Source organism: Lactuca serriola, chromosome 8 (assembly GCF_051521515.1).
Source record: "Lactuca serriola cultivar US96UC23 chromosome 8, Lser_US96UC23_V15, whole genome shotgun sequence".
In the NCBI taxonomy this organism is placed as follows: domain Eukaryota; kingdom Viridiplantae; phylum Streptophyta; class Magnoliopsida; order Asterales; family Asteraceae; genus Lactuca; species Lactuca serriola.
This window is the reverse complement of record NC_136415.1, coordinates 193477899-193549987: the sequence shown is the minus strand read 5'-3', so window position 1 is coordinate 193549987 and position 72089 is coordinate 193477899. Positions and strand designations below refer to the sequence as shown.

Sequence of the window (72089 nt, the reverse complement as noted above, 5' to 3'; positions counted from 1 at the left end):
TGAGATTTGGGACTTTTAAGCCATGGTTAGTCACCCATTTGAGTTAGAAGCCGGATCTGGAGTTGCTACTTCAGATCCAAGTGTGTTATGGACTAGAGAAGCACAAAGTATCAGCCCTTGAGTCAATTTTGGGAGCCTTTTGGCCTTAGACCCTAGTTTATGGTGAATTTTGCCTAGATCTCCATCTCTACATGTAAAGTTTGCAACTTTACGTGAGGAATAGGCATGGGAAGGATGGATCTACAGTTTGGGGTCTATGCATGACTCAAAAGTCCTCTGCATGTATCAAGATCTGAATGGACTCGGCGAGTCCTTCGAGTGGACTCGGTGAGTAGCATGAAGATAAGGAGGAACTCGACGACTGGGATGAACAACTCGTCGAGTCGGAAGAAGTTGGGCATGAACTCGGCGAGTTGGATGAAGATTACCTTGTACTCGGCGAGTCTGTTCTTGGACTCGGCGAGTCATGTCGCAAAGCCCCAAACCCTTCGAGTTGAGACTCGAATCAATGAGTCAGGTGGAGACTCAGCGAGTTGGACAGGTCAGGACTCGGAAATCGTTGGACTCGGCGAGTCATGGACTGACTCGGCGAGTCGAGTCGCGAATGGAAGGACCCTGAGCATATGAACTCGGCGAGTCAGTAGGTGGACTCGGCGAGTAGGGTTGACCTGGAAGGTTGACTTTGACCAGGACTTTGACTTAGACCAGAATTGACTTGGTTGACTGTCGGGGGTCAGTTAGACTAAGTGTTGCGTTGATATTGAAGCTCGGGGAGGTAGTTGAGTAGGAGTTCAGAGAGTTGTCGGTCGGCAGCTAGTGGGATCATCAGCAAGTTCAGCCAGTACAGGTGAGTTTCCTTTTTGTATGGATGGGTCTACGGCCACAATGCCGACCCATGTAGTTATGATTAGAAGACTCGGGGGTTAGCCCTAGGCACAGTATGCTAGTATGATATTCCGGACTAGGTCCAGTGATAGCGAGCGGGTGCCCAAGGAATGGTTTATGTGATAGTTTGTACTTGTTGTCTGTGTGATACCTGTATGTGCCTGGTAGGGAGGTGAGTGTGGGCGAGGTCCCGCATCTCACCAATAGCAGAGTGTTGATGGTATTCCACATCTCATTAGCAGCAGATTAAGGGCGAGGCCCAAGTTAGGGAAAGAGTGAGTGTGGGCTGGGCCCGTATCTCACTATCAGTGGGAGCATGGACGGGGTTTCATGACTCATCAATAGAGATCAGTTGTTAGGACCGAAGGGTAGTCAGACACCCCAGATACGTCTGACAGTATGTGATATTATGTTTACATGCTAGCATGACCTGTTATATGAGTTAGAGGCAGTAGGGGGAGATAGTCCCCCAGAATAACGGTCGATAGGGCCGAAGGGGCGGTCATGCCCAGCCATGCTAGATAGATTATGTGATGTATGTGTTATGTGGTAGTAGTAGGGGTGAAGTAGTCCCCAGTATCCGGTCGAGAGGACCGAAGGGGAGGCTAGCTCCTAGATATGCTAGTCAGTATCCGGTCGAGAGGACCGAAGGGGAGGCCAGCTCCCAGACATGCTAGTCAGTATCTGGTCGAGAGGACCGAAGGGGAGACCAGCACCCAGATATGCTAGTCAGTATCCGGTCGAGAGGACCGAAGGGGAGACCAGCACCCAAATATGCTAGTCAGTATCCGATCAAGAGGACCGAAGGGGAGGCCAACTCCCAGATAGACTAGTTTGTATCCGGTCGAAAGGACCGAAGGGGTAGGTCGGGCACCCAGATATGCCTGACCATATATGTATGTTATGTGATTGTATGGTATGCGGTATGATGGGGGAACTCACTAAGCTTCGTGCTTACGGTTTTCAGTTTTGGTTTCAGGTACCTCGTGTTTAATGGAAAGGAGCCGGCTTGATCGCAGCGCATCACACTATGGTTTTCCGCACATGAGATCTTTGGGATTACACTCTGATATTATTTTATGATAACACGTTTGATTATTTCTACTTTGGTTTTGACACGACATGATATTACGGATGTTTTATCACACTGTTGGTTTATAATGACGTACTTAAAAATGATTTTTTTGGCCTGTATTTTTGGGATGTTACATACACGCTCCGTTGATCTATGATAAACATCAAGCTACCCTTTGCCACCTTTTCTAGTCTCAAATTAGTGTGTCGGTTAACCACACATGCTTCACTAACGACTTGGCAGGGTGCAAATTGTAATTTCATGAAATAGCATCATTTTCACATTTTTCCTAAAGTAACTAAGATTGAGAATTTTATAAAAATATTTAGTTACTTTATTAATCATTATACTTTTAATGAGGAATTAGTTGTCATATCCTACCCGCTCGGCTAACGACCCTCCACCAATCAAGGAAGCGATGGGTGAGAGTGGACACCTATTAAACTGCTATTTTATAGACAACAACCTTATACCCCCTTATAGATCGGCTTCGTGAATGAGGCCTAATAACGGTAAGACTAGCTTAATCTTATACATATATATATATATATATATATATATATATATAATTAATCTTATAATATTATAATAGTATAAGAGTGTATTTTAAAATTTTCAAAATACTAGGGTTTTAATTAAAATTGAAAATTTTCAAAAATTAATACATTTTAATTTTAAAATCTTAAATATTAAAACTTTGATTTAATAATTATCAAAAATTAAACAATTAATTTAAATTATTAAATCTTGAAGGATTATCCACTAAATTAAAAAATTAATTTAACCTAATCCCTTTGTCCCCTAAAATTCGAAAATGTGGGATGGGATAATTCAAAGATCTTTAATTATCTATTTAAACAATTAAATGGATAATTACAAAAGATGGCATTATCCTAATCCCTAAAATCTTGGAATCTTATCTTGGGGATAAGGCATTTTCGAAAACCCTAGGGTTAGACAACCCTAATTTCGAAATCTTAATGCCAAAGGAAAGGGTTCAAGAAACCCTAACAAAATTCGAAAACTAGGGTTTTGGAACCCTAATTTCGAAAAATCAATGCCCTAGGGTTTATTATCCATAAACCCTAATTTGTTATGTTCATAATTTTGTATCAAATCCTATTGAAAACAAAACCAAAGGCTCTGATACCACTGTTGGTTTTATACAAACAAGCTTATGTGTGCATGCAACCCTAATTTGGATCTATGTTTTCACTATTAGACATACAACAAATGAACACAAAAGGAAACCCTAGCATGCATCTACTATTTTCGAAATTCACAAACAAAGAATAGAATACATACCTTTTGTTGCTATATAGTAATAACAACTAGTTCCTTGAATTTTCGTAGCTCTTGAGAACAAGTACCATAATTGTAGTACCTCTAATGGCTCACAAACACACTAGGTGAAAGGATGAATATGAGAGAAAGGTGAGAGGGTAACTAGCTCCAAAATTCGGCTCTTATTAGGGTTTCTCCAAGGTTGACGAAATCTAGAGCCTAAGGGGGTCTATTTATACTTGAGGTCAACTAGGGTTTCAAGGTGGAAACCCTAATCCCTTAGCTTAGGGCCTAAGCAAGTCCATGGACCTCCTATCCTTTAGCCTTGGACAAAAACTCCTAGATCCTTCTAGGATTTTCGGCCCTTGCTTAATAAGGTGATCTATTGGCCCAAAGCCTTAACTATCAAATAATTACAAAACAGTCCCTACACTTTTAATCAGTTCCTTTAATCCCAAAATTAATTCCAAATTAATTTCTGATTAAATACTAATTAATAATATGATTCCAAAAGGATCATGCTACAATCGGGTCAAGTACATCCTAATTATAGTTAATCCAAGAAGTGGTCTTGAATCTGTCGAAATTTCTATGTACCCTTCATCTCCAGGAAAAACGAATTTGCAAGAGAATTTGTGGTGTGAAAAATGATTTTTGTAACCCCCTTCAAATGACTGAAAACATGTATTTATAGGTATTCATTATGACAGCTGGAAACTGTTGAAACCGAAAATAACTGTCATAATACATGTCATTCAGTAATTACGAATTTTTAAAAAATAAAAATTAATTTCATAATTAAAATATTTAATTAGGAAGACCCTAAGGCCCATCTTTTGACCATTAAATATTCAACCGAAAATAACTATCATAATACGTGTCATTCATTGGTTACGAATTTTTAAAAAATAAAATTACGTGTCATTCATTAATTACAAATTTTATTTTTTCATTCATTAATTACAAATTTTTAAAAAATAAAAAGATCCTACACCATAAATTAAACCCATTCATCTTGACCCAACGTTTTATCCATACTGGTAAGTTAATGAGGCGGCTTAGACCTATATAAGGAGTAACTTTTCCTTTCTTGTTTCCAATGTGGGACAAGTCCCCCAAAGTATATTAGTAAACAAAGTTCCAACACAAGCTTGTTTAGATTCAACTAGATATACGTTATTTATTAATGGTATTTCTACAGATTTCGAAAGTCTTCATATTTTGCATTGTTTTTTACATGGTTTCAGGGCTACAAATCAATCTACATAAATTAAATATTTATGGTACTGGAGTTCTATTTGTGGAAGTGGAGCAGTTCTCGTTGGTGACCGGATGTAAAGCTGCAAATTTGCCTTTTGTTTATGTGTGTATTCTAGTTGGAGCAGTTATGTCTAGAGTTACATGTTGGATGTCTATCAGTGATAGATTTGTGAAGAAGTTTTCCTATTGGAAAGTCAAGATGATGTCTATTTGTGGTCGTTTCCACTTTTTTGAATTTTGTGTTGGGTTCACTTGGTACTTATTACATGTCTTATTTTCGTATGTATGGCTTTGTGAATAAATTTCTAAAGAATATTAGGGCTTCATTTTTTTTGGGTGGCAATGTTGGTGAGATAAAGATGCATTGGGTTAGGTAGTAGATGGTTCTTGCTAGTAAAGATAAAAAAAGGTGGTATATTGGTGACTTGGTTCTTTAGATGCTTTTAATAAAGCTTTGCTTTTAAAGTGGAAATGGCGTTATCTAAATCATAAGAAAGCTTTATGGGTTAGTTTCATTAAAGCTTTACATGGTGAATAAGTTGGTTTGGGCTGGTATGATAACACGAGTAATCATAGAGGAACGGAGGAAGCTAGGGGGAAACGTTAACACTATTAATCAAATTCATGATAGTGGGTGTATATATACTTCGAAGTTATTTCCTAATAAAGGTGGGTGATGGGAGGTGTATTCGGCCGATTATAGGCTTTAATTGACTTAATAATTTCCTAACCTGAGGGTTGGGGATATGCCACTTATGTTTCGATTTCCTTGGTTGTTTTAGTTTGAGGTAGATATAAACTCTTTGTTAATGCAAGGGTGGTAGAATGGTGGGTGGACTTGGAATTGAAGGCGTGATATTAGAGGAGGTGTCGAACAAGCTCATATGGTAGGAATGGAACTTTTGCTTCATGATTTCTAAATCTTGGATAACTCCGATGTATGGATTTGGGACATGGGTGGAGGTGAAAATGATTTTAGGGGTAATTATAAATCTAGCCAAATTAAGGGGTAATTAGCAATTTTTAGTCAAAAATTAGTAATGGCCAAAAATAGCCCACGAAACCGTAGGTTTCGAGATTCGCCTATTATTTCGACATTTCGTCTACTGTTTCACGTTTTCTATTAAAAAAAAAAATTCATTTTTGCCATACAAAACCGTTGGTATTATAAAACCTACGGTTTCCCAAACCGTAGTCTATGGTTTTTGGGAAAAAGCTACGGTTTTTTATTTTTATTTTTTATTTTTTTTTATTTTTAATTAATCTATTATTTTGAGGGTTTTATCTACTGTTTTGTCCAAAAAACTACGATTTTTTTTAATCTACTATTTTGGGGGTTTTATCTACTGTTTTTTCCAAAAACCTACGGTTTTATATTTTTTTTTCGATTTTTTTCAAAAAAAATTTAACCATATATATAAAACCTACTCCTAATCATAAAGACGGTAAAATTTTGATGAAAAGTAGAAAAACCTAGTTGTGTTTTCGGGTGCTCAATTGAGAGAAAAAAAGTAGCCAAACCAAAGAAAACAATAGGTAAAATAACCAAATCTAAAAAAAATTTCATTATATACTTTGGGCTAATGGACCACGAAAAAGTAAACGGGCCCTTGAAACAGTAGCCCATTTGCACAAAATAGTAGTTTTAGGCCTAAAACAGTAGTCAACAGCGTTTTTGTGGGCTATTTTTGGCTAAGTGGTATTTTTTGGCTATTTTTTGATAGGTAATTAAGAAAAAAAAATGCTAGATTTGTAATTTTCCCATGATTTTATGGCTATCGAGATTAGGTTGATGATTGATAGAATTTGTCACCGGATGGCTCATATCAAAACTAGGTGGAATCATTTCTTGCCAAAGAAAGTGAATATATAAGTATATATTTTTTTCTGGAGATGTCTTAATAAGCTTCCTAACACAGGTGAATATGGTTCATAGATGTTATGACGTTCCTTCTGTTTTGTGTCATATATGCGGCGTTAATGACGAGTGACCCATTGGTATAATTCTATTAAAATGTGGAGTTCTAGGCGTATGGTATTGGAAGTGATTATAATGGCAACATGGTGGTTGATTTGGATGTTTAGAAATGAGTTTTGCTCGGAGAAACAACCTAAAAGAGATGGCTTTAATTGACTTAATTCTTGATTATTTATTTATTTATTTTTTATTGTTGGTTCCTAAATAGAATAGAAAGATAAACATTACATAGGTGGCGTGGCTTCAAAACCAGCTGATGGATATTCCTTTGTAATTATACTATAGATTAATAAAATTATGTGGCGTTAGCTACAGTAAAGTTGATATCTTTTTGACATATTTCGTCCTCCATCTATGTGTGTGCTTACATTTGTTATTAGCTTTTTGCTAACTTGTTTATGTTAATCATAAAAAAATGTTTATAATATAACATAACTAGACGAATTTCCGTGCGTTGCGCAGAAACACCTATATAATTGAAGTATTTACAAATATATGTTTTTTTAAATATAACATTAACGTTGTTATTAAATTTGATATAATAATTTGTATACTAAATTAATATAATATATTAATTATTTTGATTTATATGATAATATATATATATATATATATATATATATATATATATATATATTATAACTTCATAATCTCAATCGTTTGAATGATTTATACCTGCGAGTTACACATGAATAAAATTGAATATAATATATGATTTAATGTTATTTATAGCTGTTATTGTCAATTACTTTTTCAAAAATTATTTGCTTAATGTTTTAATTTTTATCATTATAATTATTTAAAACACCAAACATTGTTTTTTATTTTAAAGCTAACAATATAATCATTTTTATACAATTATTTTTAACTATTGTTATTGTAAGTTATTTTAAGCTACTTATTTGAAAACTTTTAACGATTATAAAAATATATTTAGGAAATATTTTAGTTATATTAAGATTACAATTTAGTTTTTGCATTTATCACTATAGTTTATCACTTTTAACTATTTACAAAATATTCTTTGGTTTTTTAATAGAACATAAATTTATATCTGAGTTGACATTGTAATGCGCAGAAATATCTATATAGTTGAAGTCTTTAAAAATATATTTTTTTTAAATATAACATTAATGTTGTTGTTAAATTTGATATAATTATTTGTATACTAAGTTGATATAATATATTGATTATTTTCAATTATATGATAATATATACATCTATTATAGCGTCATAATCTCAATCGTTTGAATGACTTCTACCCACGAGTTACATATTAATAAAATTAAATATTATATATGATTTAATATTATTTATAGTTGTTATTGTTAACTAATTTTTTAATATTTATTTGCTTAATGTTTTAACTTCTATCATTATAATTATTTAAAACATCAAACATTATTTTTTGATTTTAAAGGTAACAATATAATCATTTATATAAAGTTATTTTTAACTATTGTTATTGTGAGTTACTTTAAGCTACTTATTTGAAAATTTTTAACGATTATAAAACTATTTTTAGGAAATATTTTAGTTAAATTGATATTCCAATTTAGTTTTTGCATTTACCACTAAAATTTCTCACTTTTGACTATTTAACAAAATTCTTTGTTTTTTTTTAGTGGAACTGAAATTTATATTTAAATTGATACTGTAATGTTATATTTAAATTAACAATTTAAGTATTTTATCAAAACTATTCAAAAGTTGTAGCTTTAAACTGATAATGGTTTACATACAACAACATTTTAAATCTAATAAATTAAGTATAATATGTTAAAATTTAAAGACATAACTTTCAAAATAGAAGTAAATATATTATTTTAAAATTGAAATTTAGTCTATTTATGATTACACTTTAGGTTTGATATTTATTTAAGCTTATTATCCAACTTATAATCATTATTAGAAAGACACTACAATTTATCACTTTTAACTATTTATAAAATATTCTTTGAGTTGTTTAAGTTATACTAAAATTTATATTTAAGTTGACCTTGTAACATTATATTTTAATTAATAATTTAAGTATTTTATACAAATTGATCAAAAATTATACCTTTAAAATGATAATGGTTTACATCCAACAATATATTAAAACTAATAAATTAAGTATAATATGTTAAAAGTTAAAAAAACATAATTTTATAAGTAGAAGTAAAGATATTATTTTAATATTAAAATTTAGTTTATATATGGTTACACTTTAGGTTTGATATTTATTTAACCTAATTTACCAAATTATTATTATTGTTATTATTATAAAGAGAAATTGAAAAGTCATGGGAGTTTCAAATGAATGTGGTGAAAAGAAAAAAGAATGAGAGTTTCAAATGAATGTGGTGAAAGGAAAAATGTTTCCTTTATAAGTATATAATGATAAATAAAAATCAATTTTGTCAAATGTAATGGTCTCATTGAATTTAACACATTTCATTTTCTAAGAGTTTTTGAATTATTTTTTTTTTCACTTGTCATTTTCTTATGTCATTTTCTAAGAGTTTTTAAATTATTTTTTTTCCACTTGTCATTTTCTTGCATTTTTTATTTTCCTAAATTTATTTTAATGAGATTTATATATGTAAAGTAGATTATTATTCAATTACTTACTTTAGTTATTATATTCTTTCTATTTATGTGAAATTATTACTTTAAAAATACGTGATGATTATAATTTTATACTAAATTTTTTTTTATAAACCCGTGTAATACACGCATAACACCTAGTTACTAATATAAACCCAGTTTCCTTTTGATTTTCTTGATATCTGGGACAGAACTTCCCAAACGTAAGCTTATTATAATTTCCAACATTACATGTCCTATTTTTGGCCGATTATAGGCGTACAATTTATTTTTTCTTGTTTGGTGGAGCTTTATTAAAAGCAAACATTCCACTAATATCTTTGCCTGGGTTTTGGGACACAACTCCGGAGTAGCAAATTATATTTCGTATGAGTTATTGATGAGTAACTCCACTACATATATATTCCAAAGTCATTTTCAAACACTCATTAACTTATTTATTTAAAGTATACAAAAAGATATAATCACTCCTTACATAATTAGATAACTTTTCAATTATACTGTATTATAGAATAAATACTCTTACTAAAAAAATTAGCTAGTTATGATTGGTAGGAAAGCAATATATAAGCAACAAAAGACACATCTCAATCAAGATAAGGTATGGGCTTCAATCAATTGATTTATATTGTGATTGAGACATTATAAATACATACATGGTGCCAACTCAATTACCCACTATCCCTCAATTATTTGCTTCTTCACCAATGTTAATTATTTTATCCTTATTTATAGAATAAACCAAAACATACTTGGTAAAAAGAAATTATGTATAAAGGATAGACAGTTGTCTATAAATTTTGTAGTTTGCATGATTTTTTTTGTTTTTAAATAGTTTTTTACTAAGATTTGTAAAATGATATACCATCACACTTTGCGTAGTTATTCATTTTTGTTTGGTTTGCTTTAAAATTATCTTCAATTATTGAACTCACGCATAGAATTTTCAATTTATTGCATCATTTCCACTTATTTTATCAAATTTAATGATATTAGGTAATAATTTTTTTTCCGAACATTGGCCAATTAATTGAAAATTTGAAACATTTAATTTAGAGCATTTCCAATAGTTAAAATATAATATGACTTCATATTATTGACACATCATCGTTCCATTACATTTAACTTCTAATTAAATGACATCTCCAATAATTAACATCTTTTAATAATTTTTTCTTTAAATTTAACTAATCTATATACTTATCTATTTAAAATGTTCTATATAATCTCATCTATTTAGTTAGTCATTTTTAAACCCACATTATATTTTAATACAAACTATTTTAATAAAGACTTATCAGTATAAATTTATATTTCATAATTAAAATATTATTAAATATTTGATAGAATTAATTAAATAGTAATAAATAAATAAATTAGAAACTAAAATATACTTAAGTGGTAAAATAACATTATTAGGGGTTGAATAAAAATAAACAAAAAAGCTAATATTTTAATGACAATAAGTGTTCAATATAAATAAGTGAATAATAACAAGCCTTAAAATTAAAAAATATCTAATAATAACATTAAATAAAATAAAAATATTACAATACACAAAACTAAAGATAAATACTAATAAATTTAGAATTTATATTTCGGTTTTTCTCGTTCCACAACGTTGCATATGTAATTATGAAAAGAAACAAACCATTACCAATTTAATATTAATACCGACAATCAAAACAAAAAAATGTTAAAACTTCAATTTATTAGAAAGGTTATAATAAAATATTATTGAAAAAAATCGCTGTGTATAAAACGTGAAACTTAAAAAAGGATTTGAGATTGTTTATTTAAAACTGATTATTAGTTTTTTTGGTGTCAAATCAAAGTAAAAAAACAAATGTTTTTTTTAGTATTTCTACTTATAGATGCAAAATGACCGATAAGGGCTGGATATATATAAACATATAACTATAATAGAGTTAATATGGTAAATTGTTTAAATAAGTTATAAGTTATTTTAAATAAGTAACAACCTACTAACTTATCAAAAACTTCTTATTTTACTCAATAACCACTTTTAATTTTAATACATCCAAATACTAAAAACAACTTATTAGCGGTGTCAAACCGCAATAAGCAAATAAGCATCTAAAAATTTCTTATTATCTGTTTTAAAAATCGTATCGGACCAGTGGTTAAACCGGGACCAGTCATGTTACCGTCTTTTTATATATTAAAAAAATGGTTACATATAACCACTATACTACTCCTAATTAAGCTCCAGTTTTTTAAATGCCAAAAACCGCCTGTATACAAACTAGTGAAATCAATCGTACAAAAAGCTAGTTTGTCCATTACAACTGAACTATCTAAATATCATTTGAGTTCTATGGAAAATAAATAATTAGGGTAACATATGTTGGAACAAATAATCAAATGATACGTGTCTATTTTTTTATTCACAAGTAATGTATTGTGGAAGTTATTTATGTAGGTAGTTACTCTAAAGTGAAAGTGATGTGTTGTCATGTTTTCATTGATTCAAATATATGTTGTTTTAATCATTTATTTTCCATATAACCCTTATATATATATATATATATATATATATATATATATATATATATATATATATATATATATATATATATATATATATATATAAAGTTAAGTTTCCTAAAACTGAGCCTAAGATAATTTCTTTGGAATTTTGTATATAAAATAGAACGTTTTTTTCTTGCATCTTGCTCTTTTAAAACATAAGTCTAGAGGAGTTTTTGTATTTATTTAAATCTTATAGTATTAAAAATAATTATGATGTAATAATTATCTCATCTAGGTTTTTCCGGATCAGTGAAAACTAACTGAACCATAATTATCTCATCTAGGTTTTTCCGGATCAGTGAAAATTAACTGAACCATCAAAACCAGAAGACTGGTCGACCGAACGTTGATCTATTAACTTCAAAAGCAATTAATTCTAATGGCAAAGAAATAGTAAAAAAAGAAAACTTCTCGAGATATTCTAAGAACCAAAAAGAAACGATGCTTGAGAGCTAACCTCTTGTCCTCTTGCTTATAATTTATTTATCCATTTCTTTTTGGCATTTTTCAGAAATTTTCAACCTTTAGAAATTACAACACTTACCTAACATCATTATGAAAGTTTTTTAGTGTCGAATTACTTTAACGAAATCATAATGGTTGATGCCACACATTGGTTACATCATATAGTACTGTTAATCGTCTATACTAGTGAAATGTGAAAATGACATTTTGGAACATATTTATGTTCGTAGTTTATATAACTTATAAACAACTAAATAAGTAGGCTTTTTGTTAGGTCCTACATTGGCAAGGAATAAATTTTATTTACTCTTAAGAGCCTCAAAGTTGATGAGAGGGAAAGTTTGCCCAATCAAAGCCCAAAACTCGAAGCCAACTGGTCCAGACATACGTCATTACTTTGGGGTCCTTGGAACAGAAATTAAATTCTAAATAATAATCATATAAACTAGAGAAGGTTCTCTGGATTTGAAGCCTTTTGTTTTTATGGGTTTTTGTTATTTTTATTCATTATAAACGTTTTCATAAAATTGTACACATGTAACGTCATAAAAACTTGGAACAAATAAAAACATAAGCAATGGGCTAAAATGGCATTGGATCTACTTTAGTCGACATAAAACAAAGTGAAACTTTCCGGTCAAATAGTAAAACTGCCGGTGAAATATCCGGAGAAACAAAATGATTAACCCACAAAAAATTTCAATCTTGTATATGGAATGATTTATTAGTAATGTCTGATTGGTTGTTCAATTTCAACATTTAAAGCAGAACCCATATCATACAAATAAGCACTCAACAACATACCCATAAAACAAATTAACCAACTACAAAAGTGAAAATAAGATACCCACAAGTAAATTTCGGAGCAAACGGATACGTAAGATTTCAAACAGGAAGAACACCAATAATTACAAATAAGGCTGAAAAGGCTAATTAACATGAGACCTCAAACAGAGAAATTACCGAAGGTTACAATAAGTATTAACGAACATTGATTTTCGTCAATAACTTTAAAAGCTTTTGTATAAAGGAGGCATAACTACCCTGCATTTTAGTTTCCAAATCAGTAAAAAATAATCATTGATAATTAAGGGCGTATATGATTATAAAACTTCAACTATAGAAGACATAATTACCTTGAAGGATAGTAAGAGGCAAACGGATCATGAACTGAATTTTTATCATTGTTATCAATGCTTATATATAACTATAAAGGAAAAGAAAGGTTACTTCATGTAGAAAAAAACTAATTAGTTGGGGTAGAATAATAGTTATGTTTTAAATATCATGAATAAGTAGCCAAAACTACATCATTTCATAAGTAAAGTTTCAGTTACTTCTTTTATGTAATTTTTTGTTGTATATGCAATTGATTAGATGCCCTTTTAGATGTTTGAAGCATAACATTTGGATATGGCCTAATGGATTATAGAATCCGGAAATGGCTAATAAAGTTTGGCATGCTACAAATTAATAAAATGCCACATATTTGAAAGGGGCCGATAGTATAAGTTCTTCCTTTCTGAATTAGATAGATTTATATCTGGATCTCCCCCCTCAAAATCGGACGTGAAAGTTTCCTTTCATTTTTATGTAGGATTTGATCCTCGATTTAATGTTCTCGCCTAATTTTGATCGCAATAGAATGAAATCATAAAACTAAAATTCAACATAAACATCACATGGTATATTTAAGTATATTAGTGTTGGAACTTGCCCATGTTATCTAATCATTTCAAATAAAATGACTATAATGTCCTTTATTTTACATTACCCTTCATTTAATTTTCTTAAGTAGAATGACTATACCACCTTTATCTATATTATAACATGTAATTATAAAAAATATAGAAAGATAATTTTGGCATTTTATTTGGAACATGACAAAAAAAAAGTTTAAAAAAACTAAAATGAGGACCAAATTGCTCTAACATTGACTATCATAAGGTCGATCCATATTTTCTTTCTGCAATTATTGTTAACTTTCCATCAAGGAGACATAACTGCAATTATTGTTAACCTTCCATCGAGGAGACCAAATTGCTCTAACATTGACTATTGTGTGCATGTATGATTGATTCTAAACTAATATTTTAGTTATTTTAAGAAAATAATTAAGGCATATTCAATACTAAAGATTTATTTAATACTCATTATATCTTCAATATGTAATATGCATTAATTATTTTTTTAAAATAACTAAAATGATTGGTCTAGAATCAATCATGCATGCACACAATAGATAGTTGTAACACAATAACTTATCCCTATAATATATATATATATATATATATATATATATATATATATATATATATATATATGTACACATTTACGGTTTGGATCTCCTAACAACCCTGAATAATGTAATGACATATTAAATGACAGGAAAAGACACAATCTTGAGTTTTTTTGCTTCATAGTATAATTGTAATACGTGAAACAGCATCTCTTTGAAGCATTATGTTGAACAACTGGCTTGCTTTGTCGGTGTTTCCATTTTTTTAGTACATTTCAGTCAAAGCATTGCATACACTTATCTTCTCCAAGAAATCATTTTTCTCTGCATAGAAATGGATCCATTTTCCGAAGGTTTTTTTTTTTTTTTGACAAAACGAATCCCAAATCACAACCTATAATAGTGAAGAAAAGGTGGTGACAAAAAATTATTGAATTTCCTTATAAATCAATATCACAGATCAAGTAAACTTGTAATCTAGATGGAGAGAAAATGTTTCAAATTACATAATCTCCTTAACGCAGGTGGAATGCTTCATAAAATATAGTTTGCTTCAAAGTCCCTGAATAAGAAATTGAACTACATTAGTATTTAAATCCAAAAAACAAAAGTTAAAGGGTAAAAGAGGAATCTCATATACAACCTTGTGACCGGAGATATAGTTTCCAAGAATCAAGCTGCAAAATGAAAGGATAGACAAAGATTGTTCATATTCTATTTTTGATAAACAAAAGATTATATATGAAAGTAAAGGATAAATAGCCAATAATTTCTCTGTAAGTCAAATACCATATTGTTTATACTAACGCAAACAACACTCACCCCAAAACTTTACCTACAAATTCAACCACTCACCCCAAAACTTCACCTGCAAATTCAACCCAATACACATATCATATAGAATAAAGAAGAATATATTAATAAACATAAATCGAGAGAAAAAAAAATATTTACCTGACAACCAAAGTTGAAAAGTGGACGATGTAGACTTAGAGACGGTGTTGAATTTAAGTTAGCCTTTAATGTTGGTGTTGGCGGTCACTTTAACCTAAAAAAGAGGTGACACTGACGATTCTCAAAGAAAGTGGTTACGATCCATGGACCGATCGGAGAATATCTCGCTAGAAGATCGCTGCCTGTGTCCACAACAACAACGGATTTGTTGTTGTCTCTCTCTTCTTTATGCGATTGATTCAATCGACCTGTCCCTCTTCCAATTGTTCACAAAGAGGGTTGAAGAAGGATCGAGACGAAGGTGTTGGATTTATGGTACAACGGAATATACTGGATGAGAGAGGCAGTGGGAAGGTGATGGAGGAAGGACCCAAAGCTTGGAGAAGATGGAGATAAACCCGAAGGTAGAATTGGAAATGCAGTGGTTTTAGGACCTGCTTATAGGAAAAGAGGAAAAGGTTGGAATATGGGGATAAAGAAGAAGCAAGAAGTATCTGAGGCAGTGGATCGATGGAGGGATTAACCCTAAAGAATCACGTGAAGAAGAATAACACTGATCAGAATCCGATTGGGTCAAAAAGCGGTGAAGCAAAGTAGAAACAACACGTGTCCACAAACAATATAGATGATGACATAAAATGACCCATTGCAAAGATCAGACACAAAAGAGATGGATTTGAATAGACATATATAAACAAAGGACAATTTATGCCAAAATCTTAGGAACTTTACAGTTCCAAAGGATTGTCCTTCTTTAATATATATATATATATATATATATATATATATATATATATATATATATCTTAATAAGTTTAACTTAATTTGGAATTATAACATATTAAAATATCAAAAGAAACAACAAAATATGAAATGTGTATATGGTTTATCAAAGTGAAATTCGTTGATTATTTGTGTTTTGTAATTTGCATAAATATTATAAAAAGAGTATTATAGTTATTGTTGGTTAATCAACTATTTATTTTGATCCTATCAGGAAATAGTTTTTTTGGTACAAAAAATCTTAAACTTTAAGTGTGTCAAAAGTCATTATTAAAGGGAGAAAATGTAGTCTTTTTACAAAGGCATGTTACTATAAAGTACTAGAATTAAATCATAAAGGCATACTTAATTAAAGATTATTGCTTATGTTCTAAACATTGTACCAACTAAAAAGGTTTTAAAGACACCCTATGAAATGTAGAGTGGGATTCGTCCCTCACTAGCACGTACAAAAGTTTGGGGTTGTGAGACTTTCGTCCGCTGCTAAGCACTTGACAAGTTAGAACCCAAATCAGAAAAAGTGTTACTTTATTAGGTATCCGAATAAGTCCTTTGAATATTCCTTTTGCAAACCCTATGAGAACAAAGTGGTTGTTTCTTAAAGAGAAGTATCTCGAGAGAGGGAGCTGATATCTAAAGGAACTAGTCGGAGCCATATTGATCTTGATGAGATTCAAAAGTAAACTAATAAAGAACCTAAATTTGGCACTAACACTCAACTAGAAGTTGAAATACATGTAGAATAATTTAACTTACCTCTACATCCTCCTCGTAGATCTGATAGAGAGTATCGTGCTCCTGAGTTTTATGGTTTCTATATTACTGAAGACTATGACACACTATTTGTCGAAGACAAGCCAAACAGTTATCAGGAAGCCATGGCATGCCCTAGAGACTGCTAAATGAAAAGAAGCGATGGAGAGTGAGATTCAGTCCATGTATGATAACCAAGTTTTGAAATTTTTTGATCCTACATGTGTCATTAAAATCGTTGGGTGTGAAAAGCTCTTTAAGAAGAAGACCTTTATGGATGGGAATATACACACATTCAAAGATCGACTGGTTGCAAAGGGTTATACCCAGACTCATAAAATTGACTATAAGGAAACCTTCTCACCAGTGGAGATGATTAAGTCTATTAAGATATTGCTTTCATAGCAACATTTCATGATTATGAAATATGGAAAATGAATGTAAAACCGCTTTCCATAACGTAAAACTCTCAATAGATGTGTATATGGCACAAACAGAAAAGGATTATATAGTCTAAATATCATAATGGAGTATGTGAGTTTAAGAGTTCCATTTATGGACTTAAACAAATATCTTACAACTTAAATCTTTGTTTTAATGAGAAATTCAAAGAGTTTGGATGTTCGAGAAGATAATGAGTCATGCTTAATATGTTAGAGATAGTAGGATCATTTCTTATCTACCATGTATTATATGTGAATGACATACTACTCATAGAAAATAATGTCCTAACATTGCAAGCTATAAAAGCTTGGCTTGGTAAATGTTTCTCTATGAAGGAATTGGGAGACAAAACATATGTACTTGGTATAAAGATATATAGATATAGATTTAAAAAATTAATTGGGTTAAGCCAAAGTACATACTTAGATAAGATCTTGGAGAAATTCAAGATGCAAGAATCTAAGAATGGTATGGTGCCTATGTAACAAGACATGAAATTGAGTAAGATTCAGTGCCAAATTTTATAAAAGCACTTTTGGTTATAAAAATAAAACTTGTCAAAACCTGTAAGAATTCACCAATTTTATGTTGACGTATTTTAAAATGAATGTATTCTTAGGATCATAATCAACTGGAAGAACAAACATACTGGAGATTTATTTTTCGTAAATAGTCTTGTATCGTAATTCGATAATGCATTAGTAGACATCATCAATGCAAACTCTATTTCGATAATAATAGAACTTTATATTTTGTATTGTTCAATGTATTTTCAATAATTGTGATCCATAACAACGTCACACAACCCGACGTTTCTGCCATCGTCCGGAGGTGTGACACTATCCATTACAAGGTTATTGATCACATGATCTAAGGATCAATAGGTAAGTGTTCTATCCTTCTTTAGTTTGATGTTAAAGTATGTTGCTAAAACTAGTAAAGCCTAGATACTAGGATGCATGTGCACTAAGGTAAATCCTTTGATTATCCTAGTACCTTTAGATAGTATACATGATGCAATAAATCCATAATAGTTTATTTGGTCCTTTTTCTGTAACAACGTAAATTTTCAAAACAAATTTTCATTTGTTTAAAATTTAAAACATAATTTCTTTCAAGACAAACCATAAAATCCAATGTAACATGGTCATAATACAAAACATATCAAATCCCAAGATCAAACATATCCAAATCCGCCTGTGTGTGTGTACGAGTCATGCCGGCGCCTTCCCACGGTCCTCACTAGTACCTGAAACACATTACACATAAACACTGTAAGCAAGAAGCTTAATGAGTTCCCCAATATACCACTTACACACACACACACGCCTTTCCAGGCCATACTCCATACGACCTTCCGGTCCATGTGTCTCAGGGGACTCCCGTCCCAACCCGGTAAACCTTCCGGTCCTACCCGTGTCGACCTTCCGGTCCATAACTCCCTGACCTTCTGGTCCACATCATAATGCCTTCCGGCCCATGTCAAGCATACCATACATATCACATACATAACGCATACAAAACAGGCAACTCATAGCATACAATGCATATATCTCATAGCATACCAAACCTTCCGGTCACACATAGGTACACTTCCAGGTACAGTATACTGAGAAGACTCACCTCGTATGATGTCTAGTAACTCACGTGCTCGATATCTCTGAATCTCGAAACAACGACCTAGCCTCACCTAATCACAACAAGTAATCATTCCAAATCATTAACGACTCTCAAGGCTATACTACACCCCTTTCTACAATCCCATAGAAGGGTAAAAGACCATTTTACCCCTCCCTGACTGAAAAGTCCACATGTTGACCAAAACCCTAAAAGTCAACAGTAAGCAGTACGCGGGGCGTACCCTTGCACTCTAGAATCGAGGAACGCGACCCCCTACGCGGCGCGTACTGGGATTACGCCCAACATAAATCCCAGTTTCTTACTTTCTTCATTTTAGGTCTTAAACAGTTAAGACATAATCTCACATTCCATATCTGTCCATTCTAATACCTCTTAATCCATAAAGTCGAAACCTTTAAGCCTTTGCATGGCTATAAAGGTTCCCACACCCTCTAACACCTTTCCTTTCTCCTCCAAAAGTCTAGATCTCATGCATGGCTCAACATTTACGTCCAAGATTGCATTTTTATGAACATACAACTCATATAGTCCTGAAATATGATAGATCTAGGCCAATGGAGACTATTTGCTCATAAAGTCTCCATCTTGGGACCAAAACCCTAGAATCTGGTCCAAGAAGCACACAACACAAGTAACAAGGCAAGTTTTGAACTTTATACCTCAGGAAGAAGCTCCAACCTCTATAGACCTCAGATCTAATCTTGTCCACCAACTACTAGCTCCTACAATGGCCTCATCTTCTCTTTCACCACCTTGAAATGGCACTTTGAAGCTTTGAACACTCACACACAAGCTAAGGACAAAGGGAATACTCTCTTAGGGTTTCTTTTTGTGAGATGGTGGCTGAGAGACAAGGCCATCTCATTCCTTTTGTAGCCCTTAAGTCATATTAGGGTTTTGCATCTGGGCCGGTTATGCCCGACGTAACCTTAGGGACGCCCAGCGTACCCGGATGAATCCGCGTACAAAATAAGTGCGCGAGTACGCACAGCGTACTCCTTAGTACGCCCATCATACACACAAGCCTAGCATTTACATAAAGGGACCTAACATGAAAACTTGGAAAAGAAGAAGGTTTAAATGATTGAACGTGAATTTCGGGATGTTACAATTCTCCCCCACTAGAACTAGACTTCGCCCTCGAAGTCTTATGCCGAAAACAACTCCAGATGCTGCTCCCGCATCTCTGACTCTGTCTTCCACGTCAGCTCGGACCCTTTCCGATGTTGGCACTGAACCTGCACCAACGGTACCTCCTTGTTCCTCAGAACCTTGATCTTCCGATCCCGAATCGCAATCGGTCTCTCAGTATAATTCAGGCCCGCATCCACCTGAATATCCTCCAGCGGCACCACCGCCAGCTCGTCGGCTATACACTTCCTCAACTGAGACACGTGGAAGGGATCATGAATCTGGCTCAACTCCGCAGGTAGCTCCAATTGATATGCTACTCTGCCTACCCTCGCAACCACTCTAAACGGACCAATATACCGGGGCCCCAACTTGCCCCTCTTCCTGAATCGAATCACTCCTTTCCAAGGAGACACCTTTAGGAGTACAAAATCCCCAACCTGAAACTCGAACTCGGATTGTCGCCTATCTGCATAACTTTTCTGGCGACTCTGAGCGGTCAACAACCTCTGTTTGACCTGCTGTATCTGCTCTATCGTCTGAAGCACTATCTCCGTACTACCCATCACACGTTGCCCTACCTTACCCCATCAAATGGGGGTCTGACACCTCCTCCCATACAACAGCTCAAAGGGTGGCATACCAATGCTCGAGTGAGGGCTGTTGTTATAGGAAAACTCAGCCAAGGGAAAATACGTGTCCCAACTCCCTCCGAAGTCCAGTACACATGCCCGAAGCATGTCCTCGAGCGTCTGAATCGTCCGCTCACTCTGTCCGTCCGTGTGTGGGTGGTATGCGGTACTAAAATGCAGCCTCGTACCCAACTCCTCATGAAACTTCTTCCAAAATCTGGAAGTAAAACGCATATCTCGGTCTGAAACAATCGATATCGGAACTCCATGCCACGATACCACCTCCCTCACGTACAACTCTGCTAGCCTCTCAGCAGAAGAGCTCTCACTGATAGCAAGAAAGTGAGCGCTCTTCGTCAACCTGTCCACAATCACCCAAATCGCATCGACACCTCTCTTCATACAGGGCCACCAATATTCCTTTTTCAGGTCCAAAAACATTTTAGTGGCACCGGGATGGATCGAGAACCTCGATCTATGTGCCTCCTCCATCAAGATGGTACGCGTTCCTCCCACAAACGGTACCCAAATCCGACCCTGAAAGGTCATAAGTCCTCGACTATCGGTAACGAACTCCGATACCTGCCCGATCACCCGCTCCCTTTTGCGGTTCTCCGGTCTCATGGCCTCCGCCTGGGCCCCTTGAATGGTGTCCAACACCGAAGACATCACTGTCAATCTCATACAAACGTCTCGTATCGGGGAGCTCTCCGTCCTACGGCTCAAGGCATCGACTATAACAGTAGCCTTGCCCGGGTGGTACAGGATCTCACAATCATAATCCTTTACCACATCCAACCATCTCCTTTGGCGCATATTCAGGTTAGGCTGATCCATCAAGTACTTTAAACTCTTGTGGTCCGTGTATATGGTACACCGAACCCTATGCAGATAGTGACGCCAGATCTTGAGGGCGAACACCACAGCCCCCAGCTCTAGGTCGTGGGTGGGATACCTCGACTCATGAGGCTTCAACTGCCTTGATGCATATGCTACCACATGCCCCATCTGTGTAAGCACTTTTCCCAACCCGGATATCGATGCATCACAGTACACCACAAAATCCTTCATCTCTTCCGCGAGTGCGAGCACCGGGGCTTCGCACAAACTCTGGCGAAGTGTCTCAAATGAGGTATGCTGCTCCGGACCCCAGGAAAAAGCGACACCCTTCCGGGTCAACTTGGTGAGTGGCACGGCGATCTTGGAGAAATCCTTGATAAATCTCCGATAATAGCCGGCCAATCCTAGAAAGCTCCTGATCTCGGTGGGCGATCTCGGCACCTCCCACCTCATGACCGCCTCAATCTTGGCCGGATCGACCAATATCCCATTCTGGTTGACGAGATGTCCCAAGAACTGGACCTCTCGTAACCAGAACTTACACTTGGTGAATTTGGCATAAAGCCTCTCCAATCTCAGAACTCTAAGGATCTCCCTCAAATGCTACTCATGTTGTTCTTTAGATCTCGAATACACCAAAATATCATCAATGAATACGATCACCGACCGACCAGCATCGGTCTGCACACCCTGTTCATGAGATCCATGAACGCTGCTGGTGCATTGGTGAGCCCAAAAGGCATCACCATGAACTCATAATACCCATAACGAGTTCTGAACGCTGTCTTTTGGATATCTTCATCCCGAACCCTCATCTGATGATAACCCGGCCTCAAGTCTATCTTGGAGAACCAAGACGCCCCCCGCAACTGATCGGACAGATCATCAATCATTGGCAACGGATAACGATTCTTGACCGTCAACTTGTTCAACTCCCGGTAATCAATGCACATCCGGTGTGAACCATCCTTTTTCTTGACAAAAAGGATCGGTGCTTGTGACATCCCCAAAATCACGGCCAGAAAAGACCGGTTTTGTTTATGCTTTATAAAAATCAGAGTACTTCTTTTCATAAAAATGTTGCGGAATTTGTTCCTAGAAAAACACGATAAATACGTTATCAAAACATTTTCGAAGAAACGTATTTTATTTATGTTAAAACGTTTGGGATGTCATCGTCAATATAGAAACATAAGCATAAACAAAACTTACATTTATTTACACTAGTGATCTACATCTCTTTAATCTCTCAGTGTAATGTTACTTCATATCAACACCTGTGATGTAAATAAACTGAGTGGGTCAGATTGGGAAACCTGGTGAGTACATAGGGTTTTCAACCCACAATAATATAAATTATTATGTTTAAGTATTTAAGCAATCAACCCAATTACTCATCCCCATTCTCTTCTTTATTCTACCCTAAGAATTCAGCTATTCCTCGTTTATTTATTCCTAAGGGTTATCCTAAGGAATAGGCACGAAATCCATTGTTGCCAAGGTTTACTCAACGGGTACTAAATCCATAGTTCCCAAGGTTTATCTCGTTTATTGACAGTATCGTTTCCGAGACTCCTCTCGCAATACAGGTCAATGGGTTGTATCTCGTTTATCGACGGTATCGTTTCCGAGACTTTACTCGCAATACATGTCAATGGGTTTTTAGAGTACACCTGGTGAATACACAGTTCAAAACACCTACAGGTTGCGAGCCTGCTAGTGTCCACTGGACTGTCTAGAATAGTCCGTGGTTGTCATCCATACTCTGCTGGATGACGGGGCCATCAATTGGGAAAAAGGCTTCTCTCATGGTTCACCTCTCACCCTTACCTCATGGTCTATGCTACCTCTTCCTCATTTTATTTTTGTCACACAGAAACCATTTCATCTACCCATGTTTTATCCCAACATATTTGTAGATATAAAATACGTATACAATTTAAATCATTTAAAACATTTATAAAATCGTTCACCGAGCATAGACAGCAAGTAAACAGACAATATGCACACATAGCACGTAGTAAATACTTCATATCTATGTGTAAGTTGAAGGGGACCATGTACTCACTTGAAAGGTGGTGACTCAGCACTTGGACGGCGCTTCGATACTCTTAAAACGATTTTCCTTCGATAAAACCTAGTACCAATACCACTAGGGTTTAGTCTAACGATAACCACGACAAATTAATTAGTCTGACTATTATTATTATTATATAAGCGTTAATAACACTCAATATAACTCATAATAATAGCCCAAATAATTATTTTAAGGACCTAATAACATTCATATAATTATTTGAAAACTATATTAAAAATTGCGTAAGCGTAGCACACTTACAATGAATTTTATCGAAAACCGGAACTTAATTGGAGCAGCGTTTCGAAACCGAAAGACTCTTTTTCTCGAGACTCCGGGAGCTTCGGGGCTTCCCTCGGGAGCTAAGGGGTATTCCTAGGATTTAGGGGGTTTAGGGTCTTAGAGAGAGAAAGAAACTAGAGAGAGAAAGAGATTTGGTGTGAAAAATGAGTGAGAAGTTCGGACCCTTCGCATGCCTTTTATAGGCGCCTGATCTCGGAATTACGCTGGGCGTACCGAGGGTACGCTGGGCGTACTCCTCGGATAAGACTTCCAGCTGGCTTCGCACGTGGACCGACCTCGGAGTGGATAAGAAGCGAAGGTACGCGGGGCGTACAGACTTCAGACGCTGGGCGTAATGCGAGGCGACATGTCATCATCCGAAGCGAGGACCGTGGGCCGCAAGCGACGGCTGGGATCTTGCCACGTCATCGTTCTAGCATCAGATTTCGCAAATTGCACTATTAACTTCTAAAAATCATAACTTTCACATACGAGCTCCGTTTTCGACGTTCTTTATATCCACGCGAAGGAGGGAACGTACTCTACAACTTTCGTTTAGACTTTGTCGACTAATTTTTGGCTCGATTTTAAATTTTATATTATTAACAGGCCGGGACAGGATTGGTCCGTTAAATCCTCATAACTTCTTCATCTGACGTCCGTTTTCGCCCATCTTTTTCTCGTTACGCTACTTTTAACGAGATCTTTGATTCTCGTTTAGGTCGTGTCGGCTAAAAATCACTCGATATAATATTCGAATTTCGGGCTGTATACTGCTAATTCGAAACTTCGAAAAATCATAACTTCTTCATACGAAGTAAGATTTGGGCGTTCTTTTTATCGATGTTCTTAGTTTAACATATTCTACGACTTTAGTTTAGATCAATAAGGCTAAATCTCGTTCTATCGTAAATTCACTATTTACGCTTCCCGGTATCGTGTCGGTTCCGTCGCGAAACTTCGACGGGTCATAACTTCTTCGTTATAACTCGGATTTCGGCGTTCTTGATATGTACGGAAACCTTGTGACATATTCTACAACTTAGTTAAGATTATTTATTCTAAATAATCCTTTGTCGAAAAGTCGTTTTTGACACTTATTGTCTCTAAATTGACTAGCTCGGATCTACGGGCGTTACAGTGCTCCCCAAGGCGAGCTAATCAGTCGAATAAACCCCTTCCCCAGCAGCTCCTGAAGCTGCGAGGATAACTCCTGCATCTCTGGCAGCGGGAGGCGATAAAGCGCCTTGGCGATAGGTGCTGCTCCCGGAACCAAATCGATACAGAACTCCACTTGCCTCTCGGGAGGCACACCCGACAATTCCTCGGGAAAAACATCCGTGAACTCGCACACTATCGGAACCTCATCAATCGAATCTGGCCTCCCAGCAGCCACTCGCGTGTCCATCACATAAGCTATGAATAATGGTGCCCAGAACCGTATTTTAGACTGACTCTTAACCCTAATTCCAATTTTCCTCTCATTTCCCTCAAAATCTTGATATCCCTCTCATCACGAAGCGAAATCTCATTAGTTGTGACACATTCTTTGATCATAACCCTACTTATTTAGGGCTTGTTGGTGTTCAAGTATGTCCATCTTCAAGGGATCTGCAAAGTGGTTGCTTTATTGCTCTTTAGGTGCAACGAATAATAGAAAGCTCTAAATAATTATTAGGAAAATATTAAATATTGGGTAAATATCCTTATTAAACCTTTTGATCATTCTCCACGTCACCAATGGTAATGCAAAAAGAAAAATTATAAAAATTATATGAAACCTTAGTATATTTTGTTTCTTATAATACCATTTCTCGCCTTTGGATGATTTTGTAGGATCATCGCAAAAAACCAGTTATACTTAGTCTTATCGATGAGGACTAGCATACTACAAATTACTAAACACTAAATTATATTTGTAGTTCGTTAGGAGCTACTATGATGAGAAGTTGTGCTTATCAATATGTATCGAATTCACATTTGCTAGGCGGAAAATGTGTTAGGTGGAAACCACTAATTCTTCTGGGTGTGCATTCAAGAACCCAACAAGGTTCAAACTTGTTAGGTGAAAAAGATTTTGGTTGCAACATTTTAAAGTGGGTACCATTTATTCAAAATCTCAGTATGGTTTGAACCAGGGTTGCATCCATTACAATTGGTGCCACTGTTTGGGTATACTGGATGTCATTACATTAGGATGAGTTGAATACATTCTTAAAAGTCAAACGAATATGTTTAACATTCAAATAATTTTAAGTTTGTTAGGAAACTATATTATTAAAACATTTTTTCCAAAGTGTTTAATGCTTATAAGTTCAAATTACAAACTACAAAGGAAATACAAAGAAATCTGGAAAATAAAATAAGTAAAGAAAAGTTGGTTAGGCTGGTACAACAAACCACAGTAGTTTGAAGTATCGAATTTGGGACAAAATATTCCTATAAAATTCATCAGAAGATGAATATGTTGGATGCTCTCTATTTCATTTTAGTTAGGTTTGTATTTGAATTAGACAAAGTATTAATCTATAGTTTTTGTTTTCAACTTGAAACTGCCAATCTGCCACTACACATGCTCATAATCCCATATTTAAAACACACTGATTTGAAACCTTAAGATCATTTTGGTGGAATCGTAACTGAAATATCAATTTAGTATAATACAAATGGTCAATACAACTACCATACAACCCATGTGAGGCAACCATAGGGTCAGCTTAAGATACTAAACAGCTCCAACAATAGCCCACACTATTAGGAAACACCAACAACAAGCTCTTAAATGGACAACTCGACGAGTGGCTAGCTTGAATAAGGCATCTAAGAATGAAAGGCCCGTTATCACTCGTTATGTATGTGAAACTCTACCCACACCACTCATGATTAAACAACCACACATGTAACCTCGTGTGTGGTACTCACACTTAGAATTTTACCATTCAACTAATGGTTGAACTCAACTAGTTATATGGACCCTTTATGGGTGTGTTTGACAAAACTTGTTAGAAACGGATAATTGGTAGTTGTTCGTTGTTACCTCGTAACCAGAAATTATAACTTTTATTTTATATATATATATATATATATATATATATATATATATATATATATATATATATATATATATATATATATATATATATATATAAGTGTTCGACAAAAGGAACTAGAAGCTTTTGAAATGTGTAAAAGTTACATAAAATAGAAACTCTTTTAAAAAAAAGATAAATATATAAATATATTTTTAGGGTAATCTTTTAAATTTGTTATAATATGTAGGAGTTTTTTTTTTTTTTTTTTTTTTTTTTTTTTTTTTTTTTGTTAAACGCTACTTGAAGTAGTTTTCGATTGCAAACTGATTAATTAAAATAAAAGCTAAAAATTCTTACTGCCAAATAAAAAAGTTTACTTTTTTCGAGTTTTTTCTTAAAAAACTAAAAGTAAAAAATGTTGGAAATAGTGTCAACAATTACAACAGTTGGTAACATTATTATTAATAACAATGTCGTTTGTAGGTTACACACAAAGAAAGTTTAAACAATTATTAACATGAGAGTTTATTAATGATATAGTTTGTTAATTTATTAGTGATTAATAAATTAATAGACATATGTAGAACTAAAAGGGTTTAAAGGTAAATATTGAAAATAAAATCATATATATAATTACTTTACGGCCAAGTAACTATCCATTAAGGATTCGAAACCCTCCTCTATAAAAAAAGGTGCCCAAAATCGGACTTTAGACCGATCTCTTAACCCTGAATTTGGATGTCCTCTCACTTCTCTCAAAAAGGAGATATCCCTCTCGCCGCAATGTGAACTCTCATTGGTTGCGACATGTGCTACGATCAGATTCCTAATTGTTTAGGGTTTATTGGTTGTCAAGTGTGTTAATCTTTAATGGATCTATCAAGTGGTTATTTTGCTGCTATTTGTGTGCGATTATCAAAGAGGAATCCTAATTTGTATTCTAATAATTTGCTTGACTAGCTAGAACAAACAAGACAAAGATTACAATGGTATGTATTCTTTAAACCATTGTGATTGTTTAGTTGCATTAAATTTGGTTGAACTTGGATCCTCTGGATTATTTGTTATTGTTTCCGATATGTCTTTGTGACCTTTTGTATCCCATAATCCAACAAGAAGCTCCCAAAAACATCGTACCGAACACGACCTAAATCGATGTGAAACAACTTTATTCTTTTTTTCAAGTTGCATTTTATTATAATTAAAATATTTAATTTTGAAAATTGATATCTGAATCAATCTAACTCCAACTTGTATATGCAGTATATCATTATGATATTTTTTTTGTCAGGCAACCAACCCCAAAATAAATATTACATACTGGATGATAAATATCCATATTTATTCTAATAGGAAAGATTCTTGTTTTTCCAACATGAAGTTTGTATATTTACCTATAAATAATTATTAATTAGAATTCTAATAGGAAAGATTCTTGTTTTTCCAACATGAAGTTTGTATATTTACCTATAAATAATTATTAATTAGAATATCTTGACATTAATCCTTATCTTTTTTAAACATTTAAATTGTGAACGACTAACAAGATTTTATCAACCATACGTTCACTAAAACAATCGTTTCAAAATAACTATAAATTTTACCCTCATGAAATACGTACGCTAGGGTAAGTATTAGTAAATGGATGAGCACACACTCCACGTTACACATCACTACTCTCTCTCTCTCTCTCTCTCTCTCTCTCTCTCTCTCTCTCTCTCTCTCTCTCTCTCCCTATAAATAATCACATCGACTTCTTCATTTTCTTCGGAGATAGAGAAAGAAACACACAACAACCAAGAGAGATGCACAGATTCGCAACCTCATTGCGGAGGCGAACCTCCGGAAGAGATCAATTCCGGCGATGTTTCTCTCAACTAGCTCAACGGCAATCATCGATTGAAGAATCCGGTGGAGTTCCGATCATACCAGCTTTCGATTACTCTCCTCCGCCGTACACTGGTCCTACCGCCGAGGAGATCCTCCGTAAGCGTAAAGAGTTTCTTAGCCCTGCCATGTTCTGCTTCTACAAGAAACCAGTATGTTATTAAATATAAATTATACCTTATGCATTAATGATCTTATCCACATTTAAATTTCCGATGTTACAAAGTAACTTGCACATCATGAATTATTAGGTTTATAAAACTTATTATAATTTATTGCAATTAAGAACCAAAAAGTAATAGAAGAAAATATCAAATCATTGTATGGGATCGTGGGACTTAAGATGATGACATTTTGGGGTGGGAAAGATGTGGTGAAAAGAAGAGAAAAAGGCTTTAGATTCTATTGAATCTCTTGTTATTGTTATTAAATCACGAATAAATGGAGTTTACATAGTAAGAAAAGGTTTATTATATTTCATTATACGTTTGTTGGTCGAAAGAAAATGTAATAAATCATGAAAATTTTTGTTTGCTATTTAGAAACATAAATAGAAAAATAATTAAAATTATAGAAAAAAGTTTTATATAATTACTGTCATATGTGGGTTAATTAATCAAGAAAGAGTTAATATTACAAAATGACCACCAAATAATATTCAATTGTTTTGTTTTCTGGCCACTCAAAATTTTAATAATAATCGATAAATCAATAAATATACTTTTTATTACTATTACATGAATTTCAACCCGATAAACCGATATTGAATTGTACTTGGCATTTACTTGATATCTAATATGAGACAATTTATTTACTTATGTCTGTTTAACATGATATTCATTATGTGATCCAATATGACATAATTACCTGGTTGGGATCTATTTCATTGATGTAACGAAAAAAACTTGTTTGCCTTCTTGAGTATAATTAAATGATAAGTAACCAAAAGAGTAAATTGATTATTATTAGTTGTTATTCTATAATATTAACTCATTAAAATATATAAATTTAATTGATAATTATTATATTTCATTATATATTGTTGTTTGTAATTAAATTCCTTATTATTTAAAAGACCAATATGTGTGGGTCATATCGCAAGAAAAAATCTAAATAAACTAATGATTTTGGACATGATTCGCAAAATAAAAACGTTTTTTTTTTCTTCCGAAATGTTTTTTTATATATAATTACAAAACTGACATCTTTTTCAAAGTAAAATCATTATCTTGAAAGCTAATTATTTCGAAAATGACGATGTTATTGGAATCGCATTATAAAAGGATTTTTATAGTGACCATCTATAAAACAATTTTGCAAAAAACGAATTTTATTTTGTAAACACTTTAATAAAATAGTTTACAATAATAAAAATTAAAATGAACACCATGAAATTGTTTATAAAACGTCATGAAATGACCTTATTATATATTATGTGACAAACATGATTTAAAAAAAAAAAAAGATATTATCAGTTTCGATTACTTGAGATGACGTTATATATTTGTGGTGAAACAGTTAAACATTGTACATGGGAAAATGCAATATTTATTCGATGAGAATGGGCGAAGATTTCTCGATGGTTTTGGAGGGATTGCTACTGTGAATTGTGGTCACTGTCACCCTGACGTGGTCAAAGCAATCATCAATCAAACCACCACCTTACAACACTCCACCATTCTCTATCTCAACCACTCCATGGCAGATTTCGCCGCTGCTCTCGCCGGAAAAATGCCCGGCGACCTCAAGGTACTCTATAGTCTAGCTACTCTACCTACCTTACTACCACCATCTATAAACCGTTGTTTTATTCAGGTGTGGTACTTAACATGCCTTTTGTCTAGGTTCATTGAACAACCATTGGTTTGTGTTTAGTAAACAAAGGACCCACAAAGTTAACATAATAATCAATACATGTTGTACAAAGTAAGGATTGGATTGTCACATCCCTTATTAACATTATAAAAAGTAAAATTTATATTGTTAAGTAGATAACGTGAAAAGAGAGTGTATTTATGTTTTTTGAACAGAAAAAAAAAGAGAAAAGATTAGAAACGAGTCTCTATTTCATACGGTTCGACATCTTTTAATAGAACAAAAAAAAAAAAAAATTACAATTTTAACTAGGACAAAAATTACAATTTGTCTAGGTTCATTGAACAAGTAATTGGTTTATTTTAATAAACAAAGGAGTCATAAAGTTAATATAATGCATATACAAAGTAAGGATTAGATGCTGATGAATGATGATAAGAAGGGATTTTTAGTTTTGGACGGGATAGAACCGGACATTATTAATGAACATTTTATATTATTACTTTTATGATATAGAATAGTCTTTATGTCTCTTTCACATCGGGTTGAGTCTCATTTTAATACATGTCAATCTACAACTTATTATGCATTAATACAACATAAGGTTTATGTCTAATCCAATGCATAACCAACAACTACAACCAATTATGTACAAACGGGCCTCGATGTTTTCTAACAATTTTATAATAAATATATAACTATCATGCTCATTGTAAAGTCTGTATGCAAAAAACATGAATGTCCTTCTCATCTTCATAATTTAAAATAACTCTGGAAAAATTTTGAAGTCCATTTCACAAAAATTGCAGTTTTTCTCTCATTGACCACTAACATTTTACTATTTTTTTTGTGGTACAAAAATTTTCAATTATGTCACATTCACATCGGTTCTACTTTTAGTATTGGTGTCATATATATCAAACACAATATAATCTTGTCATATACAACAAAAACTTTTTTTTATAACCTTTTAGTGATAAATTTAAACTTTGATGGTGTTACACAGGTGGTGTTTTTTACGAATTCGGGTACAGAGGCTAACGAACTCGCACTGATGATCGCACGATTGTACACCGGTTGCCAAGACATCATATCATTAAGGAACGCGTACCATGGGAACGCAGCCGGTACAATGGGTGCTACAGCTCAATCTAACTGGAAATTTAATGTTGTTCAGGTAAATTTCAATAATTAAAATAAACTAGATTGTTAAATAATATTAAATCAAATATACCAACAAAATAGTTACTCCGTATGATTTACACAAATAATTCAAGTGGTTTTTAGCCACATGTTTGTTTTTTGTAATTCACTATAAAACATGGTTTTTTTTGTCACTTTAAGTGACATTACGTTATAAAACACACTACCTAATTTTGTAGTGTTATTAGAATATGCCAAACGTTACGTTTGCGTGTTTTTTCATAATAGTTATTAGTCATCAGTATCATCGCTCCATAAACGATATCATGACAACGCTACTATGTCGTTTTCGGGTATTCTTTAATTAGGCGACATCTATATTTTGTCCTTATTAAATTATTATAGTTTCTTAGTAATCCTCTACTTAAGCTACTTTATGTGTCATGTGTAGGGCCATCCCCTATTTTTAAATAAAACATTGTAGGATTAAATGTACAGTTTTATTCAATAACGTTTCACAAATAATCTTTTTCCCTTTCACTTAACTAAATAACTTAGTTTAATATAATAATTTTTTTTTTCATTAGAGCGGGGTCCATCACGCAGTAAATCCAGATCCGTATAGAGGACAATTCGGGTCGGATGGAGAAAAGTATGCCAAAGATGTCGACGACTTGATCCAGTATGGAACTTCTGGAAATGTTGCTGGTTTTATTTTTGAAGCAATCCAGGTAAAATATAAAATAAATAAATAGTTAATTTTATTTAACAAAAAATCTAATACATATATAATTTTTTTAATCTTTTGTAGGGTGTTGGAGGAATTGTTGAATTGGCACCAAATTATTTACCTCCGGTTTATAAAACTATTAAGAAAGCAGGTGGACTTATGATCGCGGATGAAGTTCAAGCGGGATTTGCACGCACCGGAACTAACTTTTGGGGATTCCAAAACCAAGGAATTGTGCCCGATATAGTCACAATGGCAAAGGTATATATTATATATACATGATATAACAATGTACTTTTTATTGATTTGTGTTGATTTTCATTACAACATTGTAATTTCAAAAAATCTACCAAATATGAAATAATTTTCACCATTTTATAAGAAAAAAAATTAGTATATAATGCGATGCAGTTGGGTAGAATTTTCAAAATATAATGTCAGAATAAGAAAAAGAACTGAAAGTACAATGTTATCACAGGGTATTGGAAATGGGATTCCGCTTGGTGCGGTGGTGACTACACCAGAAATCGCGAAAGTTTTAACCCGTCGAAGTTATTTCAATACGTTTGGCGGAAACCCAGTTTGTACTGCTGCGGGCCATGCGGTTCTCAAAGTTATTGAGAGAGAAAATCTTCAAGAAAATGCTCATGTCGTTGGATCTTATTTAAAGCAACGTCTCACCTCTCTCAAAGATAAGCACGAAAGTAAGTTATTCGTGCCCATTTTTCCAATTATGTGTTTATAAAAAAATATTTGGGAAAATGGAAGTAAAATTGAGAAAATTGAATGGAAAAATAAGTGAGGGCAAATTTCAAATTTGTGCCTATTTTTCCAATTATGTGCTCATGTGGTTCTTTTTGCATTAAGTAAAAAAGCAAAACTCGTATATAGTTTATCAGACTATGTACGCTACAAATTAAGTCTATTAAGTAAGAAAGAAACAATATCTGACTTGTATATTTTATGATGAATAAAGTTATTGGGGATGTTCGCGGAAGAGGGCTAATACTTGGAGTTGAGTTAGTTACTGATCGCAAACTCAAAACTCCTGCAAAGACCGAAATACTGGAGATAATGGAGACAATGAAAGGTAATTTTCGGACTTTTATCGATATTTTTATTTATTTTCTATTTGTTAGTTATGTAAAAAAAAGGTACACTTGCTTTATATGTGTTTATAGATTTAGGGGTATTGGTTGGAAAAGGTGGATTCTATGGAAATGTTTTCAGAATCACTCCACCGCTATGCTTCACTAAAGAAGATGCAGGTGTGTTTTTGTTTCACTTTTGCTTCTTTTTCATCTCGGATAATTGCTAGAAATAGCATCATATTTTTATTAATTAGTTTATTATAATTTATAGCATCCAAATTTTGTTTTTTTTTTCTATCCGACATTGTATTGTGAAAAATCTATATAATTATAGCAATTTCATCCAAATATAAACCAATTTCAAGGGTAGATTTAAGAAAATTAAATTGAAAGTACGATGCTATAATTGGGTAGAGTTTTGAGAGTACAATGTTGTAAATTTGTAAGTTGTAATGGAAGAAAATGAAAATAGGATGCTATAGTACACAAGTAAATGAAAATATGTTGTTATTTCTTGTATTTAGACTTTTTTTTTCATACAATTAAATTTTCAAAACTTGTGTAGATTTTCTTGTGGATGTGATGGACTACTCGATTTCAAAGCTATGAAGATGGGGCATGCCCAAAAAGCATCTTGTATGTGTGCTATTTATAAAGTAAGACATAATGAATTTATCATATATTTGTTTGATATAAATTATGGGAAAATGTGTGTGATTAAAATGTTGGGCAATATTGATAAAAATTGTAAGGGTCAACAGCTCGTTGACTCTCTTTGTATCTGTTATATATTCACTTTCTAAATAAAAATGTCATTATAATTTATATAATTTTAAAGGCTATTTCCTTTTCCTTTATCGTATTTGACAACATCTCGTTGTTCTTGTTCTGGTCTTACTCCTTGAATAATTATATCGTTGCTAATTAATCAATTAAAACTTTATGTTCTTCTAAAATGTATGCAATCTAAAAAAAGTGAAGCTTATGAATTATGATTGATTTAAAGTTTATTGTGTGTTCCAGTTATTTTATTAAAATGCAATATGGTTAAATGCAACTTATTTATTATAGCATTTTTTTTATTTATAATTATAATAGTATTGTATTTTTGAAAAATATAATCTATTTGATTATTGATAATGTTATTCATATACAGATCAATTGTTATTATTATAATTTGATTGAATTTTCAAGTTATTATATCCTAGTATAAAACTTGATGTATAATTATTACTATTTAGAGTTTTTTAAACACAATGTCTCAATAAAAAATAAATATTATAATAGAAAAAAAATATATAGAATGTGATACTTCACAAATAGATAAAATTATATTGTTATATTCTTGTTGTACTTGTCAACGACTTTTTGATAGATTTTAAAAACTTTTAACTTTTATGTTTAAAGAACTATTTTAATTAAATGAAGAGTTACGGAAGTACAAGCTTAAAATTTTATGTTATAGAAAAAAAAACTTCAAATCCAGAACAACTCATTCAAGTGATTTTTGATAGTTTTTAGTTTTTTGTAGTTTAAATTGTTTTACATTTTTCAACAATTTAAAGTTATTTTTGTCACACAATTTAAAAAAAAAAAGACCACTACTCTATAATGATTCTAGTAGAATCTACTTTTACCAAATACACTCTAAATCCTATTATTAGATAATTACTATAACTTAATATTGATATCCCATACTTTCTATGCCACCAATCTACTATCATATTAAATAAAAATACCCACATCAAAATTATAATAATAAAATGATAATAATAATAATAATGAGAACCATACAACATCGCATCCTGTTTACATTAGAGCATTTGTCATGACATATGTCAACACAAAAATAACTAGAAGTGGGGTGATGTTCATATATTATAGCATGTTAAGAGGTAGAAATAGAAGAAGAAAGAAAGAATTTGATTGGTTGATGAAAGCAAAAGCCAATCACATTTCTCGTTTTTGCTTGTGGTAGTTACATCGAGTTGTGCCTTAACACCCCCTCAACTAGAAAGGGGGATCGTGTTCATCTTGTTATGACCGGGTTATAAGGTGTCACATCAACAATAATATCACTTCTCGTTACCTATACCGTGTGCATCTTGTTATGGCCGGTATTGGCGTCTTCGACCCACAAGTGTCGTGAGAAGACTCACCTTACAGAAAATGCTCTACTGCTAATGCTCTCACTGACAGAGTACCACTGCTACGCATGTAACGCCCTGTTCCGAATCGCTTTCCTAATTTGGGACTGTGGCCTAAAGATAGGTTATCATAAGGCTTAAGGCCTTTGGAAAAGAGAGATCTAGACCCATGTAGGTACGGATAAGGGAATTGAGGTGATCTGAGAGTTTGGGTGGTGCCTTGGAGCCAAAGGGTATATCGGTAAAGTGGCAGTTAGAGCTCTTTATGAATTTTGGATGTTTGTTCGGAAAGTTTTGAGGCGAGGATAAGTTTATTGATTTGTAGAGCTTCTCTTCACCTTTCCGTGGATATAAAGAACGTCAAAAACGAAGTTGAAACGAAGAAGTTATGGTCGTTTGAAGTTGGAGTGGTTCGGGTGAGTGATCGTTGACTTGTTGGCCAAGCTCATTTAAGGCTCATGACGTAAGCATGAAGTGCTCACGACGTGAGAAGCGCCTGATGCTCCAGAACCCTTATTTTTGGGTATTTAAAGGTATGAGATGATTAGGGTTGCTTCTCCTCAGCCTCTTTCACTCTCAAGACCTCTGGAAACCTTAATCTTAGCCCCATTGAAGTCCTTGATCATTCTTGGTGTTTTTCAAGAGTATTTGGGTCCTTTGAAGCCCATTAAGGAGAAGACGATCATTGGTTGTGTATTGGTTAGCTTCTTGGTTTCGTCATCAGCTAGTTGTGAAGCTTTTAGACTTTTGTAAGTCCTTAAGCTCATGCCTTTCCTCTCCTTGCTTACTAGATCTAAGTTTCCATGCATTTTATGGCTTGAAATGTTGGTTAGTATGCATGGAATCCACAAAGTTGGCAACTTTATGGATTATGATGGTATCTTAAGTCCTATAAGTTCTAGATCTGGATTTTGGTCATGGTTTTGGACTCCAAGCTTGAGTTTTGGTCCTTTTCCCCTCATTTTGACCTAAATTGGTGTTTGAGTCATGTATTGGACATACATGACTAAGAAGCTACGATTTTTATGGCCCTTGGGGTCAAGGGAGACCCTCTAGACTGTCCCATGATTAGGAGCTTAATGCTCATTTTTTTTTGTCAGATCTGGTCTCACGACGTGAGGAATAAGACCTCACGACATGAGAGCGTGTTCGAGGAAGCTTCTGGGCAGAAATAATGACCTCACGACGTGAGCATAAGGTGCTTACGATGTGAGCATCTCCCGTGCAAGTTTTGGACTCTTTGATTGTTGGCTAGCTTGGTCTTGGACTTATCCTTTGGTTTGGGCTTATAATAGACTAAGGATTTTAGAGTAATGGACTTCTGGTTGGGCTTGCCTTACTGGGCTTACCCTAATGGGCCTTGGATGGTAAATTGGGCCTTAGTGGTTCCAACGTAGTTAGGCCTTGATTGAGCCTAATGGGCTTGGATCTTTGGGCCATCGGAAAATCATTGGACCAGGAATTATTGGGCTTTAGGGTAAGGCCTATATGGGGTTGGGCCCAATTTTGAAAATTGGGCCATTGATGGGCTTTTATGGACTTTATAGTTTGTGCCTTGTTGGTTTTGAGTTTGGACCTTTGATTGTGATTATTGTTGGGCCAAGGGTGAAACGGTCATTTCACCCCAAGTAAGGACTATGGATTATGGTTTGGAACCAATTGCTAATTGGTTGATATTTTAGCATTGTTAGCTCGGGGAGTTGGCAGGGCTACAACTAGGGATTTCTTGCAGTGAGCTTTAACAATTGAGGTGAGTCTCCTCACTGTTTGCATGGGTCAAAGGCACCAATGTCGGCCCATTTTGTTTATGTATAGTAGGAAGACCTGGGGGTTAGCCCTTGGCACTATTTATGATTGTATGTTTCCGGACTACGGTTCGATGTCGGGTGGTACCTGATGACTATGTGCATGTTTAGTTATACTTGTGGTCTGTGTGATACTTGTATTTTCCTGGATAGGGAAGTGAGTATGGGCGGGGGCCCGTATCTCACGACTAGCGGAGTGTGGACAGGGTTCCATATCTCATCATTAGTAGAGTAGGGGTGGGGCCCATGATATGCGAGGCCTTAGGACTTGAACGTATAGTATTGTGTATGATTCTTTATGTGCTAGCAAGATTATATGATATTGTTTGTATTTGTATAAAGGGTGAGGCTCAGTGACAGGTGGGGCCTGGGAGAAACAAATATGTATACCGAGCGGGGCTCTATGCCAGACGGGGCCTGATGATAGACAGGGCCTGATGTCGGGTGGGGCCCGAGGAAGGTCGGGCGGGGGCCCATGATATGTGATTATGTGTATAGTATGTGGTAGTATGGGGAACTCTCTAAGCTTCGTGCTTACGGTTTTCAGTTTTGGTTTTAGGTACTTCCAGTTGCAAAGAGAAGAGCTCAGGATGACTGCATTGCACACACCATGATGTTTAGCCTGGGATGTTTACTTTGATGTTTTGATTTGCAAACTCTGATAATAATGTTTTGAAATACTTTGATTTGTGTTTTGATGGAATGTTTTGATAACTATGGTTTTATATAATATTTAAAAAAAGAAATTTTTGATCATGAATTTTGGGATGTTACAACTCACCACCTAATCAGTCAAACCAAATAAACCTTGAGCTCTTCCTCCAAAATAGGTGTTTGACCAAAAGTCAACTCAGGCCAAAGGTTAATGGTCAAAGTCAACGGTCAACGTTGACCTTAGTCAACCGCCACGTCGTGGCCACCTATGTCCACGTTGTGGTCCTCCAATAACAGCCAGTCACGATTTTCCCCACCAACACACCGTGGTGACCTAATCCACGTCGTGGGCACTGGGTTTTCAATAACTTAATGGATTAAGTTGTTTTCTTCGATCCCAAAGGCTCCAAATTTCAGATCTGGTTCGAAACAAGGTCTAAAAGGATAAAGTTTCCAAATTTGTAACATCCGGTTTACTAGGTATATTGTCTTAAGTATTTAATTCAAGGATTTTGGAGGGACTCGACGAGTTGGTGCCTCAACTCGTCAACTAGGGTCGCGACTGATGACTAGGATTAATGAATGGACTCGACGAGTCGGCGAGCCAACTCGACGAGTCAACGCCGTGGCCAGAAACCCTAATTTTTGCGGGCCTGAGGCCTATTTAAAGGCACTTAGGGCCTCCTATTGCGGCTACCTTTCAGCAGAGAGAACCCCAATCGAGTTTTGAGTGCTTTGAGCAAGAGAGAGAGCCATCTAAGCTTCTTGGTGGGTGTTTTGCAAGGAATAAGAAGATCCAAGCTAAAGAGGGACCAGAGGAGGTTATAGATCTGCGATTTACAATCAAGGAGCATTAGGGTAGGTATCAACTCGAATTACTTTTTTTTCCCTATTTGAGTAAATCTTCCTCTTAAGGAAGATTAGGGCATATAATACCTCCTCGGTGGGGTTTTGAGTGCATCACACCCCCTTTTCCGAACTTGTGTTTTAGATCTGGACCTTATTAGCTCCAGAGAGTCTGAAAGTGATTAGCCTTGGTGGTGCAACCATGGAACTTTGAAGCTTGGAAGACATTAATGGATATCTATGGTTATTTTACAAAATACACCATGCATGGACGCCAAGTTCGACCTTTACGTAACTTATGGGTGCTGGAAGGCCAAATCTATAAGTTAGAGATCCAGATCTGACCTCAGGAGATCATATGCGAAATGCATTAGAGATAACTTGCCAAGTCCATGAGACGACCCGACGAGTCAGATCGGGTTGCCCTGCGATCCGTGACCCAGTGGTGACCCTTCGAGTTGGGAGGATAACTCAACGAGTCGAGTGAGGCCTTAGGAGGATTCAGAGGATACGCATGGACTCGCCGAGTCATACAAGTGCACTCGACGCGTCTGGTCAAATTGAACTGTTGACTGGTGTTAACTTCAGTTGACCTTAGGATTTGGTTAAACCGATTATGAGAGGCCAGGGAGGGGTAGAATGGTCTTCTACCCGTTTTCTAATAATGACAATGTGAGGAGTATATTGATTAGGAATATTATCCTTGTGATATGCGGAGGCTAGATCGAGGTTATCATGCACAAGAGTTTTTAGACATCCTTCGAGGTGAGTCTTCTCACTATACATTACCTAGTATGGTATCTATGTGTGGACCGGAAGGTCATACGTATTTGCTTGAGATTATGTGTATTGTGATTATGTATGCTATGTGCTATTCTAACCGAACCGTAGGGTCCGACGATTTACGAGACCAGAGGATTCTCAACTAGACCGGACCGGAGGGTCCAACGAGCTAGACCGGACCAAGGGTCCAACGAGCTATGGGACTGGAGGGTCCCGCTGAGACACACTGACCAGAGGGTCATACAGAGTATAGCCACGAGTGGCGATTTGTTGTATGTGGTATTTTGGGGAACTCACTAAGCATTCGTGCTTACTGTGTTACATGTTATGTGTTTCAGGTACCCTAGAGGATCGCGGGAAGACACCGGAATGATTGTACACACACTTTTGATATGGAGCCATGCTTGTGGATCCTGGATTTGAATAATTGTTTTGAAAACTTGTTGTTGATTTTGAGAAGTAATATTGAGACCTAAGCTATCAATTGCGCGCTATATCGGCACAATAACATTTTGCGGAGGTCAAGAACCGCTATTTTCAATTTAGCGTTTTCAGTTCGTGGTACTGCTATTAGCGGCACTATTTACCGCTATTTCAATAACCGCTATTTCGGCGCTATTCCATTTTCGTTCACATTTTGGGCCATTTGGTTACTTTGTCAATGAAAAACTACTTTTAATGATCTCACTATACTTTCATTTTAAAAAGCTCGAACAACTAACATAACTAAAAGCATGCATAGCAACTACGTCTTCCGACAACTCTCTTTCTCATCTCTTTCTATCCTAACAAAGACTTGAGCTGCTATGGTTGGACTCCATTAATGTTTTTTGTAAATCGACCTACACCTATGATGCTACGACTTGGGACTTAACTCCTTAAATCAACCACGACCTACTAATACGATATTGAACCTGTGCAATGCAATTAAACTCTATTTGACACTTTTGACACTACCTAATTTCCATATTACTATAATAGAAGATTATGCTATGTTTTTATATAATTTTTTAGATTTGATGATACTAATTCTATATAGACTTATAGTATTAATACTCAAATATATAAATTCAATATAAATATAATATAAAATTATAAATTATAAGTAATAGTAAAAAAAACTGCTATAGCACCGCTATACCACCGTGATAACCGCGATCTCAAATAGCGGCATGTGACCGCTATTGAAATTTTGACCGCGATAACTGCATAGATTGAGACATGTGTTTTATGAGTATTAAAATGAAAATCTTTGTTTAATATTTCTTGGTGTTACAAGTTGGTATCAGAGCATTGGTTTGAGGGATTCGGATACACCTCCGGGCATATCTGAAATCAAACTGAGGATTTGAGAAAAGTTTTCAAAAAGAGACAATTTTTCTAAAAAAGAGTAAAATATTCCAAAAGAGCGGAAATAGTAGTGTGTACAATCAGCCAGAGCCTGAACTATGATTTCCCAAAATACCCTTACTTATGTACTATGAGATATTTATGAGATATGTTATGAGATATTATGCATGCTAGAGATAGGCTATGTATTTCATATTTTAGGACTAGAGTGGTCTGATTTGTGATGCCTTAGCCTAGGAGTTGTGGTTATCCGTGATGTGCTTTCGAGTATGTGCTGAGTAAGAGTATCGAGCAGGAATCCTTTTTAGAGAGGGAGTTGAGTAGAGGAGTAATCTAGGAGAGATGCCTAGATGAGCATTTGTGGAGTCTACTGAGAGAGTAGATAGATGCCCGCGTGCGGTAGAGTTGCTTGATTTCAGTGACACCTGTTGAGTATGAGTAGAGAAAATAGAGTTGTAACCTAGAGTGAGTTTTACGTGTTTATTCGATGCTCGAATGCTGCTTGCTTCGTGCTTTATGGAACTCCCGATGATGGGAGTCTGCTTCCAAGTGAATGTGAAGATATTCAGGAAGTAGATGACTGGCATCATAAGGAGTTTCTCAGCAGTTGATGGTGGGGAAGAGTGAGAACCTAGGAAGAGCCTAGGGAGTGACCTTAGTCGAATGAGTACGCTAACAGAGTAGAGCATTTCACTGGGAAGCGAGCACGCGTGACGGGATTGGTGATTGAGAAGGTTGAGCAGCTACTTTGGGACTCTGGGATGGTCCGTGTAGAAAGTATGGGTAGATGTGGCAGATAGTATAGGCCCGTAATACTGAAAGCAGAGGAACCATACTCGATGCAGGGAGTATTCCGGAGGATCTAAGTAGCAGATTGAGAGGTGAAGTCATGGTTCGAGTACCATGATTTGTAGCAGATCGAGGGGTGATGTCATGGTTCGAGTACCATGATTTGTAGCAGATCGAGAGGTGATGTCATGGTTCGAGTACCATGATTTGTAGCAGATCGAGAGGTGATGTCATGGTTCGAGTACCATGATTTGTAGCAGATCGAGAGGTGATGTCAAGGTTTGAGTACCATGATTTGTAGCAGATCGAGAGGTAATGTCATGGTTCGAGCACCCTGATATGTAGCAGCTCGAGAGGTGATGTCATGGTTCGAGTACCATGATTTAAGGCAGATTGAGAAGAGAGAACATGGGTCGAGTACCATGATCCGTAGTAGATTAAAAGGAGATAACATGGTTCGGGTACCATGATTCATAGCAGGTCAAGAGGTGGTCACATGGTTTGAGTACCAAGACTCGTGACAGTTAGTGCTTCTGGTTTATTAGTTATTCCGATGTGGTAAGTCAGACTGAGATCAGATGTGAAAGAGTACGGGGCCAGAAGGCCATATTGAATGAGTTTCGATGGAGCATACCTTGAAAGGGTAATCGAGTTAGTTTCCGAGGGATTTTTGGTGAGATGCCAGTTGGAGTAGCAAGACTCAGGGATGAGTAGAAGATGGTGATCTATGGAGGAGTGCGGTCTAAATTGAGCGATCGGCCGGCAGAGGAGATGTCACTTTCTGTGACCAAAGTTGTGCTATTTTCGTTTCCTGTGGGAAACATAAGAGGTGTTGAGATTTCGGTTTCTGAGCTTGGGGTAAACCTTGCGGGTTAGCATTGATGGCGATCTTCCACTAGAGTATTTGGGCAGTATGTTTGCCGCGAGGTAATGATGTAGCACGAGCAGGTTGTCAGTGGAGACTGATATAGTCAACGACAAGGATACATTCTATTTGAGTATAGTATGTCATGTATTAGCTGCAATGTCGGATGATCAAGAGTAGTATATCGGGGCAGTGACCCTTATTGTTTATGATGAGTATCAAGTGTGGTAATGAGGTCTCCGCTCTTATGATAACTCACGTGATGGAACGTTGGCTGAGGAGCCGGGGATGAGGAATATGATAGTTCTTTATTTCCAGACTAAGAGTCAGGGTTCTACTGGACAGTTGAGATGTCCAGTAATGTGATGGTATGAGATTCTGAATGACTAGAGGCAGTCATGATGAGAAGTTTATGAGGATTTCATTTGAGAATCGGGGTATTTGGAGTTGCTTGATCTCTAGCGGGGAGACCATCGAGCGTTGCATAGTACCTTCCTGGAGTAGATGCGATGTTACTGGTAAAAGCAATCTGTAGGATAGATTGTTAATGCACGAATCGGTGATGGGTCGGACCCTAAAGTGGGGGAGAACCGGGTAATTTTATTGAAGGGATCAGAGATTTGTTCAAGAGCGGTTAGAGAACTAGATATAGAGACCTGCGGAACGGATTTGTGAAACCAGGGTTATTGGTGGTCGAGGTGAGGTGTAGAGCAAGGTAATGCATGTTGTGTGTGTTCGAAAAAGGATGAGGGTCTCCACGAAAAGTGGCTGTTGGTAGGAGACCTTGTGGTGGTTAGGAATTCCTCAAGGCTACAATGGTGAATTTGAGGGGGGTTGGCTCGTAAGATTAGTTCGGGGGTTGAGAATTTTTGGTGCAATGTATAGGCTGGTATATGTAGTTGGGAAGGGCAGAAGTTGATTAGACAACCAACTGTTGGGTCGTTATGAGTATGCTTGCATGAGTTCTGAACATTATAGGTGGGAGTTTCGGATTGTCGTCAACATTTTTGAGTCATTGACCATTTCTCCGTGTTTTAATTTGAGAATTGGAATATTCCGGAATTCCGGGTTGTGTGACAGGAAGATCAGTGGTGGAAGAAATTTTGTAGGGATGCGTTGCATATCAGAGTATGATGTCGTAAGTAGGAGGTCAGTGGCTGAGGCAAGACATCATGAGGTTCTGAAATGGTGTACCGTGGTATCCAAGTTTAATGCCTTGAATTTCGGATTATTTTGGGTCTTGAGTTTGAGACGGAAAGTGGTGTATCATGTATCTATGGTTCAAGTGGGAGCCCTTCGGCTAATGGCAGCAAGTGAGGTTATTTAAGAATATGGATTGCAGCGAAGAAAGGGGTTTGGTCGTGGCGGTTTCCGTCAGAATTGTGATGCTGTGGGGAGCAGTAGTACTCACTAGTCAGTAAGAGGTTGTTGTGATGATGCGGGGAGCCGTAGTACTCACTAATCAGTGGGAGGTTATTGTGATGCTGCAGGGAGCCATAGTACTCACTAGTCAATGGGAGGTTGTTGTGATGCTGCGGGGAGCCGTAGTACTCACTAGTCAGTGAGAGGTTGTTGTGATGCTGCGGGGAGCCGTAGTACTCACTAGTCAGTGAGAGGTTGTTGTGATACTGCGGGGAGCCATAGTACTCACTAGTCAGCAGGAGGTGGTTGTGATGCTGCGGGGAGCCATAGTACTCACTAGTCAGCAGGTGATTGTTGTGATGTTGCGGGGAGCCGTGGTACTCACTAGTCAGCGGGAGGTTGTTGTGATGCTGCGTGGAGCCGTAGTACTCATTAGTCAGCGAGAAGGTGTTGTGATACTGCGGGGAGACGTAGTACTCACTAGTCGGCGAGAGGGTGTTGTAATGAAGTACTCTCCGACCGGAGCACGACGCAAAAGAGTTTTAGGCTTGGGTAGCCCTAATATTTGAGTATTTGGGAGCCTGGTGGTCGAACCAGGGGCGAGACTGGGGTCTCCATATTTTTCCCGAACCGTTATATTCTAAATTGAGTTGTGGTTATCGCAACAAAAGGGAATTGGAGTACTGGTATACACGCGGGTTGTGGGTCATGAGTCATGAGTTGAGTGCTTCATTGGGACAAGTGGTTCCAACTCTGGGTCGGACCAAACTCTCGAGTTGAGTTTGGATCTAGTGGTGCGTTGGGTAAGCCAGAGGAGATTCTAGATTCTGAGATGAGTTCCATGTTGAGGAGCATTGTTTGTCATCTGATGTCTTTGACCTATGTAGGTCAATACTCGGGTACGGGAGGTACCGCGAGATGCATGGAACTATGAGAAGTTGACGACAGAGGTCGGGGTTGAGTCGATCTTCAGTTGGGATTGTAGTGTTTGTTTGGGGTAAAGAGAACTTCGTTACTTGTGTGTCACTGGGCCAAGATAGTTGTTTTGAGAAGGAAGTCAGTGAGACATTTTGGGACATGTTTTAGGTAACCTTTGGAGATTAAATTGCTGGGTCGGGAGATGACCTAGTTCTCAGTGTGGAGTAGGGATAATTAAGAGTAAGTTGGGGTTTATGATTATAGATGTCAGAGGATACTTATCAGCGAGCATGAGCATTTTCTGGTGTCTAGGGACCGGGTGTTAAGAGTTCATTGATCAGATGAATTTTGATTGCAATTCAGTGGATGGTCCCTGGTTTGTTGTGATCCTTCGTCTCGTGGTTTATGAACTGGATTGTTTATCATGTATTGTATGAGTGATCGGTAGTCAGTTACCGGTCAGGTGACTTGTTTCTATCAGTTGTAGATCTAAAGAATCAGAGGGGCGACGAGTTATCAGGGTTTGTTATTTGAGAAGAGAATTGCGTGGTGATATCTCGAGAGGGCGGTTTGGATATGTGTCAGGCCATTAGAGTCTCCAGATTCTGGAAAGTCAGAAGGGGTAGCGTTGTGGCTAATGGGTCTGTTCTCTTTCCAGGGAGGAGTTCCTGTTTAGATTCAGGTGTCCAGAGAGGAACATAGTTGTGCGGTATGAGATCCTTTCGCTGGTGTTGTTTGGTTATTGGATTAGATCTATATGTTGTAGAGGAGCGATTTCGAGGGCGAAATCTAATTCAAGTAGGGGAGAATTATAACATCCGGTTTACCAGGTATATTGTTTTAAGTATTTAATTCAAGGATTTTGGAGGGACTCGATGAGCTGGTGCCTCAACTCGTCGAGTAGGGTCGCGACTGATGAATAGGATTAATGAATGGACTCGACGAGTTGGCGTTGTGGTTCGAAACCCTAATTTTTCCGGGCCTAAGGCCTATTTGCAGGCACTTAGGGCCTCCTATTGCGGCTACCTTTCAGAAGATACAACCCTAATCGAGTTTTGAGTGCGTTGAGTAAGAGAGAGAGAGAGAGAGAGAGAGAGAGCCATCTAAGCTTCTTAGTGGGTGTTTTGCAAGGAAGAAGAAGATCCAAGCTAAAGAAGGACCAGAGGAGGTTGTAGATCTGCGATTTACAATCATGGAGCATCAGGGGAGGTATCAACTCGAATTCCTCTCTTCCCTATTTGAGTAAATCTTCCTCTTAAGGAAGATTAGGGCATGTAATACCTCCTCGGTGGGGTTTTGAGTGCATCACACCCCTTTTCCGAACTTGTGTTATAGATCTGGACCTTATTAGCTCCAAAGAGGCTGAAAGTGATTAGCCTTGGTGGTGCAACCATGGAACCTTGAAGCTTGGAAGCCATTAATAGAGTTTTATGGTTATTTTGCAAAATACACCATACATGGGCACCAAGTTCAGACCTTTATGTAACTTATGGGTGCTAGAAGGCCAAATCTATAAGTTAGAGATCCAGATCTGACCTCAGGAGATCATATACGAAATGCATTAGAGATAAGTCGTCGAGTCCATGAGACGACTCGATGAGTCGGATCGGGTTGCCCCGCGATCCGTGACCCAGTGGTGACCCGTCGAGTTGGGAGGATAACTCAACGAGTCAGGTGAGGCCTTAGGAAGATTTAGAGGATACGCATGGACTTGCCGAGTCACAAAAGTGCACTCGGTGAGTCTAGTCAAATTGGACTGTTGACTGGTGTTGACTTCAGTTGACCTTAGGGTTTGGTTAAACTGATTATGAGAGGCTAGGGAGGGGTAGAATGGTCTTCTACCCATTTTCAAAGAATGATTATGTGAGGATTATATTGATTAGGAATATTATCCTTGTGATAGGCGGAGGCTAGATCGAGGTTATCGAGCATGAGAGTTACTAGACATCTTTCAAGGTAAGTCTTCTTACTATATTACCTAGTGTGGTATCTATATGTGGACCGGAAGGTCATACGTGTTTGCTTGAGATTATGTGTATTGTTGTTATGTATGCTATGTGCTATTTTGACTGGACCGGAGGGTCCGACGATTTACGAGACCAGAGGGTTCTTAACCAGACCGGACCGAAGGGTCCAACGAGCTAGACCGGACCAGAGGGTCCAACGAGCTACGGGACTGGAGGGTCCCACTGAGACACACTGACCAGAGGGTCGTACAGAGTATAACTTCGAGTGGCGATTTGTTGTATGTGGTATTTTGGGGAACTCACTAAGCATTCATGCTTACCGTGTTACGTGTTATGTGTTTCAGGTACCCCAGAGGATCGCGGGAAGGCACCGACATGATTGTACACACACTTTTGATATGGAGCCATGCTTGCGGATCCTGGATTTGAATAATTGTTTTGAAAACTTGTTGTTGATTTTGAGAAATAATATTGAGACATGTGTTTTATGAGTATTAAAATGAAAATTTTGGTTTAAAATTTCTTGGTGTTATAAAATTTACCCGATAAGATTATCTACAAGGTCAAAACTTCAAACCCTATATTCAAAGGAGCTAAATATGACATGACTTTCCCCATTAAGGACTTATTTCAAGAAATCCATAGCTCATTTAGTCCAGAATAGATTCTAATACCTAATCCAACATAAAAGTTGGTGCTTTATAGACATGTAACACCTGGAATCTGGAAGGCTAATTAAGGAAGGATAACTTTCATTAAAGAGGACGACTCATCGAGTTCAAGGGGGAGAACTCGACGAGTAGGAATAATTTTGGCACACCAGAATTTTAAAAACTAACTCGACGGGTTGGGGAGGACCAACTCGACAAGTTGGATAGGGTTTGGGAAACCCTAAATCTGGGATTTGCACCGTATTTAAACAACTTAAGCTCTAGGGTTTTGGCCTCATTTCTAGCCTCCACTCTTCTAACCCAAAATCTTGAAACCCTAAGCTATTTATGGTGATTGTAAGCAAATCTTGTGCATTCTTGGTGAGTTTGAAGAAGAAGAAGCTTGAAGGAGGAGCAAGAACGTGTGGGAGGAGAATAAATCCAAAAATTGGGCTTCATTTCTAATTCATCTGAGGTATAAAGCTTCAACCTTTTCCATGACATGATTAGATCTAGTCTTAGGATGTTTTGCTTCATGTTTTGGTCCAAGTATATTGATGGTTGGGATTTGGACATCTCATTTGGGCAAACCCTTCAGATCTAGGGTCTTTGGGGGGGGGGGGGACTTCATGGCATAAAGGTGCCAAGTTTTTGGCCGTGGAAGTCCCATGCAACCTTTAGACCATCATTTTTGTCTTTTAAGCCCTATTAGATCATGCATGTGAGTAAAGATGGGAGCTTTACACGACCAAATTGTCCCTAGAATCCAGATCTATGACCTCATGGTCTATCTTGAAGAGTTGGTGGTTTTTGGGTTAAGATTTAAGCCCTTTAAAATTAGGTTTTGAGCTAAAGCTCACTAAGGTGACTATTAATGGGTAAGCTCATAAACTTTACCCATTTAGAGGCATTTCCTGACTAGATCTGGAATATAGGGCTTGGACTTGAAGAATAAGGACTTAATGCATTAAGTGGGGTTGTCAGACTGAAGAACTCGACGAGTTCATAGAGGGAATCAGCGAGTTGGGTTGGGATTGCCTGATCCTGATGAAAAAGGGGGAAACTAGTCGAGCTGCTGGGAAACTCGACGAGTTGGTTCGGGATTTCATGATTCTATGGATAATTGAAACTCGAAAAGTTGACGAATAACTCGACGAGTTGACTCAACTCGGAGCGTTGACCTTGACTTTGACTTTGACCAAGGTTGACCCCTGAGAGGTTATGAAGCAAGGAATAGTTACAAGGGTTGTGATATGTAGGGATTTGAGTAGAGCCGATCGCAGGCCAGAGACGTTCAGTTACCATAGGACACTTGAGGTGAGTTTCCTCTTGTTTGAACAGGTCAAAGACACCAATTTCGGCCCGTATTTATGATTTATGTGTTCTGGACTACGGTCTGATGTCGGGCGGTGCCCGATGTATGTTTATATGTTTTCCGAATTACAATCCGATGTTGGGCGATGCCTGAGGAATGTTTGTATGCTTTTTGGACTACGGTCCGATGTCAGGCGGTGCCCAAGGAATGTTTGTATGCTTCATGTCTTCGTTATTCTTTCATGTGTTTATACTTTTATGCTTCCGGACCAAGGTCCGATGCCGGGTGGTACCCGATGAATGTTTATATGCTTTCCGGACCAAGGTTCGATGCCGAGCGATGCCCGATGAATGTTTATATGCCTTCCGTACAACGGTTCGATGCCGAGCGATGCCCGAGGAATGTTTATATGCTTATGTTATATTATTATTATATGGGTATTTGTTGATATGCTTATGTATATATCGAGCTTTACTCGATGTCGGCCGGGGTCCGATACCAGACATTGTCTGATGCCGGGCGGGGCCCGATGAAGGAGCGGAGCCCACGAAATGTTTATATGTGATTATGTGTATGATATGTGGTAGTTTGGGGAAGCTCACTAAGCTTTGTGCTTACAGTTTTCAGTTTTGTTTTTAGGTACTTATAGTAGCAAAGGGAAGAGCTCGAGATGACTGCATTGCACACACCATGATGTTTTAGCCTGGGATGTTTTACTCTGTGATTTGATACATTTACTCTGATGATTTTGATATGAGTACTCAGAATTATGAACATGATTGTGAAGTTTTGATGAATGTTTCTTATTTATTAATTTAAAAATGAAATTTTTGGGACCATATTTTATGTATGTTACAAGTTGGTATCAGAGCCTTGGTTTGGGGGATTCGGGCATACTCTCAGGTGTGTCTGAACTCAAACTGGGGACTTGGTATGAAAAGTTTCAAAAGAAAATCATTTTTAATAAAAAGGATTTTTTTTAAAAAAAAAAGAGAAAAGGGTGTGATGCGTGCAATCGGCCAAGCTCAAGTAAGTTTTCCCCAAAATACCAATACATGTTTGTTATGATTATATGATATGATTCACATGTTAGATTAGAACTAAGGATCTAGGAGAGATGCCTTTGTATGCTTGTATAAGCTTGTAGATTTGCATGCGAGAACTGATCTGCCAGTGATAGGATGACATGTTTAGGTTATGCCTGATTACATGAGCCATAGAATTACATGCTAGTACAGATTCCTGATAAGTGGATAGAATGGCTTGATTAGTGTTTGTGGTTAGATTTTCCATTGCTTGAATGCTTCTTGCTTTGTGGTTTATGGGACTCTGAGGTGATGGGCGTTAGCTACTAAGTGAATACGTCAAGTCACATGTGACAAGGGTTGAATAATATCAGAGTGATGGATTTGACCCTATTACGCAGCTCTCGTTTGAGTCTTAACCATTGTAGGGGTAAGTCCTTTACTCGAAGGGTTATCCGAGCCTCGTCACATGTGATGGTATTCATGAAGTGGCTAATCGGCTTTATGAGGAGTCCTTTAGCAGTTGAGGGCTGGGTTGGGGTTGGTAACATAGGGAACGCCTAGGATAGGATTAGTGATGGGAGAGGTATTAGTGAAAGAGACTTGGTGGAGTCAAGGCAATCTTTGAGGAAATTACGGATAGATATGGAAGGTAGTAGAGGCCCATACTACTGTAAGTAGAGGATCCATACTCGATTCAAGGAAGGCTGAGATAAGACTAGGGAGCTTGTAGTGTGTGTGATCCCTCGGTATACGAAGAGTATTTAGATGGTTTTTATGCTATGTTTTCAGCATGGTGATGCTATGTGAGATACCAGTTGGCAGTTCGGGTGCCGGTGAGGGATCTGGCTCAGGCGCTGGATCTGGGCAACTTGATGATCTGATAAGAGAGTTTATTTCAACTGAGATTACGCGCAACATCATTGACAAGAATCCTGTGATCTTCGGTTCAGTCAAGGAGGGGATTTTGGAACTATTGGATAATCGCCTCAAGGCGTTTCGGGCCGAGATTATTGCGGGGCAGTTGGGGGCTCATCTAGAGCCCAATGCTATTGGATCCCTGGAATCCTTTAGGAAGAAGGATCCTATTGTTAGCCCTTATCATTTGGGATCGGAGGTGGGTTATGCACCTTGTCTTCAGGAGAGTCCACTACTTGATTAGATCGTTGTGGAGGTTTTGCGAGCCGTGCATGAGCAGTTACCCGACATCATTGGGCGTTTCATTGATAGGTTGACCACTAAGTTCCAGGGTCAGACAGCGGCTGTTCAGACGGTTGATGGGGTAGTTGGGGTAACTCGGGAGCAGGAGATTGGTTTGTGTCACAACCAGGAAATTCGATGCCTTGTAAACATTTAACAATGATAACAAATGTGAACCAACAATGTGAAAGCATGTAGGATGCTTATTCAATAACAATAGAATTACAATCAAACACTTCATACAAGCGCTACAAATGGTCAACAAAGAATTGGAAACCTTTGAAATCCCAGTTAAAGTCCATTTTGGACTAGGATTTCCTTATTGGACCTAATGGACCAATAAGCTTCCAATTTGACTACTTTGGACTTAGAACTCTTAAATGGGCTCTAATTGGACCCACTTCTATTTATTTTAATAGTTTGGTCCATATTGGGCCTAGAGAGAAATAAAATACTTTAATGGACATAATTGGGCCATAACTAACCTAATTAGCCCTAATGGGCCATAAAAATCATTTCTTGAATTACTTTGGGCCAAAAGTTATCTAAATTATCTATAATTTGTGCTTAAGCATTTAAGGGCCCAATTCTTTCCTTTTCCCCTTCCATTCTCGGCCCAAGCCCAAAAGAAAGGAAGGGTTGACTGTTTGCATGCCACATCATTTTTGTTTGTGGGATAATTTGGTATTACACTTCAAACATCCATGCACTTCTCATATTTCCATGCAACCTCACTCTTTCTTCTCCATCTCTTTCCTTCTATCGGACGAAGACACAAAGAAACACACACACCTCACAAAAAAATTCTCTCTAGATCACTTAAGACACATCTCTTCTTCTTCATCCAAAAATCTCGAATTTTGCTTGTGATTCAAGAGGTTTTCATCAAGTAGTTCACATCTTTAGTAAGTTATCTCTTTGATTCATAACAAATCTTCTCCATTTTACCAACAATCTCCCTTATCTCATACAAAACTTATGATCTTGTACCTTATAAACATCTAAGTTCGAGATCCATCCAAGAATAATAGCTTATAAGGTCATGATGAACATATTCTAACATAAAACCCATTTTTGGGCTTAAATTGTCAAAAATACAAAACTTGGAATACAAATCGAAAAATCACGGTTTCTTGAAGGTCAAAAGGGTCAAAACAGTTTCTATAACCATTTTTCTGAATACAAAATTTTCAAGGGACTTAAAATGTAAATTTTTAGCTTAATGGGCTAATTTTTGGGCTTTTCGGCCCAATAAGCCTCAAAATGCGAAAAATGATAAATTTTAGGGGCTGAAATGAAACTTTCTGTAAAACAGGGAGTAATTAGCATGACAAAATGATTTTATGAGTCAAAAATGCTTTTCACTATAAAAAAAGGACCAAAAATGTAAAGTTTTTAGATTTTGGGCCAAAACTGTAAAAGTTGTGAAAAATGGGGCTCTAACCGAGAAACACTATTCTGGAAGGGCTGAAGCTGTCAACAAAATAAATTTTGGGTTAAAATTGTGTTTTCATTAAATAAATAATATAAAAGTGTCAAGAAAAGGTTTTAAGGATTAAAATGAAATTCTTCTATATAAAAGGACCAAAAGTGTTACTTTTATAAAAGAAGGGTAGTGAAAAGGTCAAATCCCACTTTTAAACAAAATAATTCATTATTGCAAAACACAAAATCCACAACTACTGACGAAACGGAAAACAAATACACTCTCAACAACAAATATCGTTACAAACGAAGTGATTCGGTCTCGAATCAATACAAAACAACAAGCGTTAAACCAAATCATCTAAATAAATACGATGAGGAAATTTACAAACTTTGGGCTTGAAAGTTTCAAATCATGCTTGTTGGGCCTTGCTATCCCATTAACATGATCTTTGGGCCCAAAGGGAATATGCTTATGTGCAATTGGGCCTCCTATGACCCGATATCATGTAAAAGGACTTTCAATGGCTCTAATGTGCTATTGGGCCATTAGTATTGCTAGTGAGGTCAAGAAATCAAATGCGATCTGGGCCAACGTGCCTTTCGCATTCCCGACAGCCTAATTAACTCACGGAATATGACGGGACTTCGTACTCCCTTTTTCCTCGTTTGTTAGGCTTACGAGTAATCAAGGTAAACAGATTCAGGGCGTTAATCAAAAGTAATCATGGCTGTCAGATTAAGTGAGTAGTGACGGGCGACGCCTTTAAGGATCGTTCGATACCTGTAATTATAAACTAGACATTTCCAAATGCATGATTATAACGACTCACAAACCCTACTTAATCCAAAGCCACCCGAGAAATCAAAAATCATTCGTCGTGACGGTATAACAAATTGGGAATTCACTGTGTTTTATGTGATGGGAAAACATCGGGTTTCCTGGGAAGTTCAACATTTTCACTTGCGCGATCATTACAGAAGTTCAACAATTATACATGTTTTGAAAATCAACAAGCATATATTCACGGATCTTCATACTTTTTATAAACAATGATCTTTTCAGAAAATATCGGATTTTCTGGGTTTTACAAACTACACAAAATCATTTTACCACAACATTGCTTATGAACTCACCAACATTTCATATGTTGACGTTTTTCAAAATTAACTTGTATTCTCAGGTAACAGGTAAACCACAGAATAAATACCAAGTAATGTCAGGGTGTTTTGCTTATGATATCTATTAGACAGTTTATGTTATGAAATCGTAATGTTTAAAACAATGTACTGGATGTAAACAATATCAGTTGTATCATTTCAATGCATGGTGATGATATATGTGATGATTTATGTATATTCATTGTGATGGTATTCAATTTAAGTCACAAGAGCCCTCAGACGTTTCCGCCGTCTGGTTCGGGGGTGTGACAGCTTGGTATTAGAGCTCTGTTTATAGTGAACTAGCATATCTAACCACACATTGATATGCAACTATAAGCCAAAAAGAGGGGCTAACGCAACTCCGAACAAAACAAGCAAAACATAACAATAAAACATCCTTGCTTGTGTAAATTAGGAAAAAGAACATAATACCGAACCAAACAAGATAATGCTAGCATCTCGGTACAACTATCACATGTCCCGAGGAAATCGTGATGGCTAGGGAACCTAAAAACATACCCCTTTATCACAAAGAAGAGAACATCAGCTCGATCTATACAATAATTGTAGCATCCTAGGAGTAATGATAGTTTATTCGTATACATCCTCTTAGTCGCTATGGAAGGGGAGCAGCAGGGCATTCAGTTTCATCAAGTCCTATTAGCCCACGGGAGGGTCAAGGATGAGCCTGAGGTAGATCAAGGAAGGGCACACAACATTGGACCTGAAGAGGAACATGACGAATACATGATGTTTGATTTCGATTATGATGAGTTGGACCAGGAGCCAAACGAGGAGAAGGGCGTAGAGGAGGCGTGTAGTGAACCTCACCAGTTGGAAGCCCCGTCAAATTTCCGCATTTTCAAGGGGTGGATACAGACTACTTACGCGCTCTCGAGGAGGCAGTTATTAGCCTGAAGCTTCAACTCATCATGGCCAGGGCAAGGGCTGCACGAGCCGAGCGAAAAGTAGAGGTAATCACCCAAGAGGCGGATGAACTGGCTGAACTTCTGGTGCGTCACCTCGACGATTGAGCGTCGTCGTCATCCTTACTAATAGGACCTGCTCTACTACCTGCTATATAGAACTCACCACGACTAGGACTAGTCATACCCGTCTTTAGTACTATGACCTGTGCTATGTACCCCGACTCTATGTTTAAGTGATTACACTACTCATAGAGCCGTTATGCTGCCAAACTTATACCTCTTATGTATGCTCTTTCGAGCAAAATTTTCATGTATCAAAGTGCGGATAATATTAATGAAAAATTTTATATGTTTACTATGATGTTTTAAATCTGCTATGTGTTACATATCCATGATTGTGTGCTAAATTGTGAAATTACTTAGGTTTGTGCCACACACCTAGTTTATAGGATCACAACCTCACAAAAACCACGGACACTCAACATCTTTCCGTTCCATGACAGAAAGATGCCTCCACGACCCACCCGCGGAAACCCTGGGCGAACCCCATCCGAAGTCGACACAGCTGCATTCCAAGCAGTTGTATCTGCTGCGGTCACCGCAATGATGGCACAAATTCACCAGGGGAACAATGGAGGAGTCAACGGACAAGGGATTGGAAGCTCAAACAACGGGATGAATCAAGGACCTACCAAAACATGCTCTTACAAATATTTCACCAACACCAAACCACGAACCTTTAACGGCACTGGAGGAATGATTACCCTGAAACGATGGATTGAGAAGGTGGAATCGGTGTTCGAGATATGTGAATGCCCTGAGGAGATGAAGGTGAAGTTTGCCGCATGCACTTTCGTTGACCAAGCACTCCGTTGGTGGAACGGACACATGGAAACCATGACACTCCCCGTAGCCAATTCCATGCCATGGGCAGAGATGAAAGAAATGCTAATGGCCGAGTACTGACCTCGTGGCGAAATTCAGAAAATGGAACAAGAGCTGTGGAATCTCACCGTCCGAAACGCTGATATAGATGCATACATATCAAGGTTTAGCGAACTGTCTCTGCTATGCCCTGGCATGATCACCTCAGAAGGAAAGAAGATCGAACGATTCATCTGGGGACTAACCTCCCCGATCCAAGGAAACGTGATAGCTGCAAACCCCGAAACTTTCGACAGTGCCAAGAGATTGGCCAAGAAGCTGTATGACCACAACAACAAGAAGGGTGAGAAGCCAGTGGAGACAGAAGGTAAGAAGGAAAATGACAACAAAAGGGAAGGAACAACAATAGGAAGGGACGTCAAGGCTCCGAATCATCCGAGAAGCAGCAAATAGTGGCAGTTAATGCTGCAACCACTCAAGTTCCACCCACACCACATGCTCCAGCCTCAGCTGCTCCAAGTGCTCCTAGGCCTTATTCCGGTAATCTTCCTAAGTGCGACAAGTGTGGTCTCCATCATAATGGAAAATGCAGGGAGATGCAGTGCACCAGTTGCAATCGAAAGGGGCACACGACAAAGTATTGCAGGACCTACCCTCCTCAGAATCAACAACAGGGAAACAACAACAACAATAACCGCAACAACAACAATACCGACAATGGCGGCAACAATTCAGGACCTAGCCACACCTGCTATGGATGTGGCACGACTGGGCATTTCCGTAGAAACTGCCCCAACAACAACAATCCCGGAAATGGAGGAACAGGAAGGGTGCTGACTATGAGTCAGGGAGAAGCGGTTAAGGATCCCACTGTTGTTACTGGTATGTTCCTCCTAAACCACACTTATGCATGCATCCTATTTGATACCGTAGCAGAACGAAGTTTTGTGAGCAATAAGTTTAAGCATTTGTTAAAACAACAACCCCAGAAGCTCAATGAAACCTTTACGGTGGAAATGGCCAATGGGAAAACAGAATCCACTGGGGAAATCTATATCGGATGTACCGTAGCCCTAAATCAACATGTCTTTTGAATAAACTTAATGCCTGTTTCCATTAGGAGGTTTGATGTGATTGTTGGCATGGATTGGTTAAGCCCCCACCATGCTGCAATTATGTGTCACGAGAAGGCCGTTCGCCTTCACCTTCCAAATCATGAAACCATAATTATATACGGAGACAAACCCAACACAAATCTTCGTCTCATCTCGTGCGTCCAGGCACAAAAGTATCTACGAAAGAAAGATTTGACGTTCCTGGTGGACATAGTGGATAAATCCAAGGAAGAGGTTAACGTTCAAGACATTCCTGTAGCATGTGAATTCCCAGACGTATTTCCTGAAGATCTTCCTGGAGTACCCCTAGAAAGACAAGTTGAATTTCGACTTGATCTTGTTCCAGGAGCTACTCCCATCGCTAAATCACCTTACCAATTGTCTCCTGCTGAGATGCAGGAATTGTCCAGCCAACTCAGTGAACTCCTGGACAAGGGATTCATCTGACCCAACTTCTCGCCATGGGGAGCTCTAGTCCTCTTTGTCAAGAAGAAGGACGGATCTTTTAGGATGTGCATCGATTACAAAGAACTAAATAAGCTCATTGTCAAAAATCACTATCCACTCCCACGAATCGACGATCTATTTGACCAGCTCCAAGGAGCTAGTTACTTCTCTATGATAGATCTGCGATCCGGGTACCATCAACTCAAGGTCCGGGAAGAGGATATTTCCAAAGCCGCTTTTCGAACTCGTTACGGACATTATGAATTTGTCGTAATGCCCTTCGGTCTAACGAATGCCCCTGCCGCATTCATGGACCTAATGACTCGAATTTGCCGACCAATCCTCGACAACTTTGTTATTGTATTCATTTACGACATTCTAGTTTATTCTCGAGCGAAGAAGAGCATGGCCAACATCTTCAACAAATCCTGAAAACCTTGCGAACTGAGAAGCTATACGCAAAACTCTCCAAGTGTGAGTTCTGGCTCCGTAGTGTGAACTTTTTGGGTCATGTTGTTAGTCAGGAAGGAATACATGTGGATCCTTCTAAGGTCAAAGCAAGCGAAGGATGGGTAGTCCCAACAACACCCACATAAATTCGCCAATTCTTAGGTCTTGCAGGTTACTATAGGAGGTTCATTCAAAAATTCTCTAAGATCGCCAAGCCACTTACCTCGCTTACACAAAAGGGCATACCATTCAAATGGACGGACAAACAAGAAGCTGCATTCTGAACTCTAAAGCAAGCACTCTGCAGTGCCCCGGTACTATCACTACCAGAAAGAACGAAAGATTTCGTAGTCTACTGTGACGCGTCAAATCAGGGTTTAGGTTGCGTTCTCATGCAGCGCGGAAAGGTGATAGCTTACACGTCCCGGCAACTAAAGACACATGAAGTGAATTATACAACCTATGATCTGGAATTGGGAGCAGTGGTCTTCTCCTTGAAAATTTGGAGGCACTACCTGTATGGTACGAAGTGCACCATCTTCACGGACCACAAGAGTCTCCAGCACATCTTGAATCAAAAAGAGCTGAATATGAGGCAACGAAGGTGGGTTGAACTATTAAACGATTACGAGTGTGAAATCAAGTACCACCCAGGCAAGGCTAACATGGTAGTTGATGCCTTGAGTCGGAAAGAGTACTCTAATCGTCGTGTGAAAAATCTCTCAATAACCATCCAATCTCACCTAACCACTCAGATCCGGGCAGCCCAGTCAGATGCCATGAAGGCGGAAAACAAAACAAGTGAAGCGTTATGCGGAATGGTGAAGAATCTCGAGGCGAAAGAGGGTGGAGTATATTATTTCATGAACCGTATTTGGATCCTTCAACTTGGAGGATTTAGGGAGGTAGTCATGAATGAAGCTCACAAGACGCGATACTCCATCCATCCGGGTTCGGACATAATGTACTTGGATATTAAACAACAATATTGGTGGCCTAAAATGAAGGCAGAGATTGCCACCTATGTTAGCAAATCCCTTACTTGTGCCAAAGTAAAGGTGGAATACCAGAAGCCCTCGGGGTTACTACAATAATCAATAATTCCCGAGTGGAAATGGGAAAGGATTACTATGGATTTTGTGACCAAGCTACCCAATTCGTCGGAGGGATTGGACACTATATGGGTAATAGTCGACAGACTGACGAAATCCGCTCATTTCCTGCCAATAAAAGAATCCTACAAGATGGAGAGATTGACAAGAATATACATTCGAGAAATCGTGAGACTTAATGGGGTGCTAGTGTCTATCATCTTAGATAGAGATAGTAGATTCACTTCACGTTTTTGGCAATCACTTCAGAAAGCACTGGGAACCCATCTTGACATTAGCACTACTTATCACCCACAAACGGATGGTCAAAGAGAACGAACCATTCAGATGCTTGAAGAGATGCTTCGCGCATGTGTGATAGACTTTGGGAAGTCTTGAGATACCCACTTACCCTTAGTTGAATTCTCATACAACAACAGTTACCATTCAAGAATCAAAGTTGCTCCTTTCGAGGCACTGTATGGACGTAAGTGTAGATCACCGTTGTGTTGGGCTGAGGTAGGCGACACCCAGCTAGCAAGAGAACTGGCATTAGACAAGACTTTAATGGGATCGGAGATCATACATTAAACCACAGAAAAGATAGTTCAAATTAGAGCTCGATTACAAGCATCACGCGACCGACAGAAGAGGTACGCTAATAAACAACAGAAGCCCTTGGAGTTTCAGGTCGGGGATCGAGTGCTGTTGAAAGTTTCTCCCTGGAAAGGGGTTATTTGTTTTGGAAAACGGGGAAAATTGAATCCACGATACATTGGACCTTTCGAGATTCTTGCCCAAATTGGTCCAGTAGCGTATAGACTGCAGCTACCCGCTGAGCTCAGCAGCGTACACCCCGTGTTCCATGTTTCCAATCTAAAGAAGTGCCTATCTGATGAAACCTTCTTCATTCCCCTAGATGAAATTGAAATCAACGAGAATCTCCTGTTTGTTGAGGAACCGGTCGAAATCATGGACAGGTAGGTGAAGCGTACCAAGCAAAGTCGCATTCCGATCGTGAAGGTACGGTGGAACGTGAAACGCGGGCCAGAATTCACATGGGAACGCGAAGATCAAATGAAGCAGAAGTACCCTCATCTATTCTAGCATTCTCAAATATAGCTTTCAAAAGAATTTCGGGACGAAATTCCCTCTAACGGGGGGATGATGTCACAACCAGGAAATTCGATGCCTTGTAAACATTTAACAATGATAACAAATGTGAACCAACAATGTGAAAGCATGTAGGATGCTTATATAATAACAATAGAATTTCAATCAAACACTTCATACAAGCGCTACAAATGGTCAACAAAGAATTGGAAACCTTTGAAATCCCGGTTAAAGTCCATTTTGGACTAGGATTTCCTTATTGGACCTAATGGACCAATAAGCTTCCAATTTGACTACTTTGGACTTAGAACTCTTAAATGCGCTCTAATTGGACCCACTTCTATTTGTTTTAATATTTTGTGCCATATTGGGCCTAGAATGAAATAAAATACTTTAATGGACCTTATTAGGCCATAACTAACCCAATTAGCCCTAATGGGCCACAAAAATCATTTCTTGAATTACTTTGGGCCAAAAGTTATCTAAATTATCTCTAATTTGGGCTTAAGCATTTAAGGGCCCAATTCTTTCATTTTCCCCCCTCCATTCTCGACCCAAGCCCAAAAGAAAGGAAGGGTTGACTTTTTGCATGCCACATCATTTTTGTTTGTGGGATAATTAGGTATTACACTTCAAACATCCATGCACTTCTCATATTTCCATGCAACCTCACTCTTTCTTCTTCTTCTCTTTCCTTCTCTCGGCCGAAGACACAAAGAAACACACACACCTCACAAAAAAATTCTCTCTAAATCACTTAAGACACATCTTTTCTTCTTCATCCAAAAATCTCGAATTTTGCTTGTGATTCAAGAGGTTTTCATCAAGTAGTTCACATCTTTAGTAAGTTATCTCTTTGATTCATAACATATCTTCTCCATTTTACCAACAATCTCCCTCATCTCATACAAAACTTGTGATCTTGCACCTTAGAAACATCTAAGTTCGAGATCAATCCATGAAACTTGCTAGGACCGAAAATAGCACCAAACTTCTCCCAATCTTCTTCAAAACCGAAACCACAACTCAAGGTGAGCTTCATACCCCTTTATTTTCGGTTTTCATGAGTTTTATGGGCGAGAATACAAGAAAATGTGTGGATCTATGTGTATGTGTATGCTATGTGTGATTTGATGCATGTATGTGTGTGATTTCATGTGTTTTGTGATGAATATGTTACCAAAAAGGGTGTAAACCCGAGATCTATGACATGAGAAAGGAAACAAACATAATCTAAGCAATTTGACACTAAAAAAGTCAAGAATAATAGCTTATAAGGTCATGATGAACATATTCTAACATAAAACCCATTTTTGGGCTTAAATTGTCAAAAATACAAAACTTGGAATACAAATCGACAAATCACGGTTTCTTGATGGTCAAAAGGGTCAAAACAGTTTCTATAAGGGACTTAAAATGTAAATTTTTAGCTTAATGGGCTAATTTGTGGGCTTTTCGGCCCAATAAGCCTCAAAATGCGAAAAATGATAAATTTTAGGGGCTGAAATGGAACTTTCTGTAAAACAGGGAGTAATTAGAATGAAAAAATCATTTTATGAGTCAAAAATGCTTTTCACTATAAAAAAGGACCAAAAATGTAAAATTTTTAGATTTTGGGCCAAAACTGTAAAAGTTATGAAAAATGGGGCTCTAATCGAGAAACACTATTCTGGAAGGGCTGAAGCTGTCAACAAAATAAGTTTTGGGTTAAAATTGTGTTTTCATCAAATAAATAACACAAAAGTATCAAGAAATGGTTTTAAGGACTAAAACTGAAATTCTTCTATATAAAAGGACCAAAAGTGTTACTTTTATAAAAGAAGGGTAGTGAAAAGGTCAAATCCCACTTTTAAACAAAATAATTCATTAATACAAAACAGAAAATCCACAACTACGGTAACGACCGAAAAATACAACCAATTTTAAATTTTTCAAAAACAACTCGATTACATTAAATCATTACCAAAAGGTTTTCAATACAAAACATTTAGCGTATTCCCAGAATCACATTACTACAAAATCATGAGGAGCGGTACGATCACGCCTTCGCCTTGCCACGGTCACCTGAAGAACCTGAAAAACATAAAACCACAACTGTAAGCCCGAAAGCTTAGTGAGATATCCCCAAAATACCAACCACATATACCATACACGCATAACATGCCACAACATATCCGATCACAGAACAGCCATGCACTTCGGGTCTACTGTGTGACTGGTCTGCCACACCGGCCTACAGTCCACCTGGTCCACCCTCTGAGTCTAGCCATAAACCTCGAGTCTACAGTGTGATTGGTCCGCCCGCACCTGACCTTCAATCCACATGGTCCACTCTCTGAGTCTACAGTATGACTGGTCCGCCCGCACCGGGCCTTCAGTCGGCCTGGTCCACTCTCCGAGCCTCGGCACATCTGGTCCGCCCTCTTGGGGCCTACAGCCTATCCGGACCGCTCGCTGGGCCTTCGGAACAAGCTGTCCGCCCTGGGTATCTTGGCCCACAGCACAAAGCAGGACCCGCCTCAACCCAACTCCAGTCCAAACAACCATGTGCACATATACATACAATCATATAGCAATTCACAGTCAACAAGCAGATCAAACAGATCACATAACATATCATCATCCTAATCAGGATACCGACCTAATAGGTCACTAGCATAGCATCTCCCTACAAACTCCGGTGTGACCCCTCCCACACTTCCCACAATTGTGGCTGCTCAGATCCCCCACTCTAACATCAAAGGTCTTAGACCGTTTCGGCACCGGCTGCGACTGCACCGGAGCCTGCCTCAACTCACGCAACTGCAACTCAATCTCTAACTCACGCCGCCTAGCGGCCTCCTGCAACTCCAACAAGGTCTTGCACCTCTGGGTAGACACAAACTGTCTTATGTCCCTCTTGAGCATGCTCAGATATCGAGACATCTAACCCTGCTCCGAAGCGAACTCTGGGCAAAACATCGCCCTCTCAGTAAACATCCTGGTGATCTCAGTCACCGACTCCGAACCCTGCTTCAGCTCAAGGAACTCCTGAGCCAATCTCTCCCTCTCAACTTGCGGAACATAACGAGTGCTGAACATCTCCCTGAACTGATCCCATGAAACTGCAGCCCTCTGCGCATTTGAATATGACCCCGTGGTCAATCTCCACCAATCCTTCGCCCCGAGCCTCAACAGGTTCAGAGCACACCTAACTCTCTGATCAGCAGGGCATGAACACGTGAAGAAACACCCCTCCACGTCCGATAACCACCTCATAGCAACAATCGGGTCCTGAACTCCATCAAAGGTGGGAGGCTTCGTATTGTTAGGATTGTATAATTGAAGATTCGTTTTTTTATCATTCAATGAGCATCTTGTATTTCATAAAAACTGGGAGCAATATAATCCTTACGTAAAGGCCATCCTATCTGATGAAATTTATTTGATACAGAGCTAATTCCAATAGACTTATTGGAGGGTCCCATTAAAGTTTTATAAGATTACTGTTCGCTCTACAATATAAAATTTATTCAATACAATAAAAAAAAAGAAATGATAAAAAGAGGAATAATTCAATAATTTCATTAATAATTCTCAGATGTAGTAGTACTAGCAGTGCATCAAAGATGCAGTCATCGATTCTCCCGAGAGGCTCGGATAGCGGTATCCACAACCCCTTTATGGGCTCCGTCCCGATACTGAAAGCCCCGACCAGCTCCTCCCCCTTGCGGCTGCTACAGCTGCTGTAGCCGCCGCGGCAGCCGTCTTTGTGAGAGCTGCATAGCGCTCATCAAAATACTCAACCATGGCGGTCTTGATCGACCCAAAAAGCTCCAGCAACTCAGCCCGCAACAACTCAACAATCTCATCACGCAGGATCTCACGAATCCTCGCATCCAACTCGCACGTGCTCTTCTGACCGATAATCTCGGGCGGTACTGACCCGCCCGGAACTCCCTCTCCTGCTCCCGATCCTGATCCGGATCCACTCTCATCATGCCTCAGAATCTCCATACTGAAAAACACCACATAAAATCTCAGACTCTTCCCACTAATCTGGGATCCAACCCTCTCAACCCAACCCTAGAGATCATGGTTTCCCTGATACGCGTATGGGTCCTGTGCTTTCAGTAGTACGGGCCCATACTACCTTCCAAACCTACCCATATTTGTATGAAGTACTACCACAACACCCTAGAGAAACATGCATAACAACGCTCAACCCTCACCACTAGAGGAACACCGAAAATCTCCCAAAAGGAAACCCTAGGCTACAGGCATCACAAATCAGGCAACATTATCATGAAATCCTGAAGACCCCTAGCCTATCACTAGCATGCTGTTCTATCAAAGCTCAAAAACAAATAACACGCATGGTATTTTGGGGTTACTTACTGGCTCCGGCTGATCGTACCTCCGCGTCCTCCTTTACTCATTTTGAAAACCATTTTAAACTCTCTTTTGAAAACTCTCCTCGATTTGAGACTGGAGTCACACGAGTGTTTCTCCAATTCACTCAAACCAAGGCTCTGATACCAACTTGTAACGACCGAAAAATACAACCAATTTTAAATTTTTCAAAAACAACTCAATTCCATTAAATCATTACAAAAAGGTTTTCAATACAAAACATTTAGCGTATTCCCAGAGTCACATTACTACAAAATCATGAGGAACGGTACGATCACGCCTTCGCCTTGCCACGGTCTCCTGAAGAACCTGAAAAACATAAAACCACAACTGTAAGCCCGAAAGCTTAGTGAGATATCCCAAAAATACCAACCACATATACCATACACGCATAACATGCCACAACATATCCGATCACAGAACAGCCATGCACTTCGGGTCTACTGTGTGACTGGTCCGCCACACCGGCCTACAGTCCACCTGGTCCACCCTCTGAGTCTAGCCATAAACCTCGAGTCTACAGTGTGATTGGTCCGCCCGCACCTGGCCTTCAATCCACCTGGTCCACTCTCTGAGTCTACAGTATGACTGGTCCGCCCGCACCGGGCCTTCAATCGGCCTGGTCCACTCTCCGAGCCTCGGCACATCTGGTCCGCCCTCTTGGGGCCTACAGCCTATCCGGACCGCTCGCTGGGCCTTCGGAACAACCGGTCCGCCCTGGGTATCTTGGCCTATAGCACAAAGCAGGACCCGCCTCAACCCAACTCCAGTCCAAACAACCATGTGCACATATACATACAATCATATATCAATTCACAGTCAACAAGCAGATCAAACAGATCACATAACATATCATCATCCTAATCAGGATACCGACGTAACAGGTCACTAGCATAGCATCTCCCTATCTCTCAAGATATCGATCTCAATCAGGTCTCTAACATATACCATCCTAGCTCTCAGGATGCAAACATATCAAAGCAATGACATAACAACAACTACCCGGATCTCAATCCGATAAGGGCCGGCCTTGGTGCCGTAGAACCTGTTGATATAGTGAGGATAACTCACCTCGATACTGCCGACTGAACAGATAACCCAAGATGCTCCGACCACTGATACGATCTCCACCACTGAACAACCACCACGACACTGAACTCAAAACAATAACCAACAATTACCAAAAATGCCCCTGGAAACCACTGGTCAACCTTTGGTCAAAGACAAGGTCAAAGTCAACCCCTGACTGACTCTACTCGCCGAGTCAACCCGATGACTCGCCGAGTCCCCATACTCAGAACATCCCTCAATCCGGGACCTAACTCGCCGAGTCACCCCGAGACTCGTCGAGTCCAACAACTCTGAGCCCACTCGCCCACAACTCACCGAGTCATCCCTTGACTCGCCGATTCTCGACTCAACCAGAAAATATTGGGACTCTTCGACAAGACTCGCCGAGTCCAAGAACAGACTCACCGAGTCTAAGGCTATCTTCAACCTACTCGCCGAGTTGTTCATACAACTCGCCGAGTTCCAGGCCATCTTCATCCAACTCGCCGAGTTGTTCTTTCAACTCGTCGAGTTCCAGCTCATCTTCAAGCAACTCGTCGAGTCCACCCATGTGACTCGCCGAGTATCACCGGTCTGAATCCATACAGAAGCACTCCAGCCGATGCAATTGATCCAAAACATAGATCTAGCCTCCTACAACCCATCCATCACGTAAATGTTGGGTTTTGAGCATTCTAACACTCCTAAGTGTACATGCAACCCTAAATACCTTGGATCTATGTTTGCTCTATTATACATGCAAATAAGAACTTCCAAGGTATTATCCTAATCTAGCATACAAAACAATGACTATAGCAAGTTAGAATACATACCTCTTTGATGTAGAAAGTCTTCATGAAGCTTGAGTGCCTAGCCCCAATAGTGTGGAAGCCTCAAATGGAATCACAATCACCAAAACACTTAGAATAACTTGAGAGAATTCTACAACTCATGAAATCGGCTAGCCCTTTCACTTCACACACTAGTGGCCGATTTTGGTCAAGAATAAGATGCTTATATAGTTAGGGTTACACCATGTAAACCCTAATTGACATGGCCTTTCATTTCCATGATCCATGCGTACAAATACACCATGGAGTATCCATGGACCATCCTATGGGTTTTAGCCCAACTTGATTATCCATGGAGCATTAGCCCACTATACAAGTATGGATGATTTACACAATCAACCCATATATTTAATTAGTCTTCTTTTGATCACTTAATTAATCCTAGATTAATTCTTGATCAATACTAATTAAATAATCTTATTATTCTTATTATTAATATACTAGAACTTATAATATATTAATAACCATAAGTGTCTTATTTCTCTCATTATAGTCTATCCAAGTGCATGATGGTATGCAACCCAAATGGACCATGCCGGGTCAGGTGAAGTCTTACCAAATATAGTTATGGACTTAGACATTAATCCAACAGTCTCCCACTTGGATAAGTCTAACACTATTATTACGTATGACTTCAGGAACCAACTGGCAATGGTAGCTCTCAAAAGCTTCTGTCGAACTCTGACCTTGTAGATGAACTCTGACCTTTGTCAATGACTTGTCCATTAGATAAGGGATCATATATTCCTCCATTCTAGATATCATATGGACTGAGACATGGATTATAATCATTCTTTCTGTCCATTTGTTGTTTCCCGATTTTCGATTTATGACGACTGACTAATTGAACAAATCAAATCAGTCCTGGCCCGGCCGAGCACTTCCATTTGTCATCATCAAATCATCGAGGGGCCCACAGATATCGCTTTTATCCTGAAGGTAAAAGGAACGGATAAACTTCGACTCATATGGCTTGTTCTACTACTTGTTGAATCATACACAAGGGCACGTTTTATAGCACCGAGTTACCAAATGCGTTTTCGTGCAATCAATGTACTATCAACTCATAGTAACAACTCATATCTCTAGGTTTGAAGAATATAAGATATTATCGTCTCATGATCACTCATGATAAAATCCATGAAGTGATTCCAATGAGCGCGGGTTGAATCCAATACTCAGAACTTATGAGCACTAATGAGTGTTGTAGCCCTTTGTCCAACACCTTAGACCTCTACAAGCCAACCCATGACAGTCTTAATTCATATCTACTTCCAACATATGACCGACTGTGGATGATTTGAATAACTTAGTCATTCCGGAAGAATAACCCAGTTTATTCGGGAAGTCAAAACATGCAAAATGAAACACAATAATAATTGAATCCAATATGGTATCAACCCTTTGAACATAAATAAAACACCTTTTATTTATCACCATATGATTACACATTATTCATTGTATACTGTTTCAGCTATCAACTTTATTCTTGAATTTAAAACAATAGTTGTCCCATGCTCCAAGCATGTACACTTTGTTTTCTTAAACACTAGTCATGCCGTACACCAAGTATGCATACTATGTTTGTCTATGATCTTTACTTTGTGAACTAGATCAATTGAACATAACTTCAATGATTCTCTTTTCACACTCCCAAATCCTTACTGCAAATGCAAGAATTCCAAATTCATGCCATTTACTGAAATCTGTTAGATTCTAAACTTATATGCATTGATCCTCTTGTAATGATTATGCACAAAGTCATAAAGACTTGACAACAAACATTACAAAGCATTCCAAAGGAGATCAACTCCTTGGAAACATCCTTCTTGCATTAAGTTTCCTTAATCTTACACAGATTGAAAATTCTAAATTTGAAACATTTCCAGATTCCATTTTGACTATCACTTCTGAACAAGAGTTGCCTCCTTACAGATTATGTCAATATGGTCCTTCCAGAATTATCACTATACTTCCAACTGTCCTTGAGCAACCAATCTTTGGTAAACCTTAGATTGTCCTCGATAATTGTTTAATCCTTTTAGTCATATCCAGTTCTAAACCTTTTCCCTTCTTAATACCCTGGGCATTTGGAAAATTTTTAGAAAGGATGAATATAGCACATGTAATCGATCCTATATCCGAAGCATATGGGACACGATTCATGATGTCTCACATAAAGACTAAACCAGTCTTTTGCTATAATATGTCCATTTCAATTTGCCAAGTTCTCATAATTCAGATTATGAAAAGGGATGCCGTAATCATAATCGAATTTCGAACGCAAATAATGGACCCATATACAGAATTTCCTTATGTTGAGCCATTCCAACATGAAATTCATATATATCCTTGACTAATCCTTGACTAAATGATTAAAACCTCACGATCTAAGCTTATAGATTTGAGATGAAGTATAATTTCCTCTCCCTTAATTATAGCAAAACAACCTTTTTCCAATTGAAACCTTTTGTTTTCTATAATTAACATTGCTAGCTTGCAATACTTATCATAATTATCATGCTCCCACTAACATGATGATTATTAGCATAACACTTATGCTCCCACTAGCTTTGACATGTACTCAGAAATCAGCTGGACTTCTAGAAATCAATACTTCATTGACTTTCTTACCAAAGTTCAGATTTCTGATGCTAGATTGTTTTGATAAAACTTTATCAAAATCATACACCTTCCCTTAGATAGCACACTTGTGTATCTAAACAATTATGAAGAGGTATGCCGTAATCATAATGGTTAGACCTTTTTGCCACTTCTCACAAGTCCAGGTTAGTGTGCCGGTAAACCACACACGCTCCACTAACGACTTTGAGAATGCAAATATCACAATTGCTATCTAGATAAAATCTACTTAGTGAAAGTGTTTCCTCACCATCATTTTCATGAATCGGAGAGAAACCTTATGACACTTAGATTTTTATGGTGTATGAGTTCCTACCCATATGAATTTGTCAAAACCATAATCACAAGACAAGGATAATGACAAATCCAAACTCATATGGATTGAACTGAATCTTAATTTCTTGCCACCTGGCAGCTCAAGGGCCTATCATTGCTTCCAAGTTGTTGTGCAACAAATTGAGAACTCTTAGAACTCATATGCAAAGCCAACTTTAACTGGAATGGGCATAGAATATGTCAACACGATAGGTTATAAACCTCAAGTCGTGTGCTAGTAAAGAACTTCAGGTTTTATTCTTGATTAGTTCTTGAGACTTTCAAGACCTTTAAGACTCCCACTGTCCTCTTGACCTATAAGACTCCCTTGTCAAACATCCAAGAGATAGTGCAGATTCTAATCAAGACAAACACTTCACACAATTGGCCTTAGTTGGTCTTTGTTTTATCCAAAACATCACAACTTACCAATTTCAAATGTATAAGTGTTTTAAACCTTCTTTAAGACATGTCACTCAAATGACAATCTTGGAGTATGACTCTAAGACTTGTATTGGAACGAAGTATGACTCATCTTCTTGATTTAACCATTTCAACAATTCAAGATCCCTCTTCTTAGTCATAAGAATGCACTAAGACTTCCTTAGAGAACTAATTGTGCTATGGTTTCTTAATCATTAAGATGATCACAAAACTAATACTAAAGTACTCTCCCATCTTTTCAGATTTGAGAAACTTTTATCCTTCTGCCTAATTTGATTCTTCTTACTCGCTCTGTCATACATTGGAACCTTTTCCAGTGTCTTAGAGTTACACTTAAGCTTGTAAGTATAACCATATTTACTGAGCTTTAGTAAACTATGACGAATAGTCTTATCAAACTTTTGTGGTGGACTTAATCAGTGCACAAGAATGTGTACTCGATCCTTTAGTCCTTTACTTGACTCACACATCCATGTGAACAAGTAATTAGTCTTAATTTTTCCAAAACTTGAAAGTTCTCATTCATCATGCTATACAACTTGCATGATTCCAAGTTCCGGTCCAATTGAAACTTGGGTGATGAGAATCTTTCCTTATTTGGTAAATTTAGACATTACCACAAATGAAAGAATCAATTTCATATTTCCACTCTTGCTCTTAATGGAATCACATAAGCAACAATTTTTCCTCAAATGCCATTGTAAGGATATTTTAAAATAAATAAAATCAAAAATTTTCTTTTATTTTAAAACTTTGCGGAAAAACTTATCCTTACAATCCATATGAAAACTTGTTGTTATCTATTCCTAGGCAATATCTCATAACTCCTAAGAAGTAGCTCAGGAATCCGATCTTCAAACTACGTGATAGAAATCCATCTACGCGATCAGATTCAGCATATTCTTTCTTTAAGTTTCTTCACTTTTCTTTGATTCTTAAAACATCACCATGTGACCCAGTCACATCATGTATCAAGAATCTCAGAATAGAAACTTAACAGAGTTAGATAGTGGACTTTACCTGAAGTAGAGTCAAACTTATTGACTTTAACATCCTTAGGTAAATCTGGCAGCTTCGCAACCAATGCCCCTTCCTTTGGCAATATAAACATATGGACCCTTTGATAAAGGTACACGGGACTATCACAGACTTAGCTTTTCTCTTTACCATTTGGTCAACCGAGTTGACTATGGCCGATCCCTTTCCACTGGGAAGAGAGAGCTTTACTAGATATCCAATGTCATCATTGTCAATGTCCATAAAGATTTAGGAAGTTGATCTTAGCAAATAGATAAGATCATTAAGGGTCTTGTCATAGTCTGTTTCATAGGTGTCCCAAAGGAACTCACTATGTGACTTAGAAAGTGATTGAACCACCAACTTTCTCAAGACTTTGACACCCAACTCTCCCGGCTTGTCAATATGTGACTACATCTCCAAGATGTGATCACACCTAGACCTTGCCTTGCCAATAGGGCTTGAGTGACCTTAAACTTTTCAAGAACTTGTGGGTTAAGGAGAATAATTGGAGGAGGAGAAAGAAGTATGATATCCATGGGACATCATTTTCATTAGGAAACCTTGTTTCAAGAGATTTGGGAAGATCATAGGTGCCTAAACCAGACATCTTTTGGGAGATATTCAAGATAGTTGATTTAAAGTCCTTAATATGACACCCAATATGAAATATTAAGGCTAGGACCCAACAAACTATTTTATAACTTAGAAGAGGTATGCCGTAATCCAAGCTATAAAATATTTGAAGGTAGGTGAATGACGATTCACCAATTTCCACCAAGATAAACGAAATGTATTATTAGGTTTTAATTGGTTTTGAAACTCCTAGATCTTTGCACTACAAGAAAAAAGGCCTTTTACGACACTCATTGCGCGTCGTAAAAGGCTCAGACGACGCGCAAATGCGTGTCAAGGAAGGCCCTGTCATAAAGAGAGACGACGCGCTTTTGCGCGTCGTCTATAGACGACGCACATTTACGACGCTCATTTACGACGCGCAATTACGACGCGCGTTTACGACACGCAATGCGTATCAAGGAAGGCCCTGTCATAAAGGAAGATGACACGCATTCGCGTGTCGTAACCTTATGACGCGCGTGTTAATGACACGCAATGCGTATCAAGAAAGCCCCTGTCAAGAAAGGCCATGTCATAAATGAAGATGACACACATTTTTGCGTATCGTAAATTTAAATGTTTAAAAAAAAATAAATTTATATATTTATTAATTTTTAAATTAAATTTGCATTTAATTTCTCATAATATAAATAAAATACCATATACAAAAAATACAATCCATTGCATAATATAAAATAAAATTTCATACTCAAAAAATAAAATAAATTACACAAATTGTAATATCATACAAAGAATCATTCAAATGTTAAACAAAAATAATACATTGCTAACATGGGTTATACATTCCTATAAAACTAACAAATAATCATACAACTCTATTTCTTACTGGAAAGGAATGTCAAACATGATTACAAGTCTCTCTTAATCTTTATTACTCACC

General features: G+C 37.5%; 1 protein-coding gene across 4 annotated transcripts; it reads left to right on the top strand.

Annotated features, from left to right (window-relative positions):
* The first annotated feature begins 28650 nt into the window (after positions 1–28650).
* On the top strand, positions 28651–47610 carry LOC145065557 (alanine--glyoxylate aminotransferase 2 homolog 2, mitochondrial-like). Of its 4 annotated transcripts, none has more exons than XM_079012579.1 (10): positions 28651–28936; positions 30303–30533; positions 31606–31776; positions 32330–32473; positions 32554–32733; positions 32951–33176; positions 33449–33562; positions 33654–33740; positions 34129–34219; positions 47394–47610. In XM_079012579.1, the coding sequence occupies exons 1-9, from the start codon at positions 28703–28705 to the stop codon at positions 34170–34172; spliced, it is 1431 nt and encodes a 476-aa protein (XP_078868705.1). In that variant the 5' UTR covers positions 28651–28702; the 3' UTR covers positions 34173–34219; positions 47394–47610. The 4 variants fall into 4 exon arrangements, with proteins under 4 accessions (XP_078868705.1, XP_078868706.1, XP_078868704.1 ...); XM_079012580.1 differs by lacking the exon at positions 47394–47610 and adding an exon at positions 40137–40339; XM_079012578.1 differs by lacking the exon at positions 47394–47610 and adding an exon at positions 38075–38275.
* The last annotated feature ends 24479 nt before the right edge of the window (positions 47611–72089 follow it).

What these genes read in the sequence shown, in the direction of transcription:
- LOC145065557 (XM_079012579.1), top strand. Translation starts at nt 28,703, where the DNA reads ATGCACAGATTCGCAACCTCATTGCGGAGGCGAACCTCCGGAAGAGAT. An exon ending in TTATTTTTGAAGCAATCCAG is followed by an intron (nt 32,474 to 32,553) that starts GTAAAATATAAA and finishes AATCTTTTGTAG; the next exon opens with GGTGTTGGAGGAATTGTTGA. An exon ending in ATATAGTCACAATGGCAAAG is followed by an intron (nt 32,734 to 32,950) that starts GTATATATTATA and finishes ATGTTATCACAG; the next exon opens with GGTATTGGAAATGGGATTCC.